Below are 72,089 nucleotides of genomic sequence, written 5' to 3'. Positions count from 1 at the left end.
ACATAAAACACAGTGCCTGACATACAGTAAATATTCAAAACCCTGGCCACCGTTTTCTTTCCTTGTTTTGTATAACTTGCCACCTGGAATAAGAGTTCCTCATATATTTCTCTATGTTTTGTTTTGTTTTTTAAGATTTTATTTATTTATTTGACAGACAGAGATCATAAGTAGGTGGAGAGGCAGGCAGAGAGAGGGAGGAAGCAGGCTCCCCGCTGAGCAGAGAGCCCAATGTGAGGCTCAATCCCAGGACCCTGGGATCATGACCTGAGCTGAAGGCAGAGGCTTAACCCACTGAGCCACTCAGGTGCCCCTATTTCTTCATGTTTATTTGACATACATGTCTATAGTGTAACCGTGTGCCAGGCAACCTTCTTAGCACTTTATATACAATACTGTATTTAATCCTTACAATAAATCTATAGGATGGGGTCAGTTACAAACACTGCTTTACAAATAGAGAAACTGAAAATCAACTGAGTAAATTTAAGGTTCTAATTGGCTTTTTAAAATGGTTTTTGAGTCTGGCAGCATCCCATCTAACAAACAGAGGGATGCTCCAAGGAGTTGTGCAAAATGGAAGGTTTTTATAGGAAGGGGGTGGGGCAAGAAAGTTATTAGCAAAAGTAAAGAAAGAATTTTTTCAGGCAAATCACCTTCCCTTAGGGGGAAGAACAGAGTCTTATTGTCTTGAACAAACTAACTCACCTTCCTTTGGGTAATGGAGAAGGTGCATGTGACAGATTACCTCATTGATGCTGATCAAAAAATTCCAGACTGACTGGTTAATACTACATTTCTGGGGGAGGTTGAAATTGCAATTAGATTAGTCATTAAGCCCTGGTTTACTGACTTAGGGACTTAATTTAAGTGATGCCATTTTGTACCTGAGGTTTTCTTTTCTTTCCTTCTTTCTTTTTTTTTTTTCTTTTTAATACTAGTAAATGGTGAAGCCAGAATTTGAAGCTAAAAATGTATGGTTTTGATCACTAATAATGGTCTCACTGTTCTTTGAGGACAGAGAGGAAATACATTTATCTCTGTTTTATTTGGCCTCGGTTAGTTCCTCACCCCTGGGAGGCATTCAGTATCTGCTTATTGAATTTTGGAAGAGGGAGCAATATACCTTCCTAAGACCCTGGTACATATCTTTCCCATGTGCACTAAAAGGATTCAGATTCTCACTTAAGAACTTAGAAGAAAAATAACTTGATGGAAAGAAGCAGCTTCTTGCCTGTTTGCTATACCAGTTCAGATGGAGACGAGACAGCAAGTGCAATCATAAAAATGTATAGAGTTTTCATTCCATTTTCCAGGCACAGAACCAAAATTCAAAAGCTCTATATTGAATCATCTTATCCAATTCCCAGGCTGTTTCCAATTCTCTGTTTGAATCCCTGCTTCTGCCACCGTGGGACAAAAGACATCTTCTGTTAGGATGCTCACTTTTTATGAGTCTTTTGGTTACAAGTGAGTGAGTCCATCTTCACGTACAGCTGGATGGCAGGCTTTAATGGCCTTGTTGGTATTTGGTTACTCTTCCCTGTCTTCCATCTGTCTTTTTCGATTCTGGTGCTTCATTCCAACATTCCTCCTTCAACATAGTCAAACAACTACATTAATTAGCACCAGATTTTATGCTTCCTCATTTTTATAGCCCATGGGAAAGGTAAACTTTCTCAAAAATTCTAGGCAGTTTTGTTATAATGCATAGGTTTGGGTGGGGTTATATGCCATCTATGATCAAATCAATTAATAACCACTTTGGATCATGGGAATCGAGTTAACAATTACTTTGAATCAAGGGACTCTGATGTATTGATTGATTTGGGTCAGGGTTAAGTGCTTTACTGCTGGACAAAAAGAATAGATTAGCGGCTTTGCAAACAAGTGCTACACAATATCGACATAACAGTTGTTCCTGCAGATGCAAACAACCTCTTTAATAGCATCCTCTTTTTTTCTTGTCCGCCCATCCAGTTTTCCACCTTCAAGGTTTGTCTTCCTAAGGACATTTTCATTTGGCTTTAAACTTACCCTTATTGGAAAATCTAATGGCCATGGGCAGGATCTTGAGACATATAAGAACAGGAACAGAATTTTGTCATCTTAAAAGAATTATCAGCCAAGGTTTATTGAACTACTTATAAGCATCTTTTCTCTCTCTTTTCTTAAAATGCCAAAATGAATCAACTGCTTACAGACAGATAAGTATATCTCCCTAGTTGTTAGATTCAAAGTTGAGGGTTTTGATGCATTTCTTGTCCCCACAGAAGAAGGCAGGCATACAAGGGGAATCCTTGTGCTGTCAGGTTGGGAATGAATTAGAAACTACTATTATGCTTTAAAAATAATTTCTACAAGCTAATTTGAGTAGAAACAATGTTATTTGTAAGAATTTGAGAGTTAAAATATCATGATACAATGGACACTTTTACCCAGCTCACAGCCTAAGAAGACACATTAAACATTAGTTTTCTAAGTTCCTGGGTATCCCTCTTTTATCCCATTTCCTCTCAAGTTCCCATGATTTTCATTATAATTTTACCAAACATGGATGCCCCTAAACAACATACTGATCAGTTTTTCAGATTTCAAATCTACTTGATAAAATCTTAACTATTATATTTTATTGTGACTTGCTTTTTCACTCATTGTATTTCCGAGAATCATCCACGTTATTATACACAGCTATAGTTCATTTCATTCACATATGATATTCAACTGAATGACTAGTCCTTGATTTATCCAATCTATTCTTGATAGGTGCTTGTACCTTTTCATTATTTGGCATTTATTAGCATTTTCACATGTGTCCTGGTAGAAGAGCAGAATCCTTTCTTTAGGAATTATCCTAGGGACTGTTTTACTGGATCATAGGGCTTGCCCACATTAACTTTGCTACATAATGCCAAGTTGTTTGACAAATTGATCAAAAGAGTGGACGCTTCCACCAACCGTGTGTCTGTGTTTGTAGATCCACATCCCTGCCAACATTGATACTGAAATTCTTTTCTTTTAATTACATTTTTCATTTGGAACAATTTTATTTATGTTTTCTAAAGATTTTATTTATTTATTTGACAGAGAGAGAGACAGTGAGAGAGGGAACACAAGCAGGGGGAGTGGGAGAGGGAGAAGCAGACTTCCCACTGAGGAGGGAGCCCAAAGCAGGGTTCAGTCCCAGGACCCTGGGATCACGACCTGAGCCTAAGGCAGACTCTTAATGACTGAGCCACCCAGGCGCCCCCTGGAACAACAACAACAACAAAATCTCTTTTCTTCCTGAGATCATAAAGACATTCTCCAAAATATTCTTTTGTAGATTGTCTTTCACCTAAGTGAAAGTGATATATGTACATAGTGTTAGGTAGGGGTCTGATTTCCATTTTTTCCATATAGATGACTAATTATCTCAGCACCATTTATTGAAGAGTAAATTATTTTGCCAATGATCTAACAATATTTTAACAGTGTTGTAAATTGAGTTTCCACAATTGTGTGGATCCTTGTCTAGAATCAATATTTTATTCCATTCTTCAACTTTCTGTCCCTCTTAGAATATCACATGCACTTAGTTACTAAAGCTGTATATAACTTTCTTTATATATTTCTTTCTATTTATTTTATTTTATTTTATTCAGTAAGGAAAGTTCTTCAAACATGCCACCTTCAGGATTAACTTGGACATTCTTTGCCATTTGCTTTACATAGAAATTCTAGTATCTTTTTGTCAATTTCCACAAAGATCAAACCAAAACATAGCAAAAGAGTTGATGGAATTTAATCTATTGATAAAATTGGAGACAATCTCTGTACAATATTGAGTTCTTTACAACATTCTAATCCACGTATGTGGCATACCTCTCCAATAAAGTATCTTTAGTGTCTTTCAGTGAGTTTTTAGGATTTCTTCCATAATAATATTTTCTTTTTTAAAAAAAGAATCTCTATACAGCTAACATCTATTAAGACCACCTGGTCCATAATACAGAGTAAATATATATTGGATAAAAGGAAGAAAGTAAGAAATAGAGGGAAGGAGGGAGAGAGACAGGAAGAAAGATTAGCAGGGACCATATCTTCTAGGGCCTTACAGGCCTACCTAAATTCTGTCCAGGAGATGGGAAATCAGTAAAGAGTTTTAGGGAAATTAAAAAAAAAAAATCAAATGTATCTGGCAATCTCAAGAAGAATGAATTAGGGAGGAACAAGAATGAAAGTAGTAAGATCAGTTGAAAGGAAACTGCATCAGTCAGATGAACCATTTGTAGAAAGTCCTCGAGTCAAGCAAGGTTGAAAAGAGATATTTATGTGTTTGATATGGAGAAAATAAAGGAGTGATTCATTGAGAAAGAAAACAATTTTAGGCATATTCTATATAAGAATGCACTATAATTTATATCTGAAAGAGAACAACTTAAAGTCATTCAATCATAGGTTTCAATTCTACTCTGGAATTTCAAGAACTTGGTCAGTCATTGGTAGGGTATAACAATTTGAGAGTTGAAGTTCCTATGTGCATGTCATTTACCCCAACTGGTTATTTCTTCATTTTACATGACTTAAGAATTTGATTTACATCACTGAAGTACCACCAAAAAATAAAGGGCTATTATTATGTTTTTGAAGGTATAAGAATAACCTTGGTATTGAAATAGAACTGACCTAATGGACACTAGATGGGTTTAAATTTGCAAATTTGGAGGATATTCTCACTTTTTGTGGATAAGGAGATACAGGTAAAACAGATGGAAATTCCTAGATGAGGAGAGATTGATAAGAAAGAAAAATTAGTATTCTACATGTAGACTCCTGTCATTAATTTAATCAACATTTCTATAATCTTTTCCACTCATGGCTCAGTTAACATCCTATCTGCCATAGGGTAGCAGCATAGTTAGACCATTACATGAAACCTACTATAGGACAAATTCAATGCCTGACTCATCTTTGAGCTCTCAGTGTCCAGAATGAGGCTTTGCACATAATAAGGGCCCATTACAGCTAATGTTTCAAAGAGAATAGTTCTATCATTTTACTTGAAAGAGCCAGTGAATCGTAGGTGCATGCCTTGTGTTCCTTGGAGGTACTTCAGCCCCACAAATGGCCATTTCTGCTGGGTTGCTGGGATCCCCTCTAGGTACCAAAAGGGTTCTTATTTAGATCTACTCAGAAATAGCTTCATAAGGAGACATCAAAATTAGGTCATGTTCGTATTGAAAAATATCAGGAAATGGAGGCAGATTTAAATGTTTGTACTATTTATATGAATATCAAAATCATCTTTGTCAAAAGATCAAGAAACAGTGGTGCCTGGGTGGCTCAGTGGGTTGAGCCTCTGCCTTCGGTTTAGGTAATGGTCTCAGGTCCTGGGATCAAGGCCCAGATCGGGCTCTCTGCTAAGCAGGGAGCCTACTTTCCCCTCTCTCTCTGCCTGCCTCTCTGCCTACTTGTCAAATAAATAAATAAATAAATAAAATTAAAAAATAAATAAATAAAATAAATTTTAAAATAAATAAATAAAACCTTTAAAAAAAAAAGATCAAGAAACAAAGTTATCAGTTGCTTTCTTCTCTTTTAGAATTAGCCTTCCATAAATAATTCCTCTGTTCATGGTCAGTTAGTTGAAGCCAAGAGCTAACTTCTCTGAGATAACTTTCAGTTTTTCTCCCTCTTAAAGTGAGGTATTTGAGAAGCAATATCTCTTACAATTCAAATCAGGCCAAAAAGGCACAACTAGCATTTTTTCCAAGATTAAGTTATGAATGTTTTCAAACATATGGCAAAGTTGAAAGAATTGCATAGTAAACCTAAAAATACCTGCCACCTACATTCTATCACTAATATTTCACTAAACTTGTTTTGTTATATATCTATCCCTCTATCCATATCTCTATACATATGTAAGTCTTTCTCATGGTTAAGCATTTCAGACTCATTGCAAACATCATTAGGCTTTTCCCAAATATCTCAGCATGCATACCACTTACAAAAAAATCATAAGACACTGCACTGACCACCCCATGGATTATGTATAATAAAAGAGTAGTAGCTCTCCAAAGGGTAGGCTGCTGTGCAAATGAGGTATATCTGTTACCAGAACCTGAGCCAAGATTTTCTGATTTTCTATCTTCTTTGCTAACACCAAACCTTGCCATCAAGATTGGGAGTGTTGAACTTGTTGCATAGATCATAATTAGTATTGTGTATTATAAGATATAGAAGTTATTTAAATAGAGAAGCTTACATATAAGATATGTAATTTGGCTGGATTGTGAGCTACAAGTAGAATTTCAACACTGATGCACCTCACACAGTGCTCTGCCCAAAGGAAATACTTTCACGAATTCTTAAATCTATTTTAATATTCATACACATCCTTCACTCATTCAGTACTTATCTAACATGACTAATTTGAATTTGTGTAAACATCTTTTATGCCCCAAAGCTCTTGCTCTGTGCTTCTTTCTCTGATGCTCAAAGATTTACAGTATTAAAAAAAAATTTACTTTTTACATATTTACATATTACACTAGTAATATGCTTCCATTCTCTGCTTCTCATGGTGCCATTTTAATTATTGGATACACATTTTACAGAGTATAATGCACATAATCTGGTAACTATCCTTCCTGCCCTATTATTTTGAGGAGTTATGGTTTTTAAGTAAAGGAAAAAGAATAAGTATTAGGACAGGAATTTAACTAGTTGCTTCAAAAATCGATATCTATGCAGTGGAGGCTGGGTAGACAGTTTTTTTGGCTGCTGTCTTGACCACCTTTTAAGTGATAATGTGTGTATCTATGCCTTGTCTGCTACCATTATGATTAATACTTTTGCTTTTAGTTCCATAGAGGAAAATCTGACAGTCTGGTAATAGATCCATCCAGAAAGTGCCAGGCTAACTGATTTTCCCAACTATTGACCAATACATTGATATTATAGTAAGTCTTAGTTTCTTCAATATATGTGAGATGAACTATATGTAGGGTCACCGATATGTTTTTGCCTATGATTGGCTACTCAGCACCTAATGAGGGGCCTGGTACATAGTATTCTATAAATATGTCTTAATGTGTACATATTACACTATTATTTACTCTAACTGCAAAATAATTTTGAAATATATGAATATAACAGCATACTTTAATATTATTATATTGCAAAAAAGCTATAATAACATGAAATCAAAACCTACAAGAATATACAGAATAGGTAGTGTGTTACTTTCCTAGGGTTGCCTTAATAAATTGCCACAAACTTGATGGCTTAAAAAAACAGAAATTCATTCTCTCGCAGTTCCAGAGGCTAAACATCTGGAATCTAGGGGTTGGCAGGACTCATGTCCTTTCTGGGCCTCTGGGGGAGAATTCAGCCTTGCATCTACGAGCTTACTGGCTCCATACATTTTGTGGATGTATTACTCTGATTTCTGCCTCTGTCTTTACCTGTCCTTCTGTTCTATATCTCTGTGTCCTTCTCTTATCTGTCTCAAATATCCCTCCGCTTTTCTTTTATAAGGACACTTGTCTTTGGATTTAGGGCCCACTCAGATAATAAACCCCATCTTAAGGTCTTAAGACCCATTTTTCTAAGCAAGCTTATATTCAAAAATTGTATGAGTTAGGATATGGACATGACTTTTTGAGGGCCACATTGAACCCACTATTCATTGAGAATTTTTGTTATGCATTCTCAATAGTTTACTGTGGAATAATGCAAATCAAGAGAATATTGTGCAGCAAAGATTTTAAGTGAATACACTGTATTTAAGGAACTGCTGAGAAGTGTAACTGATGTATTTTTAACGTAGGCTGCAATTTCCCTTTGTTAGTATCTTTGCTCTGTATAATGTATCTGGAACTCAAATCATCCAAAAAGGCAGCAAACTGTTGCTGTAAAGAAAATTTCATTATTTACCACCCACAAAATTAAGTTAAAACTACTATAGATCTTAAAGCTACTATTGTAATTACTTGAAACACTCTATGAAGGTGGGATCACTCAGCAACTCTTCAAAATTTCTATATCCAAGGTTGTTGGCCACTAAACTGAAATCAGTACAATTATGAGATATAAGATTTAACATGAAAACTAGGCATCTGGTAGCTTTATTCATGCTTTTTTCCCCCTCCTCTAGATGAAAACATCAAGTGAAATATATGGATCGAACACTGTTCAGTGATTTAATGACAACTGAATTTGGCACATATTAAAAAGATGTATGTAACCAATAGCATGAATTAAGATATTCTTTCATGTTTTTCTTCTACCGTTCTCTGAGCAACCTCTAAGTTAATGACTCCATAGAAACCTAACACAATTATTTGTGTGGCAAGACAGGAAGCTATTCTGGACCAATGGTATTACATTTGCTTTTTGGGGGGAGAAATTCTTTCTGAGCTACGCAGTAGCAGATGACTGTGCTTTCATTTTATTTAGTGAACATTGCCCCCGGATTGGAGCTTTAGGTTGACTAATTATTTTCGTTTTTCTATGCCATTCTGAACTTGTATCTGTTTTCTGACCCTCCATGAATATTTTAGAAGGATGATAGATGGCATCAAACTGAAAGCTGAATTTGGCAAGGCTTTGATATGTGAAGATAGGGGTAAGGTCTTTTAGAAGCAGTAAAGACAGTGAAAGAAGACAGAGAAGCCAGACATCCAAGAGGCCTGGGTGAGGTCATCACAGGTAGAGGAAGACCCATTGATTTCTTCACTATAGGATGCACAGGGAAAGAAATGGGACATGGGAAGGGAGGAGGAGGAGTGTACAGTGGGGTGGGGGATTGGTGACAAACATTGCTGAAAACATCCAGATTGAATGTTCACCATCAGGTACCACATGGTTGAAATAAATGTCCACCTCTCCCTACTTTATAGGGTGGTCTACAGTTATTTTTGTCCAAATGGTTCTCTAGCATTCCATTGTCTCAATGAGGAAATACAGTCTACAGGTCATAGAATGAGTCTGCCCATTCAAAAGTATTTATTGAGTATCTACTATGCTACCAGGAAAACAAACAAACTGTATATACCTCTACTTTCTTTTCCCATCCATTCCTAACAAGATAGCCAAGAATGACCCAGATAGTGGTATTATCATGTTATATTATCTGTTATATTATCTGACAGAAAGTCAGAGGGATCTTCTGATCCTGGTTCAGCCTCAAGCTGTGGTATGTCGAAGAGTTAAATTGGCTAAGAGATATAGTTTTGATTTTGGACTGGCCTGTTCTTTTTAAATCCTAAAAATGAGACCATTTGTAAGTAAGCAAAAGTTTCCAAGGGAGCTATGTGATTTCTCTAGGGCTTGGTGGTACCAAAAACATGTGCCAGTAGCACTTTTAAAAAAATATATGGATAGAGAAAAATGAAGGGGCTATCTGTTTGCATACTCCTGAGTCCAGCCCTCTCTTATATTGATTACAAGTTTGCAGTTATAGAAATGAGAGCTATGAAGGAAATGAGCATAGTCCCTCAAAGCAATAACAAAAGACCTTTAGTAAGACAAGGCATTATTGGAAAAGTGATTCTATACTTGAGATGTAAAGAGTTAAGTAGAATTTACTAGTGAAAGGGAAGAGTGGAGAAACTGGATAAAAGAGAAGGGTCTTATGGTGGCATCAGCATATGCAAAGGATTGGTAAGAAGTGGGAGCGTGGTATCTTCAAGTCACTGAGGATCACCAGTGCAGCAAGATGTTAGAAAGTAAGGGGGAAAGTGGCAGGACATGAGGCTTTGGAGCAGCAAAGGTTACCTACTACCTCTGTCATTAAGCCTTCAATAAGAATATCATTGTCTAGGGAGTGTGCACAGTTGGATGCACATCCATTCCCGCCAGTGGGTGGTGGGATAGGACAGATTGGAAGAACAGTACTCTTCATGTGATGCAACTTGTCAAATACACATCTTCCTTCCCTGGAGCCTTTAAGATAATACATCTTATTTCTTTTAACTTACTTCATTTACCTTAATCTGTCTGGCATTATAGTTTCTGGTATCCTTGTCTAATCCTCTTCATTAGATTGTAAGCTCCTAGCCTAGTAGTCTTATAATAAATATTTGCTGAGCTCAAAGAAAAAGCACTGCAAATACCGTGCTTATCCATGGATTAGCAGCAGATCACCAGGCCCATAGGGCCCTGGTGTTATTTCAAATTGCAGTTCAAACGTGTGAAATGTATTTCTGGTCCTTGGAGTTTCTTTCTTTTTCATGTATCAGCATTTTTCATAGTTCTTATTTTTGTTTGTTTGTTTTTTTTTTTAAGATTTATTTATTTATTTGCAGGTGAGGGAAAAAAAGGGAGAGAGAATCTCAAGCAGATTCTGCACTGAGTACAGAGCCCCATGTGGGGCTTGATCTCATGACCCTGAGATCTTGACCTGACCCCAAACCAAGAGGCAGATGCTTAGCCACCCAAGCCACCCAGGTACCCCTGTTTTCTTTTGTATTCTATGATATTATTTCATATATTCAACACCCCAGACCTTATATCCATTCATCTACTCATTCACCCATGCATTCACGCATCCCTTATTCACGCATATGCATCCATGCATTCATATACACCACAGTTGGCACCAGAAAGTATTTAAGTCAGTACTTGTGAGAATGAATTAATAGCCCTCCCATCAACATGCGCGTATTACTCAAAGTTTCTGGATCTCAAATTCTGTGATGGTTAAATGTGATCAACCATGTAAGACATAACATCTGTAATATGAAGTCGTGGATCCATGTCGCCGACTGTTATTCTTTCTGTGATGCTATAATGCTGATAATGGGATGATAATGGTGGGGGGGTATGAGGATGACTTTACCAGTTACAGAACTGATATATTTTCCCTGTACTTTAGGTGTATATTTGGTAATGATTTAGTTAACCCATCATTATAGTGAGTGTGACATTTCTGGTATTCTGAATTCCATGATTACTTAAGTAAAATCATGAGTAACAGTAACTACTACCATTTATTGAGTGCCTACTAGATGCTGAATTGTGGGCAGTACTTTACTTACATGAATTTATTCTATACATCAACCTTGCAAGACAGGTATTATGAATCCCATTATAATTGAGAAAGGTAAGGCTTAGATAACCATCTGCCAAAGGCAATTGGATATAAACTATAGAACTTATGTCTGGAAGCATGATTTCTTATGACTCCTTTATACCATTTCAGGAAGCTATCTTCATGTCAAATTCCGTGAGATCTACTTCTCCAGTGTCAGTATACAATTTATTCTAGCACTTTCATATTGTATTAATATCTTCTGTTTAACATTTTTTCTGACATTCTTCCTTAAAGACAAGGAGGATAGGATTTGTATACATATCGTCTTCTGTTTAGCATAGGTTCAAACACACTGAATCAATGAGTAAATAGATGAGTGGATCAGTGAGTGAGTGATAAAGAATGGCTAATATCCACATACACATCCATAGACATATTTGAATGTTATCTTGAAATGCAAACTAGTTGTTCCAATGACTTAGAAATTGTTACAATGGTAGGATTAGAAAGCAGGTAGCTATACTCTTGGACTCAACTTCGAGAAGACCTGGGTCTAGTGTTAGATGAATAAAAGTTTGTAAATACTTATAACTATAGATAAATGTTTCAGCATCTTATTTTTCTCATCTCTAAACTAAAACTATAGGACTAGATTACTTTGAAATACCCTTCTTGTTTTAACATTTTATATCTCTGGATTTGAAGCAGTTTTTCTTTTCCTTCCTATGCATACAGAACACTATACCTCCCAGCCTACCATGCAGGTAGATGGGAAACATGTGACTAGTTCTGAGGAACCATGGGTAAAAGTGACCTATAAGGAAACCTATTCGTTCTTCCTCTACCTTAGCAATAAAAGCAATGTGTTGAGATGGCAAAGGAATAAAATGGAAACTTAGAGAGAGCTGCCCTGGAGAGAATTTTCATTAGAAAAAAAAGGGGGGAAGGCTTGGGTGGCTCTTGCTTTCGGCTCAGGTCACAATCTCAGGATTGTGAGATCAAGTCCCAGGAAGGGCTCTGTGGTGGGCATGGAGCCTGCTTAAGAGTCTCTCTCTGCTTCATCCTCTGCCCCTACTTCTGTCTCAAAAAAAAAAAAAAAAAATTCCTCCAAAGCCTGATAACCACATTAAGTCAGTAAGCGTGGAAGTGAGAAAACAAAGAAATTTAAGATTTAAGAAAATCTAAGAATAAATCCTAAGTATGGTCATTGGCACATACTGGGAAGTAGAATATGATTAAAAAAAAAAAAAGGCCTATGACTCAACATGAAACTTAAAATGGCCCTTGGTCTACCAGTTCTTGTGGAATGAAAAAGCTATGTAAAGCTCTGTAACCCCTAAGGAGAGCATATGTCACATAGTCAACTTTATTTTATTTTATTTTTTTGAAGGTTTTATTTATTTATTTGACAGAGAGAGGGAGAGAGTTCACAACTAGGCAGAGAGGCAGATAGAGAGAGAGGGGGAAACAGGCTCCCCGCTGAGCAGAGAGCCCAAATTGGGGCTCGATCCCAGGACCCCAAGACCCTGACCTGAGCCGAAGGCAGAGGCTTTAACCCACTGAGCCAGCCAGGTGCCCCCATAGTCAACTTTAAATGTGGCCACAAAGGGTAATGGAAGGAAAGAGCCTCCAAGAGGATGATGCCAAAGAACATGAATGACAGCAGCCTTGACAGTGACGTATTGAGAAGGTGGAGTCATAAGATGGGAGCAGAGGTGAACTTCTTAGATGATAGCTGACCCACAGAAGCCAAACCCAAGGCAGACCTGTGTAAGCCAGAAATTCATTTCTATGAGTTAAGCCGCTGCATTTTGGGAGTTGGTGTGTTAACCTGGCATAGACTAACTTAATCTGAACATTACAGATCTATCTTCCATTTCTTTAATACATGGTAACTTAAATCTTACCAACCACAGATTTGGCCCCCAATTTTGTGTAACACAAAATTTATATATAGCTGGTTCTTGATGACCAGCAGATTCCCAGATAAAAGTCATCCCTATTAAGGTAACGCATAGTAGGGCACTGGCCATCTCTAAGAGTTTAGGTCTAAAAAACATTTCTAAAATGTCTCGCAAATATTCAGGTAACAAAATGGTGGAAGAAACCAGTCATTCTCCTGATTCTAAAACATTACGTTTTTAATGTCATCAACGTAAAAAAACATTCTTCCTCTGAGGAAACTGAAGCCTTAAAAACATTTTTTAAATGTAACTTTAAATCTATCAGAGATTCAAAGTAGGAAACACATAGCCGTGTTTAGGGTTCATTTAAAAATAATTGTGAGAGAATTGTACTTTAATTCTTCCTGAGATCAGAGTGTGTGTGTGTGTGTGTGTGTGTGTGTGTGTGTGTGTATGGATGGGTGCATGGGTGTGGGTTTGTCGCAAGGATTTTTTTTTTTTAATATGCATCTTTTTTTTTTTTTTTTTTTTTTTTAGATTTTTATTTTGTTTATTTAACAGACAGAGATCACAAGTAGGCAGAGAGGCAGGCAGGGAGGTAGGGGGGAAGCAGGGTCCCTGTTGAGCAGAGAGCCTGATGTCGGGCTTGATCTCAGGGCCCTGAGATCATGACCTGAGCTGAAGGCAGAGGCTTAACCCACTGAGCCACCTAGATGCCCCCACAACAAGGATGTTTTAATAAGTCTATTCATGATACAGTAAGTTACTTAAATAAGAAAGATCCTTCTACTGCATGTATGACACAAAGACGTTGTGAGAACAATGTGAAACCAATGTTGGAGCTATTGAAATGCAGTCCGCTTTTTTGTGAGCATCCGGGTTTGTCACTCAGTAGTGATTAAAAGCTTAGGAGCTGCAGTGCTGTAAGTGGCAATACTTGGAAGGTGTCAGGATGAGAGTCCATTGGAGACCAAGTCCACTCACATGCAAGGGCCCCTGAGAGTCTATTTTACAACTGTGTTTCCGATCTTGCCGACAGGAAACACTAACACAGTCCCTTTCACAAAAGCAAGACTCCTTTTCCATTTATCACAAGGACCAAATTCACTCTCTTGTATTCTTTAGTAATTAGTGATGTAAGCATATTTATTCCCATTTTATAAATGAGGAAATAAGCTTTGAAACATTCAGGATGTCAGGCCTTTTTCCAAAAGGTTCTCCAAAGCTTCATATATGGAAGTGCCACGAAGAGCAGTATGAAGCGAGACCAGGGAACTATGAGAAAAAAGGAAAAAAAATTTCTCTATTTAGCCAGCATCTTTTCTCCACAAAAATTGAGTCCTCTAACCTTGCTTCCTGGATGAGAATCAGGCTTCTTAAAATTAACTGGAGTACAACAGGCACAGAAAGGCCTCACTCGCTTGAGACTGAAGTAATTTAATTCATAGTTAGATCCTACCCTTTCGGAGTTTGAAATCAGCCCCGAAAGAGCTTGAAAACATGTATTTCCAAAACAATCTATTCAAGGAAGCCATAAGGAACGGACAAAATAAGCTAAAGACATACTTCAAAAACAATCATTTCCTTGTCATTCACTCTGGGTTTTAAATATTATGCTAATCCTAGATATGCTATCTTAAAAAAATTAGAAGTGACAGTCTACATCCCAAAATTATTTGAATGCACAGAGTCTTTCTAATATTTGGTAAGAGTTTGATATTTATTATAAGGGATTACCTTCCTGACTAGGAAAGTGAGGTTCAGAGGTTTAATGCCACGCTGCACCCATCAGGATAGACAAAGTCATGCTGCAGTAACTATCAATGCATGAATCTCACGGTCTCCACTATGTTCACTTTTTCCTCACCTCATTCCATTGAGGATTGGGAAGAGGGCCCCACTGAACAAAGTCCTTCAGGAACTCAGGCTAAAGGGGTTCCCCTACAGACATGTATTTCTCAGAAGGCAAAAGTGAGGAGCCAGGGAAAGCATATGGCAGTTCTTAAAGCTTTTGTTAGAAGTGACATCTATCACTTCTGTACACATGTCATTGGCCAGAACAAGAAAATGTCTAACATCAGCATGTGAAGGAAAGTACACGTTTCCCCAGTGTGCCATATTTCATTAGCCAATCCAGTATCTCTTCCAACCCTTTATACCCTGCTTTCCATCCCAGGGGACTTATCAAAACTCTATCAGTGGGTTCCCTGTCCTCTGGGGTATTAGAGGGAGGAAGAAAAGCCAGGGTAAAGGTGGTTAGTCCCCTGGCAACCCCCCTGTAAGGTCACCTCCAGCTTGCTGTATTTCTGAACCTAAGGCCACTGCTTCTCTCAAGGCTTTTTTTCTCTATAGAATTTCCCTACTTCTAGGTTCCGGTTCCTACGCCCCGCTCTCATCCAGTTATGCTTAGATTAATCACAGCTCCTCCACATTTTGGACCCTAAGGTTTCAGATTACTAAACCTATATTCCATTCTGTCTATAATTTATAAACAGTCCCTTCATAAATAACAACGACTGGATTTATATTAGTTTGGGTGCAGCATTGGGACAGGGGAAGGGCAACAGATATCACTTAGTGATCAATAACTTGGTCTGCTTTAAGTCCTATGATGAAATAGTTGTTAAGGCTGGAAAAGAGGGATAAGTAATGACACTTCCCTGATTTTTAGTGACAATGTATCAGGAACTATTCTACAAACATAAGAACATACCTGCCAAATAATTAAAAGTGTGGTACTTCTTACCTGAGAATTCCTCAGAACAGCATGGTACGAACTTAAAAATCTAAGAATATCCTTTCATGCATTTCTGGGAATATTAAAAAAATTTGTTGTCTGTTCTCTTCCCAAATAATCTCCACTGCTAATTAGCTCAAAGTAATTCCTAAATAGTGTAGCAGGAATCCAAGAGATGTGCTTTTCGATATTCGATGTATTAAAGATGGATTATATTGGGGTTTTTATCTAAAAGTCATTTCATCACAGCTTGTCATACTATCTTCATTGATTTGTTACTGGCCACACTGTTCATTAAAATGCCAGAGAGCAAGGAATTCATTTTTAGTGTTCTTCCAGGTACCAGATTTTTTTATCTCTTAACAGTATAATTCAAGGTCAAGGGTGCTTATTGTGTTTAGACAGAAAAGCAATCAAAGAGGCTTGGGTTTAAAAACACACAGAGAGAGGGAAGTTGGCAGTTTTTGCTTACCCCAAGGACTACAGTTTTGATCACAATATGCAATCTGGAGTCTCTGGATCTTTGCTGAGATTTTAAGGTTTAGAATGGGAGTTGTCTTTTTTCCTTTTTTTTATTTCGCTAGTTGCAGAAAGAGTGATAGTAATTATTGCCTTTTATTCCCAAGCAATTTTGCTTTCTGAGTGACTGCATTTTAAATGCTGTGATCTATCTCCAAGGTAATCTTAAAGTCAACAGCCTGCTTAATTCACTACTTTCTGGGGCAGAGGGTTGAGTTTGGAAATGTCTCCAGCCAGCTTCACCTAATCTTAAAGTTCTCCAGAAATAAGATGTTCAATATTTTATGTTTGATCCCCATGAACCCTGGTGGACCTTTAGGAAAATCCAATCAAAAAATGACCAAATGACATCTCGTCTTTTGAAGACACTGTACTATGAACTTCCCAGACCAGAAATTATTAAATTATCTTTCTAGTTATGTGCAGATTCCAAAAGCTCCCAATTAGTTGATAAGAAAAGGAAATACCTCTCCACAGAAAGGTTGTTTAAGTAGATAATTTTCAAAAAAGGAGGAGAAATAAGGTCAATACACAGTAAATGGACCTACGCTGACTATTAGGAAAGAAAATATAAATTAAATAAAAATGAGATAGCATTTCTCTTGCCCTACAGAAGGACAAAATTTTTCTGAACACTAACCCAGTGCTGGTGAAAATGACTGCTTTTGTGCATGGTTGGTGCAAAGTAAGTGCTGTACCTCTTTGAAATTGGCAGTGTCTATGGAAATAAAGAAGTAAAATACCAATGGTGGTCAAGCAATCCAAGTTCTGATAGGCCCTATAGAAATGAAGGCAGGACTATATGTACAAGGGTATTTATTACCTTATACTTCTAGAAAACTGAGTCAGGAAGGGTACAATACATTAATTCTAGTGTTAGCTGCAATGTAAAGAGCGACTTAGATCCATTCTACCAATCCAGAGGAAGGTTAGTGAGATATTTTTCTATGAAAAGAAAAGGTTGCAGTGTTATGTTAATTTATTGAATTCAAATTAAAAAAATATATATATATGGCTTGTGGGGGAAAAAAGAAATGTGTATATCATTATTATATTTTTATAAAAATAACACCAAAAACTGTCTGTATGGGTGATAACCAGCCTCCAAGCTGCTCCCAAAGCACACCTGCTTCCTGGTGTTCAACCCCTTGTGTAATCCCCTTCCACAGTGTATAAGGGTTGGTCTGTGTGACCCATAAAATACACCAGAAGTGATGGTATGTGATTTTTCTAGGCTAGGTCATAAAAGACATTGTAGCTTATGTCTTATTCTACTTATTAATTGATTCATTCATTCATTCATTCTGGGGGCAGCCAATGACCATGTTGTGAGAACCCTCAGGGAGTTCCATGGAGACATTCATGTGGTAGGGAACTAAGGTCACAACCAACAAAGATGGAGTCACCTTAAAAGCAAATTCTCCAGGTTTAGTTAAATCCTCCAATGATGATAGCTTGTGTCAAAACCTTAACTTTAATCAGGTGAGGCTCTGAGCCAGAATCACTCAGCTAAGCTGCTCCTGGATTCCTGACTCTCTGACACTGTGATGTAATAAATATTTCTTTTTTTCATTAGTGCTAAATTTCTGGGTAGTTTGTTGCACAGCAACAGTTCACAAATACAGTATGGAAAAACTTGTTCAAGGACATATCATGCTGCTAAATTGTTTACCTCAATGAGGTAGAGGTGGAAATGATTTTCAAAATGTTTTTATTTCCACTTTTATGCTCTAAAGTTACCATGAAGAAGCAGTTAAATGCTCCAAACAGCATCCTGGTCTATTCATTTAACCAACAAATACTGAAAATAGTGACTGAGTAATTAGTGAGTCAGGCACTGTTAGATGTAAAGGTTTAAAAGTAAATAATACTCTAACTATATCCTCAAGAAGACATTTGATATGGGTGATGAAATCTGGTATCTACTTTCTCCCATCTTAAATCATAATAAATATAACAGGGTAAATCAAATGTCATTGGAACATAGGGGGAAGAGGATAATTCTGTTGGTGGAAAATTTCTGAAGACTTTGCAGAGAAATTTACCTCTAAGGTACATCTTGGGGGACCAAGTGGAATTTTCCAAGAAGGGAAAATTTCTGTTTTTCTCTCAAGACATACTTCCTTCTGCATGTGTCTTCACCATCACAAAAAATAAAAATTAATGGAGGTCCTGGTTGGCTCAGTGGGTTAAAGCCTCTGCCTTTGGCTCAGGTCATGATCCCATTGGGCTCTCTGCTCAGCAGGGAGTCTGCCTCCCCCACTCTCTCTGCCTGCCTCTCTGCCTACGTGTGATCTCTGTCTATCAAATAAATAAATAAAATCTTTAAAAAAAAATTAAGAACCTGTGTTCAAAAGCATAAGACAAGTGATCCTTATTTATTTGTGTACTGATTTACTATGAGATATTAAGGGGGGGGGGAATCTCTCTTTCTTAATTTCAAAATCCATTTTTAATAGACTCTGATGCTCTAGAGCAGAATTAAACAACACGATTCCTTGCTTGGGATCAGCCCTTAGACAATGTATGCCCACTGTCCAAAGAGCCAGCATAATTGTTCACCTGCATTATTACCAGGAATACTCCAGGGCTGGAGACTAAATGACTGGCAGTGTGAGTGATGTTACTTTATAATCAGGACCAATTTAATTGTACTTGCACTCTGGGTGGTTTGGATTAACTCTGCCTTTTGTTTTTCACAGCTCTCCCTGTTTTCAAAGACATCAGCACTCATAAGCATCCCTAAAGTTACAAATGGTAATTACAAATAGGGCTTCTATTTTATTTTTTTCTTTAAAGCTCACATGTGTGCAGAGCAAATACCAAGTTCATTTTTTTTTTTTTTAGAAAATGGGATTTTGCCCAAAATATAAGACAAAATGTCAAGTACGTGGAAGAGCGCCATTCTGCTCCCCATCCCCACATCTCACCCTGTGATAAAGGAGACCTTGGGGATCCATCTCTGTTAATTTATTTTTTATAGCAGTCAATTTCTGCATTTGTAGGAAATAAGAGTTGTGTATCTTTTATCTGCCTTATGCCATTTGGATAGGAATAATGAACTGGCATTAGAGTAAGAAAATTGACAATCCTCTCAAAGCAACTGTTACTGTTACATCTCTGAAATTCTAGATACTTATGCTCAGGTCTGTGCAGTAGGGGACAGCTGATTTTGTGGACTGGTCATTTGCATAGCTGGTTCCAAAGACAGAGAATTGTAGAATGTTGGAACCGGAATGGGGTTGTGTAAGTTAAGATTCTACAAATTGTAACTGACGGTAAATATGACTTATTTTTAGCTTAGCCAAACAAATAATGTATTGACTTAGATAAGGGGAAGTCTAAAGGGTGGGATCACTTCAAGGAGGATTTCAGTCAAGTCTGGTGGGTCTTTGCTGTCTGTAGTCTGATCCGCCACCATGAGTTGGATTGATTCCATTCTCAAAGATGCTTGCTCCTTATAGCACCCAGAGGGCTGCTGAAATTCTGCCCCTGCATTCTCTCAGGGTCAAATCCATCAACACAGAGGACCTCTCTTTTGTTTCAGAATCTCCTAAATAGGACAATGCCATTTGCTGATTGGATTGTTGTATCCAATGCAACACTAATAATATGGCCCAGGGAAATAGACCTCGGGCATGGGCTACCCCCTGGACTCGGGTCAGGTTGAAATCACCAGGCCTATAAGGTCAGGGAGTTTCAAACCCATGATTCTGAACATCCTTAAAACAGAACTCTCTAGGATATTGATGAAAAGTATCAAAAGCATCATAAGGCCTCAAAGTCTATATTACGGTTTGATTACCAACCCTTGTCTAAGACTTTGCTATAGACTGAATGTTTATGTCCCCCCAAAACTCATATGTTGATGCCCAGCCTGCGAGGTGATGGTATTTTCAAGGGGGGTCTTTGAGACGTGATTAGGTTTGGATGAAGTTGTGGAGGTGGAGCCCTATGATGAAAATGATCCCTAATTAGGGATGAAGAGCTCAGAGTTCCCTCTGTCATGTGAGGACACACAAAAAGATAGCTATCTCTGAACCAGAAATTGAGCTCTGACCAGACACCCAATCTGTGGACTTCCCAGCCTCCAAAACTTCAGGATATAAATATTTGTTGTTAAGAGTAGTCAATGGTATTTTTGTTATAGCAGCCTGAACTAAGACAGACTTTCAAACTGCTTATCTCATTTCCCCTGCTTCTCTGACATTTCCTTGTCCCCTTAGCTTTCCAGAATTCCAACAAGAGAGAAGAGGACATTTGAAGTCTACTAACATCTTGGACTTCAATATCAGCAGAGTACTTTCAACTCTGCATAGCGCTTTCTCCTCTTTACACCCATCTCATGCTCTAGGGCAGAGATCCGCAAGCCCCAGCCTGTGGGCCAAATCAACTCTGCCACCTGCGTGTTTAGAGCCCATGAGCTAAGCGATTTAAAAAAAAAAAAAAATCCAAAGAAGAGTACTATCTCATGAAACAGGAAAAGTATATGGAATTCCGGTATCAGGGCCCATAAATAGACTTTTATTGGAACACAACTACACTCATTCATTTATATACTGTCGAAGCCTGATTTTATGCTGCAATGACACAGTTGAGTGGTTGTGACAGTGTATCCAGCCAGCAAACCTGAGCGTATTTCCTATCTGGCCCTTTAGAGAAAAAGTTTGACGACCCCTGTTCCAGGGCAGTTGCTCTCACACTTTTGTTAAAACACTGTGGTTAGGGCGCCTGGGTGGCTCAGTGGGTTGGGCCACTGCCTTCGGCTCAGGTCATGATCTCAGGGTCCTGGGATCGAGTCCCGCATCGGGCTCTCTGCTTAGCGGGAAGCCTGCTTCCTCCTCTCTCTCTCTCTCTCTGCCTGCCTCTCCGTCTACTTGTGATCTCTCTCTGTCGAATAAATAAATAAAATCCTTAAAAAAAAAAAAAAAAAACTGTGGTTACCAGAGGTGCTGTAACAAACAGACCCTCCACAGAAAGTCTGATTCTAATTAAGGAACCCTGACTCCTGGGTTGGGCCCCAAGGATCTGCATTTGTAAATTTCAATGATTGCTCCTGTGAATGTCTCCCAAAGGTCACACTTCAGAAAAATCATGTCTTTCTCATAAAATATTCTAAGGAGGAGAATCTTGAAAATGTACTTTTGGATATTCCTCTAACACAGCCTTCTTTGAGAAGGCAACTTAAGGGCACTGGCAATTAGAAAGACAAAAGTAAAAGCCAAATGTTATTTTCAAATTAATAATGGCACCTCATCAAAGGCAGTAGAAAATCCCTGGCTCCTTTCCTGGTTCTTTCAGAGGAGTTTTTGGAGAAGAGACAGGCTGCCATGTTCAAAAACCAATGTTTTATGCCCCTTAGGAGTCACAGCTTCAGTGGAGATGAGAGATGACACTTCGTGGACTAGAGACAGCAGAGCTTAAGTCAAGGTACATCAGTCAAGAGAAAGAATATGAATCCCTGAGCTCAACTCATCGAGGAAATGAGTCATTTAGGGGACCAGGAAATCAACACCTACCTGGAATGACAGTCAACCCAGAAGGGCTTAAAGAGCAGGTGTCAGTGATAAAGAAAAGATGACAGTATGGGAAACTGGAGCTCAAGAAATGGGTCTTAGGTATGGACATTCCCTTCAGGGACATATCCTCTGTTCATAGGAGGATGTAGTGGGGTTTTAACCTAGATACTTGATTCAGATATTTCATTACACAAATATTTTACTACCATGTGCCAAATCCTGAGCTACCAAAAGATCAGTGAATAAGACAGACATGGTCTCTAGAGCTTAGATCATCTATCTGCAAAGATAAACATTAAATGAGATACAGTAGATAGAGAATAATTTTGCAGTTCTCTAAGTGTGGTCCCCTGAGCAGGAGCATCAACCTGATCTGGAACTTGTTAGATGCAAATTCTCTTGGGGCATTTGGGTGGCACAGTCAGCTGAACACCCAACTCTTGGTTTTGGCTCAGGTTGTGATCTCACGGTCATGAGATTGAGCCCCACGTCAGGATCCCTGCTCAGTGCAGAGTTTGTTTAAGATTCTCTCTCCTTCTCTCTCTGCCCCTCCCCACCATGTGCTTGGGTGCTCTCTCTCTCTCTCTCTCTCTAATAAATAAATAAATCTTTGAAAACAAATTGCAAATTTTCAGGTGCCACCCTAGATCCGTTGAATCAGTAACTCTGGGGGTGAGACCCAGCCATCTGAGCCCAGTACGTGATTCTGATGCAAGATTCAGTGTTCTGCCCTCCATTGCCTCATTAATAAACTAGGGTTAGGAATACTTCATATGCTTACAGATACAGCCCATGCTATATTGGGAATGAAATACTTATCAACAGCCCATGCTGCTTCTTAACCAAGGCTGCAGAGAAGATGGTTAATGGCATTACACACAACTGTCCAAAGCTGTATGGAAAGGACCATTTTCAATTCTTCTCAGATCTTTTTTTTTTTTTAATTTTTTATTTTTTCAGTGTAAGAGTATTCATTGTTTTTGCACCACACCCAGTGCTCCATGCAATCCGTGCCCTCTCTAATATACACCACCTGGTTCCCCCAACCTCCCACCCCCCGCCCCTTCAAAACCCTCAGATTGTTTTTCAGAGTCCATAGTCTCTCATGGTTCACCTCCCCTTCCAATTTCCCTCAACTCCCTTCTCCTCTCCATCTCCCCTTGTCCTCCGTGCTATTTGTTATGCTCCACAAATAAGTGAAACCATATGATAATTGACTCTCTCTGACTTATTTCACTCAGCATAATCTCTTCCAGTCCCGTCCATGTTGCTACAAAAGTTGGGTATTCATCCTTTCTGATGGAGGCATAATACTCCATAGTGTATATGGACCACATCTTCCTTATCCATTCGTCCATTGAAGGGCATCTTGGTTCTTTCCACAGTTTGGCGACCGTGGCCATTGCTGCTATAAACATTGGGGTACAGATGGCCCTTCTTTTCACTACATGTGTATCTTTGGGGTAAATACCCAGTAGTGCAATTGCAGGGTCATAGGGAAGCTCTATTTTTAATTTCTTGAGGAATCTCCACACTGTTCTCCAAAGTGGCTGCGCCAACTTGCATTCCCACCAACAGTGTAAGAGGGTTCCCCTTTCTCCACATTCTCTCCAACACATGTTGTTTCCTGTCTTGCTAATTTTGGCCATTCTAACTGGTGTAAGGTGATATCTCAATGTGGTTTTAATTTGAATCTCCCTGATGGCTAGTGATGATGAACATTTTTCATGTATCTGATAGCCATTTGTATGTCTTCATTGGAGAAGTGTCTGTTCATATCTTCTGCCCATTTTTTTATATGATTATCTGTTTTGTGTGTGTTGAGTTTCAGGAGTTCTTTATAGATCCTGGATATCAACCTTTTGTCTGTACTGTCATTTGCAAATATCTTCTCCCATTATGTGGGTTGCCTCTTTGTTTTGTTGACTGTTTCCTTTGCTGTGCAGAAGCTTTTGATCTTGATGAAAGGTCTCTCCCTACTTCAGGAGCTTAAAAGCAGCCTCCCATCAACATAGCACATGGATATAGTTACAGAGAGGAATGACTTTAATCCACACAGAAAGAAAATAGGGAGTCACCAAGCTACGGCTTTACACTGCCAGTTCCTGCTAAAAAGACAGACTCAGAACTTTCTAGGATCATTCATGAGCATCCTGACACATAAGTCAGAAATCCCAGGGCATGTTGCATGAGAAAACAGCAGTGTCACTTCTAACTAGATGAGTTTTATTCCCTTGCTACACAAACTGGAAAAGTAATAGAGACTGGGTCCGAATTCTTCAGATAGTAAACACAGTCCATATTGTATTATCCATAGATATTATCCAGAAGTAGGTGGAACATGCTGTATATAATTTTCTTCACAGATTGACCCAATCTCAGTAAATCCCTTTCTCATGTTTGCAAAGTCCTGTAGTGGACACTTCTGTTACGTATCAAATATCCTCCAGCCCACCTCTTAGTTCACTTGTTCACACTCAGAAACTCCCCGTCCTTCAAGTGCCAGCCTCTCTCTGATTCCCTGCCTGCCTGAGGACCTTGGGGGAGCTTTTGCAGACCTGGGTGGGCCACTCAGACAGCACTGTGAGCAGGAACTCTCATCCATAAGAAATGGGTCCAGCTTCCCTGTCTCACTGTGTTCCAAAGCACATTCAACAGGGAACCTCAGAAAGGCCCTGGCTGGATTAGGTCCCCATTGCCCACAGCACTACCTATCCATTAACACACCTCCACTGGTACTTCTCTATCATATCTCATATCCTTGCTCCCTCCTTAATGCTTCCTGATAGCACCTTCCAAATTGACTATACACAGCTAAAGTCCCTGTCTCAGGGTTGGCTTTCAGGAGCAGGCAAACTTACACAGCTTAAACATGGAAGAAATGTGTTCCAAATGCAGGCAACCCAACCCCACATTCTGTGCTCCTTTTCACTGTATTTTACATACTTAGTGTAGTTCCTTAAGTATGCAGAAGTGCTGATCCTTGTCCTCCGTAATCTAGGAGATGAAAAGTTCAGTCTCAAGGCATCTATTCCCCAAACTTCATGAACTGGATCAGAAATCAATGGGAGGGGGCCCCTGGGTGGCTCAGTGGGTTAAGCCTCTGCCTTCGGCTCAGGTCATGATCTCAGGGTCTTGGGATTGAGCCCCAAATCGGGCTCTCTGCTCAGCAGGGAGTCTGCTTCCCTCTCTCTCTCTCTCTCTCTACCTGCCTCTCTGCCTACTTGTGATCTCTCTGTCAAATAAATAAATAAATAAAATCTTAAAAAAAAAAAAAGCAATGGGAGAAAGCTACTTCATCACTAAATGAAAAATCCCATTTTTTATTTATAAAATTTTTGGAGAACCCTCAAACCTAAGAACACCTCTGTATCACTAAACCAGCCCACCATTGAGAGTACTGTTTGATGCTTGTTTCTGGGGAGACCACCAAGCACTGTAAATGCTTTCTAGTTTTTCAAAGATGTCCAGTGTAACAAAGGCACATTCAATATTTCCGCCCATCGAAACATTGTTGATTTTGTTATGCATCTCTGCAATTCAGAGACAGCCATTTAAAAAGCCAACTTGAATTACATGTATGTAAAAGGAGCTGCACTTCAGCTCATCTAAATACTTTTATTGTACAAACCTATAAAGAAAACAGCAGATTTCAGTAAGCAGAATAATCCCAGAGGAAAGTACGAGGAAGAAATAATGCTCTCAGCCGTTCTGAGACAAGTAGAGAAATTAAAATGCCTTTGAGATCCCTGCCATCTCAATGATCCTGCAATAAAAAGAGGAGGTGGAAACAAAACCTCCGTATCCATCCATTAGCTCTATTTGAATCCCTTTTCTCCAGGAATCTCGCCTTCTGAAAGTTACAAATGTTAGCATGTCTATAACAATGATTTTGGCTTAAAGTATGAGACGGCAAACAGAAAAATGGATAATATAGATTTATAAATATTTACTAATTATCATATACATTGTCATCACTGTTAAAATGTTTTGGCTTTTATTTTCACTCCCCCCACATTATTTTTCTGTATTAAATTAAATCTGACTTGGAGATCCCACTATCCAGAGTGATTAGAAATCAATTTAACTCTTTTTTAAGGTGTCATTCTTTTTAGGTTTGTATAAGAATCCAAGGGCATTATGCGATGTTTGGACAATTGGTGAAGGGCTTGTTATCTTTATTCAATCATGGTAACCACCAGTATGTGAATTGTCCAATGAGATCCACTGGAGACAGGCTGGGTGCCCTGTGACCACTATGGAACCCAGAGCTATTTATATAAAACTGTCAAAGCCATACCTCTCTCTGTTTCTCTTTTATTGAAGTACAGTTGACACACAATGTTACATTAGTTCAAGTGTACAACATAACAATTCAACAATGTACATTTTTTTTTTGAAAGATTTTATTTGTCAGAGTGAGAGAGAGTGCATGCAAGGGGAGTGGCGGGTAGAGGGAGAAGCAAGTTCCTCACTGAGCAAGGAGCCCAATGCAGGACTCGATCCCAGGACCCTGGGATCATGACCTGAGCTGAAGGCAGATGCTTAACCAACTGAGTCACCCAGGCATCCCAACGACTCTATACATTATGCTCACCACAAGTGTAGCTATCATCTCTCACCATACAATGCTATTACAACACGACTATATTCCCTATGATGTACTTTTTATTCCTATGACTTACTCATTCCATAACGAGAAGCCTGTACCTCCCTTTTCTTCCATCAAATCCCCTTCCAAGAGAAGTACTCTCTCCTCTCACTGAGCTTGTGGAAACACCTGTGCCAGTTCTCTCTCTGTGGATGGGAATGAGAAGGGAGAAGAAATAAGAAACAGTCTTTTCCCCCTCCTAACTCACCATATTCCACCTGCAATATTCAATAATATCCAAGAATTCAGCCTCCAATTTAATGACAATAACTATGCACTAAGCTCTTTCCAGATTCATTTAATCCATTAGCTCATTAATGAAATATTATTCATGCTATTTCGCAGATTACAAACTGAAACTCAGAGAAAATAATGGCTTGTCAATGTTGTGTCACTAGAAAGATCCTGATTTGGGATTTGATCACAGACTACCTGTCCAATAGTATTATATTCTTGCGATGTCACACCTCAGTTGGACTAATAATTGCTAACAATAAAATGCCTTAATAAGTAAGTTTTGAGCTTTTACTATGCCCCAGGCATTGAATTTAACATTTTTCTAGACCCTGGAGATAAAAAAAAGGAGAAAGCTTCTCTGCCTTCATTGTGCAGCACCAAAGACAATAGTGGAAGGAAGTCTGAAGAGTTTACTGAGAAGGCTCCAATCAGACAGCTACAGGTATCCAGTTCACATGAACTCTCCTGTCAGGTAAAGAGTACAGGAAAATGCCAAAGATAGGAATAAATAAAAATTAGGAGAATTCAGGGGTGTCTGGGTGGTTCAGTTGGTTAAGTGTCTGCCTTCAGCTCAGGTCATGATCTCAGGGTCCTGGGATCAAGCCCCACATCTACTTCTACCTCTGCCACTGCCCCTCCCACGAGCTGGCACACGCTCGCTCACTCTCCTCTCAAAAAATAAATAAATAAATAAATATTTTTTAAAAATTGGGAGAATTCATCTGGATGCTTTGTCAAGAAAAGGATGTAATAGACTAGAGAAGCTAAGAGTAGATTCACAACAAAAGCAATTCAGTCATTATTTTATTTTTAAATGTGAATATTAAAAGTATGAAACCTATAATGTCTCTTCTCAGTTTTGTACCTTGGGATACCTGTGCCTTGTACTTATCATAAAATGCTAATCCCTTACTGTGTTCTGCTAGACTCACCATGTTGCAGCGTTTGCCTATCGGACTCCAGGGGTCACCTTGGCTACTCAAACTCCAGAGCTACCAGCTTCTGCCACACTTCCTTAAAGCCAGAAAACTCATTTCCTCCTTAGGGTCTGGGTATTTGCTATTTCTTATATTTGGAATCTCATTTTCTTTTCTTTTCTTGGTCAGCTCTGCCTCATCAGTTAAGTCTCATTTCTAATATTGGAGACGTCTCTGCTACGTAGCCTCCATCTGTTCATTTATTCATTCATTTGACTACTTCTTAAAATTTCATTCTTTATTGAGGTATAAATAACATACATGTTATATTAGTTTCAGGTGTACAGTATAATGATTCAATAATTCGCTGCATTACTCAGTGCTTATCACTGTAAGTGTACTTTCTAACTCCTTTATTTCACCCTTCCACCGCCCACTTCCCCTCTGGCAACCACCAGCTTGTTCTCTGTATTTGAGTCTTTTGTCTGTCCCTCTCTTTCTTTGCTTGTTCCTTTGCTTTGTTTCTTTTAAATTCCACATAGGAGTGAAATCATACAGTATTTGTCTTTCTCTGTCTAACTTACTTCGCTTGGTCTTATGCCCTCTCTTGGTTTATATATACAATGGAATATTACTCAGCCATAAGAGAAAATGAAATCTTGCTGTTTACAACATCATTTGATGCATGTTGAGTGCTGTGTTCCAACACTGTTCTTGGCCCAGGGGATAAAGCAGGGAATGAATGTGGCCAAGTATGTACTTGCCCTCATGATACTTACATTCTAGTGGGAGTGTTGGACAATATCAGAGATGGAGGAGAGCTACTGAGGAGCATTACTTTCTTGGCTTGATCCCTCTGGTACTGCCATGAGCTGGCTGCATGCCTGCATGGAAGGTTGCAGTTCCTGCTGGAAGGTCCTCACCACACAGCCATGTCTCAAGTTCTTATTACTGTTTCTTCTCTTCAAGCCCCTCCTCATTAATCCCAGGTACTACATTTCCCCCAGTAGTTTCTCGATAGCCTTTCTGCACTCTTAGAGTCGCTTTATTCAAATTCTCAAATTACCCAAAAATGAGGGCCAGGAGCCTAAGAATTATGAAAGACCTCACTGGGGAGATGGTAATTAGTTAGAAACCTGTAGGAAGTGAGGGAACAAGCAGAGGGATAGCTAGGAAATACTTTCTAGGAAAGAATAGCAAATGCAAAGAACCTCTGTTAGTTTTGTATCCCAGCCTTATAAATTAAAACAAACAGTGACTTAAAACAACATACATGTGTACTATTTCACAGATCCTATAGATCAGAAATCTGGGCACAGGATGACTGGGTGCTCTGCTCAGGGTCTTGCAAGGCTGAAATCAAGGTACTGGCTGGGCTGCTATATCACGTGAGGTTCAGGGTTGTCTCCCAGCTCATTCAGGTTGGTGGCAGAAAGTGGTTCTTTGTGGTGACCAGGCTGAGGTTCCATTTCCATGTTGGCTGTCAGCCGGGGGCTCCTCTCAGCAACATGCCCCTCTGCATTCACTTGCAGGTGGCTTCCTCCATCTTTAAGCTGGCAACAGAGAACGCTTCAAATGTCAAATTTCCCCTAAACCTTGAATTTCTGACTTTCTTTGCTTCTGACCTCTGGACCCCAATTTAAAGGCTAATGTAATCAGACCAGCACCTCTACCACCCCCCCAACCACCAATAATCTTCAAATCTTAAAGTCTGCTGGTTTTGGACTTCACTTATACCTGCAAAATCCTTTCACAGCAGTACCTAGATTGTGTTTGGCTAATTACCTGGCAGGTGGTGTGCGTACTTCAGAGCCTAGGAATCTTAGGGGACCGTCTTGGAATTCTGCCTAGCACAGAGTATAAGGCAGGAGCAAGCCTCCTCTACTTAAAGAATAACAAGGAAGCCAGTGTTCTAGGTCTCCGTGGGCAACCAGAGCATTGAGCAATCAGGACGCAGAGGTGGTAGGGGCAGAGGAAGGTGCAGCAGCTGATGACAGGACACTGCAGAGACTTGAGCTTTTACTTGGCGGCCATAAGCCATTGACCTCAGTGGCATGATCCCACTCGTAGTAGAAGTATTACTCTGGCTGCATGAAAATAGGTGGCAGGGGAGGTAAGAACTGAAGCAGAGAGACCACTTAGAGGCTGCTGTGATAATACAAATGAGAAAGGATGCTGGCTTGGACCATGGTGGAGATTTTGAGGGTGGAGAAGGAGTCAGATTCTGGATATCATTAGCATAACAGGTTTTGGTAATGAATTGAGTATGAGGTGTGAGGGAATGAGGAGTCAAGTTTATTCTTCATCCTACGTCATTCTCTTAAATTATTTATGTATTTATTGCTCTCTTAAAATACTTTATATACTTATTTAATTATTGGCTTTTGGCTCCTCCTACAAAGGAAGCTCCATTAAGTGTAGGATATTCTTGTTCCTGCTGTAACCCTGGTGTCTAGCATGGAGTCTGAGACAGAGTAGGCATTTGATAGACACTTGTTGAATACGTGAAAGAATGAATGAACAGTGACCTTTGAACTTCAGGCATTCATGTTCTTTTCACAAGTTATTCCAATACGTTAGGAATGGAAAGCAGATATCTTAAATTACCCCCATGGGATCAGATCCAAACTTATCAAAGTATTTTGTTTCAATATATTGGCCTCATGATGGAAAATAACCGATTTTCCCGATTGTTTACCTGACTTACCTGTTAGATTGTCTCCAGTGTCTCCCAGGTGTTTCACATCTAGATGTTTTTTGTTTTTGTTTTTGTTTTTTAAAGATTTTATTTATTTATCTGACAGAGATCACAAGTAGGCAGAGAGGCAGGCAGAGACAGGGAGGAAACAGGCTCCCTACTGAGCAGAGAGCCTGATGTGGGGCTCGATCCCAGGACCCTGAGATCATGACCTGAGCCAAAGGCAGAGGCTTTAACCCACTGAGCCACCCAGGCACCCCACATCTAGATGTTTCAATACTCTCTTCCATCACCTGGGTGAGTTTCAATTAAGTGGTTCAAGTTTTTCTTTTTTCTTTTCTGTTTCTTTTTTTTCTTTGTTTTTTTCATCTTTATCTCCCACAGCCATATTTTCCAGTTTTCAATTTTGTAGACTTCCTGGAATAGAGTTTCACTGCACCCACTAAACAAAATGCATTCCCAGTTTTCAAGGTAATGTTCCCTTGGTTCTTTTGCTGGGCAGTATGAGCTTTACAAACAGCAGAATTTCATGACAACCTGTCCATACTATGCTGAGAAAACCACTAGGGCTGGAAGGGATGATAAGTCAAAGAGGCCAAAACCTGATAGTCAGTGGAGAAAAGAAAGCCTGATAAATTGTAGGAATACTAAATAGTGACATAAAATCCAGCCTAACAAGGGCTTTTTTTTTTTTTTTTTTTTTTTTTTTTTTTTTAAGTAAGCTCTACCGGGGCGCCTGGGTGGCTCAGTGGGGTAAAGCCTCTGCCTTCGGCTCAGGTCATGATCCCGGGGTCCTGGGATCGAGCCCCACATCGGGCTCTCTGCTTGCCAGAGAGCCTGTTTCCTCCTCTCTCTCTCTCTCTGCCTGCCTCTCTGCCTACTTGTGATCTCTGTCTGTCAAATAAATAAATAAAAATCTTTAAAAAAATAATAATAATAAAGTAAGCTCTATGTCCAGAGTGGGGCTCAAAGTCAACAACCCTGTGATCAAGAGTCACATGTTCTACCGAGTCAGGTGCCCCAGCAAGGCCTTTTAATTGGGAACACATGTGAGTTATCAAAACCATGAAAAAATTATTACAAGGATATTCATAGTAAATATATAAAGTGGATTATGAATAATGAAATTGTGCAAAATCCACGTTTTTATTCATTTCTCATTACTTTTTAATGCAATTTCTGATTTAAAAAAATAGACTCTGATCAAGGATAGAATGAGATTCCCTACCCAGATGTGAAATAATCCTAAAACGATAGATCTTGGACCACCTGTTATTAGTGGAAGTGAGTAATGGTTTGCAAAGCTTTCTGAATGTTTAGTGATTGATAAAGCAAATTCTCTCCTCCTTAATGTCAGGGTAACATAAAGTTGACTTTTATGCACAAATAGATTAGACCATTTTATGTGCTATATTGCTAAACCGTTTTCTGTCTTAATTAACTGAACACAATGCCTAGGTGAGGCGATCTTAAAAGCTGCTTGAGTTTTTGCAAAGGTGCTCAGTGTTGTGGGTGTTTGAGTTGCAAATGAATAAGCTTCTCACCTGAACACAAGCCAACTCACCAAACTCAGGGTCACACTCTCTGACCCTGCAGGCCAGGGGTCCTCTATTATCTTCTTATGTATGCAGAACCTGTATTTTCTTCTGCTCTGTCTTCTTAAGCCCCTGATATTATCCCAACTTTAAGGTATGATAATCAAGAAGTGGAGAGTGGGTAGGGATGGAATAAAGGAAAAAGAGGATAGAAGGCAGAAAGGACGGGAGGGCGGGAAGGAGGGAGAGAGGAAGGAATTTCATGTCCCTAATATGTAACAACCAGGCAGAGACTTGCAAAAAACTCAGAATACGCTTCTGGCTCTTAGGATCAAGTAAATTCTTAATTCAAAATTAGGAAGTGAGGGATGAGCTGTGTGGAGGAGTCAAGAACAATTCCTTTGAATTTAAACAATTACATTTGGTGGTTAGGAGAGAGCAGAGCAGATTGTGTTCTTTGGGATGCAATACTAAACACCCAAAACCAACTGTAAGGAAAAATGTCATCTAGAGACCTGCAGTTTTGCCAGTGCCTTTCTACTGAACACCTTTAAGTATCTCACTGTGTTATTTCTTATATTGTTGCAAAAGCCCACACAGTAAAAACTTATCGGACTAAAAACAGATTCTTTTTAAAGGATCCGCAGGGATATATAAGCACTCTGCATGTGTGCTCTTTAAAAATACTCATCGTGAACAAACATTGATAAGACTTGACTGGTAAGGAAACCTCCATAATTTTCCTTGATGCCTGGAACAAACAGGGAGTTCCTTTTCTACTCCTTCTTCCCCTGTCATGTTCCTTACCTCCCAACCAGTTCTAAGCCCTACCTACGTTACTTCTGTAGTGTATCTCTTCTTTCTCCATCACCAATGACATTAATTTAGACCATGTTTCTAAACCTCTGGCCAATGATGCTCCTAAAACTTACACATTTTCTAAATTTATACATGCATTCTTAATCCATTTGGTTCTTTAGTTGCTTTATTCTAGTGTGTTTTTTTTTTTCCTCTAGTGTTTCCATTTTGTTATTCAACACCCTTTCATCCCCTACCCAGACCAAAGGTCAATCATTTTTGGCATTCAGGACCCAGACCTTTTCCTTTGGTCCTATACATTCATTTTGGGACATCTCTTCCATTCTTAGGATTTTTGTTATTATCTATATGTTGATAATTTCTGGATTCTTATCTCCAGGCCACTTTTTCTTGCTAAGTTTCAGACCTATATATTGAATCCCTACTTTGCTATTTGAGTATATATTGACATTTCTACTTAGATATCTTACAGGAACCTCATATTCAACATGACCCAAGCTGTACCCATTAACTTATTCCTAGACCCAAAGTAGTTCACAAGAAGGGTCTCCCTCTTATTTAGTGGCACTAAAGCCAACCCAGTTGCCCAGTCTAGAAACCTGGAACTTACTCTGATTTTTCTCTTGTCCTTATCCGTGACATTTAATCTGTCAATAAACATGTCCTGGATAACTCCAAATTTCAAAATTCTCCACTTTTATCCATTTTACTACTAAGGCACTCATTGAAGCCACCGTCTCTGATGAAGATCATCCCTACAGACATCATACAGGGCTCCTAATTCCAGGCTTGCTCCACAAACATGCATTTATCATCCTGAAGCCAGAGGATCTACATACAATTATCACATTATTCCCCATGGTGCTGAATCTTTTCGATGGCTTCCCTTTACTTTAGGCCCTGCCTACCTCTCTAGGTTTATTTCCCACCGTCCCACCATCCTCCCCTCCCCACAAAATGAACTGCTTTTGGTTTCCCAAACATATGTGCCATTTTCTCCCTCATTCCTAGACCTTCACACTTGCTCTCCTCTGGAACTTGTACATTCTTCCCCAAATCTGCCTTCCCCTGGCTAGCTACCAGTCACTCTCCAGTCTTCAGTCTATACTTCACCTCTTTTGAGAGGCCTTCCTTGAATTCTTGATTGGGTCCTCTGCAGTTGTTGACTTAGTTTTCTGTGCTAACTCCTAGTCCATAGGACATAGGCTGTATCTATCTCTTTACTGCTCTTAACACCATAGTCTGGCATAATGCTTGGAAAACAGTAGAAGCTTAAGAAATGTTTGTTGAATTAATCAATCAATTTATATGTTTACGTCTCTGTTTTTCTCATGAGACTGTGATATTTGTAAGGGTGGGTTGTCCAACTCTTACCTCCGAGTCCCTGGTACCTTGCACACAATAGACATTCAGTACATACACATGAAGTGGATAGATTCATGGATGGAGGAATAAATGGTTGGTCCTAACAGGAAAAAGTTATTTTTAAAAAAATGTTTCATATGGTCCTTTTGAAGATTTCACAATAATGCGCATAACAGGTTACCGAGGTTGAGTAGGAAAAAAAATCGGAGGAAAGAAGGGATAGCAATAAAAGTTATGAAGAAATAAGCTAAAGAGAAAATGTCATGATTTGCCAAACAAATTATATCTGTATGCCTGTTATTAAAATTACAAAATATCTCTTTTGTGGAATATATCTTGAGATAATTTTTTAACTCTTTCAGGCCACTTTGGTCCCATACCTAGTTGTCCTATTCACACCCAGAAGAAAATGAGACGTTATTTTTGTATACCCTTATCTCTAGCAAAAAAAGAGTCTACCCTTATAGATGAAAAAAAAGGAAAGAAAGAAAGAAGGAAAGGAAGAGGAAGGGAGGGAGAAAGGAAGGAAAGAAGGGAGGGAGGGAGGAAGGAAGGAAAAGAAGGAAGGACGAAGAAATAAGATAAAGGGGAGGGAAGGAGAAAAATATACGAAACTGATCATTAATGAAGCTAATATTTTCCTTTAAATATCAATTTTAAATTCATGACATTGAACATAACACTTTTTTATTACTTTTTAAAAAAAAATCAACTGAACTTGGTCCAGTGATTTATGGTCTTAAACTTAGTGGCTAAAACAAAACTATTTGCTCACAATCAGCAATCTGAAAGAGTTTGGTGGGGATCAGTCTTTGCTCTACTTTATGTCAGCTGTGGTGACTCAAAAGCTGGGGACTGGAATCATCTGAAGACTTGCTTACATGTGTGATGTTGATGCTGGTTATTGATTGGGATCTCAGCTAGGACTGTAGTCAGAACCTACACATAGTGTCTCTGGGTTGCTTGGATATCTTCACAAAATGCTGGCTATGTTCTAAGAGGAGTTGTCCCAAAGAAGAGATCCACGAGGGAGCAGTATAGTTTTTTATTACCTAGCTTCAAGTCATGCAGTATAAGCTCTGCTGTATTCTATTCATTCATATGTCATAAAAACATACCTAGCTTCAAGAGGAGGTGAAAAGAGCTTCTATCTTTCTATGGGGGAGTGCCAAAGCCAGTAAAAACAAGTGGAAAATATTGCTGTGACCATTTTTATAAACTGCAGGCTACTTATACAATCTATATAAAGCAGTTCATAACTGATCTTTCATGGATAGAATTTGGAATGGAGATGCCTGATGGGGAACTCCACAGTGCTAAAACAAGACTACCATGGATTTAGGAGCCATCAGAATTGCCGGCAGCTTTACTTCTGCTTTTACTCCTTTCTTTCCTGATAATGGAATGACATATTCTGCCTACTCTTAACCTGCCCTCCTCTCATACGTAGACCTGAAAAGCAAAATCATAGGTGAGGTGGATCTCTTCCCTGGACCCCAAAAGAAATAAAACATAGGCAGCTACCAGGAAAGAGTCATGAAGCCTATCATTTAGTCTGTCATGATGCAGTATGGCAGGTGACTTCAAAGAAGACAGACACATGAAACAGAAACACAGAGACTCAGAAACTTTGGAGGGGGGGAAAGAGACAAATGTCAGAGATTCAATCCTGAATGTGACAAGGAAAGAGGGCTTGGATTGTCCTTGCCACAATCGTTATTTTATTGGTTCAAGACAGATAAGAGAAAGCCAAGATGGGCTTGAAGAAAAGCTATGTTTATTCCTAACCCTCCACAAGGAATCAGTCATCTAAGTGAAAGCTGTAACCCTTATATTATAGGAAGGTCAGCGTTATCAGAAGGGTAGACAAAAGAAGGTTCTCTCTGTGAGTTAAATCTACTTCAAGTTTATTTACAACTTTGCACAATTCATACTATATCCACATTCCTTTACCACATAGCTGGTACTGTAGACCATCAATTTGCCTTCATTTTCTGCATCCCAAGAAAAATTGGAAAAGGCCATATAAGTGATGATTTGGGGACCTCTAACCTTGTAATTTTCTCCATAGAGGCTAAGAAATAATAAGGGAGAGAAAACTGATATGAATGTTGTAGCTCTAATTCCTTGGCTGAAGACTTTAGGGCTTCTTCTCAACATGGCATCCACTTTTCTTTCTTTTTAACAACCCCCTACATTTCTTAGAGACCCATCCCTTGTCTACTCTTACTTCATGTTGTTTGAGTACAGGCTGCCCCTGAGATCCCAGGTGGACATGTGAGTCAATGATTAGTTTGGACTTCAGCATGTAACTTAAGTAGATCAAATCAAAGCTAATCCTTTAACTTTCTGGAATGAATGTTTGATTTGATGTTGTAAAATGTAAACCTGGAGGTGCCAGAACATAAAGGAAACTAGGATGAGAGATGGAAGATGAGAGACTGGATTCTGATAATAACCTTTTGAGGCCTTGGGTCCAATTCAGATTCTATCTGAATCTACTCCCTGGACTTCTACATTATGTGAGCTAATTAACAACCTTTGACACCAGTCTTAGTTGTTTTATTCTACTCTTTGTGTTATTTGAAAAGGTAGAGATAGCCCTTTCTATCTTATGGGATCAGATTAATTGGCCTTGGTGTACAACCCTTCCTCTAATCTGTGTGTATGATTCTGCTATGGGTAAAATGGGTCTGATCCTGTATTTATATTTGAGATTTTGACCACAGCAGAAACAAGGATTTTTCCACCCTCAACTCAGACCTCAGCTTGGGCAACAAGATTGTTCAGTCAAACTTAAGAATAAATTTTATTCATAACTGTTTTTTTCAACTTTAGGCAATATTTAAGAGTGTTTGTGACCACAGGAACACACAAAATGATGGCAAAAGATGGTGGACCCAATTCCCAATTGTGTGGATTTCATAACTAACTTGGAAAATAAGGTGGCATATTAAGAAAAACCCTATGTTCAAAGCTTTGTTCTGTTTTTGATTCCAGACTTGCAAGCTATGTGATCTGAGGCATCACTTTGACCTAAGTTCCGATACTATGAAGAGTAAGGCGTTATAGCCTATTAATTGTTAAATATCAGCAGTAGTATTATTACTAGTCTTAATGTTAAAATCCAGTTTATTCTGACCTTATCCTTTTGATGGTCATTCCTCAGGTATAGAAAATACTTCAAATTTTCATCAGTTTTATGATGAAAATGTTACCTCTATAGTAAAATCCAACATTAAGATGCATGAAGTAGAGCACCTAAATTTCTAGTATTTGTTCTATCACAAACAAATCTATATTCCTCTCTCTGTTGCTTGTCACTATTTTTAAAATTCCAAAAATACTCTGTTTCTTTTAAGACTCATTAGGCTATTTCTTATGGGATTTTTCAATGTTCCTGAGAACCAAATGAATCTACTAGGTCATATGACCTCGGAGACAAACACATTTTTTAAAAAGTAGACTCGAGCATTTGGGCTACACAACAGCCTTGGTACCATATGCTGAGGGACCCATACGTTGAATAATCATCATGTGCATCATAAAATCTTGGAAAGAGAACAGGACATTTATCAGAATAGTCTGGAGACAGCCTGGCTCCCTGTCTGCTAAACTTATATCCATGAAGCAAATCATATTCTGTTTACTCAATTGGTACCTAATGAGAAGAACAGATAGGAATTATTTTTCGTAACACTCTGTCTTCTTATATTTACTTGATTGGAGAGTAATTTCAAAGGAGCCAAAGATAATTAATTGCTCTGAGTGGGTACACTGTATGTGATTTAAGTAAAGCAAGAAAAAAAAATAGCTCTATGAAGCCAAGATCTGGAAGAAAAGGAATAAGTATCTATATTAGTTCTCTCAGGAGAACTTCGGGAGTGTGCATGGTAACGTCTTGGTGCACTGTGGACACAATGTGATAAGTGACATGAGCCACTTTACTCTCAAGAGCTGAGACATATCTGCCTGTGCTGATGATGTCACCAACTAATGCTCTGAAGCCTCATGTTTACCAATGAGCTTGTGGACCCAATGATTACGGTCTTTTTGATTATGGTTTATCTTTATCACCAAATGAACTCAGTTCTTCAAGGAAGTATCTGTTAAATAAATGATACAACTATATCTAAGTCACTGGACCATACTCATGGGATGGTTGTCAACTCTACCAACAAAGCACAGTCCCATCGCTCTTTGTAGTTGAGACAGTGCAGAACTAATTCTGGTACCAAGACTTTGGATCCATCCTTCTTCCTCTAAAATTGCCATAGAGAGTGACAGGAATTAGGAAAAACAATCAAAGAAGGAGTCTTTGCTTTTCCCCTCCATCATGCCACATATTCAGTTCATCAAATAAATCTTCCAAAATACATCACACACCTTTTACTCCCCTGGACATTGATATCTACTCCCTAGCCCCTAACTCTATCCTTATTCCTTCTTTACTTCCAGCCTCCCTTGAAGTTCTCTCTCTTGTCTCTTCACACAGTGGATGGCCTTCTCAATCTTCAGGACTCCCATGATTGTTTCCTTTTCAGAGAGGTTTCCCGATCGGACCTCTACAGCAATTCAGGGTGCTCTATCATAATTTTCCCCAACTCCCATTTATTCCTTCATAGTATATAACTGATCTTTTTGTTCATGTATTTGTTTCTGTGTTAATTATCTTTGTCTCTCACTAGATTGCTCCATGTGAACGAGATTCCATCTATATTAAAAACACCATACTCAACAAATGCTTATTAAACTGTTAGAATCAATTGCTCAGATAACATTAAACTTTCAGTTCTTGAGGAAGAAGCAGATTCCAAAGTAGATGGCTGTCTTATGTCCCAGGATGTTAGAGCCAGTTTGTGCCCCTACCTTGCCTTTTCTGCCATCCCAGTCCATTTCCTTGTCTCCCATGTACTGTCAGTGTGGCTCAGAGAAGCTCTGTCACCACTCACAACTTCTGACATGTAAGCAATCACATGTCTGTGCTGTGATGGTTAATTTTATGTGTCATCTTGGTGAGGCCATGGGACCCAATTGTTTGGTCAAACACTCATCTAGATGTCCCTATGAACCTATGTTTGTTGTTGTTTTCATGTGTTTAGTGAACTCAACTTGTTTCATTTTTTAAGACTTAATTGTTTAGAGCAGTTTTAGTTTCATAGCAAAATTGAATGGATTTCCCATATTCTTACTACACCCCAATCACACAGCCTCTCCCACTATTAATATCCCACACAAGACTGGCATATTCATTAAAATCTATTTATACACACACACACACACACACACACACACACACACACACATTATTATTACCCTAAGACCATAGTTTATACTTGTATTCATTCTTGGTATTATACATTCTATGGATTTTGACAAATGTATGACATGTATCTATGATCATCATACAGAATAGTTTCACTGTCCTAAAAATCCTAGATGGTATTTTAAATTCATCCCCTCCTTCCCCTAATCCGTAGCAACCACTGAGCTCTTTGCTATCTCCATAGTTTTGCCTTTTCCATGATGCCATAAAGGTGGAATCACCCAATATGTAGCAGTTTCAAATTGGCTTCCCTCAGTTACTAATATATATTTAAAGTTCCTTCATGTCTTTTCATGGCTTAATAGCTCATTTCTTTTTAGCACTGAATAATATTCCATTGTCTGAATGTACTACAATTTATTTTTTTATTAAATTTATTTTTTTTAATAAACATATAATGTATTTTTATCCCCAAGGGTACAGGTCTGTGAATCGCCAGGTTTACACATTTCACAGCACTCATCATAGCACATACCCTCCCCAATGTCCATATCCCCACCACCCTCTCCCGTCCCCCCTCCCCCGAGCAACCCTCAGTCTGTTTTTTGAGATTGAGTCTTTTATGGTTTGTCTCCCTCCCAATCCCACCTTCTTTCATATTTTTCTTTTCCTACCTCCCCAACCCCCCAACATTGTATCCACTTCCTCATATCAGGGAGATCATATGATAGTTGTCTTTCTCCGATTGACTTATTTCACTAAGCATAATACCCTCTAGTTCCATCCGCGTCATCGCAAATGGCAAGATTTCATTTCTTTTGATGGCGGCATAATATTCCATTGTGTAATATATACCACATCTTCTTTATCCATTCGTCTGTTGATGGACATCTAGGTTCTTTCCATAGTTTGGCTATTGTGGACATTGTGGACATTGCTGCTATAAACATTCGGGTGCACGTGCCCCTTCGGAGCACCACGTTTGTATCTTTAGGATATATACTCAGTAGTGCAATTGCTGGGTCATAGGGTAGCTCTATTTTCAGTTTTTTGAGGAACCCCCACATGGTTTTCCAGAGTGATTGCACCAGCTTGCATTCCCACCAACAGTGTGAATGTACTACAATTTATTTATCCACTCACCCACTAAAGGACATCTTGATTGTTTCTAGGTTTGGGGAAGTATGAATAAAGCTGCAATAAACATCAATGTGCAGGTTTTTGTGTAGACAAAAATTTTCAGCTCATTTATGTAAATATCAAGGATCATGATTGCTCAGTTGTGTGTTAAGAATATGTTTAGTTTTGTAAGAAACCATCAGTTTTCCAAAATGGATATATGATTTTGCATTCTCACCAACAATGAATGAGAGCTTCTGTTGCTCCATGTCCCTTTGGACATTTGGTGTTATCTGTATTCTGAATTCTAATAGGACATTCTAATAGGTATGTAGTGATATTTCATTGTTGTTTTAGTTTGTAATTCCCTAATGTTGTATTATGTGGAGCATCTTTTCATATGCTTCTTTGTCATCTGTGTCTTTTTTGGTGAGGTGTCTATTCAGATCTGCTGCCTTTTTTTTCTTTTATTTTCTTTTTTTAAGTTGACTCCACTCAGGGTGTGGAGCCCAGCATGAGGCTTTAACTCACACCCTGGGTGGTGACCTCAGGTGATCAAGACCTGAAGTGAGATCAAGAGTCAGATGCTCAATCAACTAAGCCACATAGACTCCCCTCTTCTGCCCATTTTTAAGTCAACTTGTTCATTTTCTTCATACTGAGTTTTAAGAGTATATTTTATATAACAATCTGTAATCAGGTCTTTGGCAAATATTTTCTTCCAGTCTTGCTTATCTTCTCACTTTCTTGAAGAAGGTGTTTTTTTTTAAACATATGGATTAACTTTTTAAATTTTTAGTGTTTTATTGAGGTACAGTTGACATACAATGTTTTATTAATTTTAGGTTACAACATGGTGATTCAACAATTATATACATTATGAAGTGCTTACCATGATAAGTATAGTTACCATCTGTCGCCATATGAAATTGTTACAGTATTATTGGCTAAATTTCCTATTCTTTACTTTCCTCTGTGAAGACTTATTTATTTTATAACTGGAAGCTTGTACCTCTTTATCTCCTTTACCTATTTTTCTCATCCCCCCCACTCCTCCACCCTCTGATAACCACTAGATTATTCTCTGTATTTTTGAGTCTATTTCTGTTTTTTTATTTGTTTGCTTGTTTTTTTGTTTTTACATTCCAAATATAAGTGAAATCATATGGTATTTATCTGGTATTTGTCTTAGTTTTTTTTTACATTCCAAATATAAGTGAAATCATATGGTATTTATAAGGTATTTGTCTGTCCTGGTTCACCTAGTATAATACTCTCTAGGTCCACACATCATGTTGCATATGGAAATATTTCTTTTTTTTTTTAAGAGAGAACATGTGTGCATGTGCAAGTGGGGTGGGGGAAGGGCAGTGGGAGAGGGAGAAAGACTCTTAAGCAGGCTGTGTGCTCAGTGCAGAGCCTTATGTGGGGCTTAATCTCATGATCCTACAATCATGACCTGAGCCAAAACCAAGAGTTGGATACTTAATTGACTGAGCCACTCAGACACCCTGTTTCATTCTTTTTTATGACTGAGTAATTTCATATATATATATATATATCTTCCATATCTTGTGTGGTGTCAGTAATATTACATTAAACATAAGGGTGCATATGTCTTTTTGAATTAATGTTTTTGTTTTCTTTGGATAAATACCCAGAAAGTGGTATTACTAGGTCGTATGGTATTTCTGTTTTTAATGTTTTGAGAAACCTCCAGTCTGTATTCTGTAGTAGCTGCACCAACAGTGCAGGAGGGTTTCCTTTTCTGCACATCCTTGCTAACACTATATTTTTCTTGTCTTTTTGATACTAGCCAGTGTGAAGTCATATCTCATGGTAGTTTTCATGGGCTTTTCCCCAATAATTAGTGACGTTGGGCATCTTTTCATGTGTCTTTTGCCCATTTGTATATATCCTTTGGAAAAATTTAATCAGTAGACTTTGAGTAAAGTAGATTACCTTCCATAATGTGAGTGGGCCTCATCCAATCAGTCGAAGGCCTTACGAGCAAAGACTGAGGTTTCCTGAAGAAGAAGGAATTCTTATCCTGACTAAAACATAGAAATGCTACCTGAGTTTTCAGCCTGCTGCCTTGTGGAATTTGGGCTCAAGACTACAACACCAGCTCTTATATGTATTTCCTGGCCTGCTGGCTACATTACAGATTTCAAATTTGTTAGCCCTCACAATTATATGAGTTAATTCATTAAAGTGATCTCTCTCTCTCTTTCTCTCTCCACCAACACCTGTATCACCCATATACGTTAACATGACCAATAGGATGTATATATATGTATAAAATCTATCTACCTAACTACCTACGTACCTTCTGTTGATTCTGTTTCTCTGGATACCACTGGCTATGCATGTGTATTCTTAACTCCATGAACGAGACTCAAAACATCATCATGATTGGAATGAAATGAGTCTTTCATATGCATGTGTTTTATTACCAGTAAAATCCTACATAGATCAAGGACTAGGATTCTATATCTGGAGTCTAGGCAATGGAAATCCTATTCGGTCAGATCTGGAAAAAAAGAAAGATTAATGTGTTCTGATACCTTCAGAACTCCTTTTTTGTGCCTAGACCCCCAGCATTGGATGCCTCTCCTTTGGTCCTCAGCTGCTCAGGAGCCCGTGAGAGCTAAAGTAGAAGCATCATAGCAGAGTAGTCTTAGAATTCAGGCTTTCTTACCCATTAGATCTCAGAGCCAATCACAACTCTTTACTTACCAGCTGTTACTTGGTGTCTCAACATTTGATATTTCTCATCTCTAAAATGGGAACATTGTTTTAAGGCTGAGATGGCACTCAAGTCAAGTGCTCAGCAAAGAATAAGCAGTTAACAGATGTTATTATCAATATTAAGTCCTTCACCAATAAGCACTCCATATGTCAGTCGACTATCTGTTTTCTTCTGAGCTCTAAATCACATGACTTTGCATATGTAATTCCTTCAGCTTATGTCTTCATCAGCCACATTCTCTGTCGACATCCTCCAAAGCCCAGCTCAGTCTCACTTCATCTGTGAAATTACAGATTTATCCCACAGTAGATTATCATAGCCCTTTCTTTTTGTAGCTATCCATTATTTGTTACTTAAAAAAATAACAAGGGGGCGCCTGGGTGGCTCAGTGGGTTAAAGCCTCTGCCTTCGGCTCAGGTCATGATCTCAGGGTCCTGGATCGAGCCCTGCATCAGGCTCTCTGCTCAGCGGGGAGCCTGCTTCCTCCTCTCTCTCTGCCTGCCTCTCTGCCTACCTGTGATCTCTGTCAAATTAAAAAAAAAAAAAAAAACAGGGATTTGTTCCTCGGACTGCTTTAAGCACTTGCATGCGTGCCAGTCACATTTAATCCTGTGACGACCTTCTGGAGTAAGTACTGTCATGCTTGCATAGTAGGAAACTGAGCCTCAGAAAGCTTAAGTAACTTGTTCAGGGCCCTCAAGCTAGAATGTGGTGATCATGGCCTGGAGATCATTGTTCATGATGCCCATTTCTCCCATTCTCTGAAGGCATTTAGTCTTTGGTCAATTTAGAGGTGAAATACTGGATAAAGATAAGTAGTAGATTCCAGGTTGATTCTAGGGAGTAAATATTTTGGGGCACTTAGACAGGTGGGAACAAAGGTGGATGGCTCCTCCTGCAAACTCAAGGTCTTCCAGCACTAACTTGGAGAATCATGTGCCCAAATTGCCTCTTGTCTCAGCTAAGAACAAAAGCTGCACTTTTGACACCTTCGGTTGCTGACATTTCTGTTCCTACACACCTTCTTTACAGATGGAGAGTTTCATTCTGACAGATATTTCAACGATCAGGTTATTAATTGCTCAAAAATATATTACACATGTGCTGGCAAACATTTCTTTGCAGTTTGTACATATCAAAGTACAAAAGACAGTATTCAGTGATTTGGTTACATCTTTAACAAAGTTAATCAAGGCCAGTGGCTCTGTACTTTGATGCTGTTTGAATTACCTGGGAATGTCTGAAAGATTGCCATTTATCAGAATCTCTAGAAGTGAGGCCCAGACATCAGAGTCTTTTTCTAGGGAGTTCTATTTTGGAGCAAGAGATGGGAACCCTAGAATCCCTAGAACATCCAATCTAGGGTAATCTGCAGCTCCTCATTTATGATATTTAGGAGAGAAAAACCTATAGACAGCATCTCTCATCTGCTAAATTTCTTTTTTAACTATGACAGTGGTATGAGAAAAATATACATTTAAAAGAGACAACTGTGAATATGAAATTTACCAACCAATAAAGAAAAGGCCGTAGATAAAACAAAATATTGATGCAATAATCTTGGTGAAGACAGTTTCACCTCACCAACCTGCGATGACAGCAATAAAATACCTGAGGAAAACTACTTGATTCCAATAAGATGGTGGGAAATGGTCACAGTAATAAGATACTTTCAATTCCTGTAGTGGTCATAAGTCAGATCATGTCAAAGAGCAGGGTTTCACTTATGACAACGTAGTTCTAGGAGTTCAAAACTAATGATATGAATGCACGAGAAGTTTGAGACCAATAGCTCACCAGATATCTAAGTGCTATATTTAGAAACCTGTCAGTACTTTCTCACTGATCCTAAGTTAAAAATGCTCCGTGATCTTTCATGTATACGTATCTTTGCCATGTGGTTGAATTGTAAGTCATTTGTTTAATTGACTATTGTCAAATCATATTCTATTGAGAGCATTCCAATAGAGGATCTTTGGAACTGTTAGAGGAATAACATCTTGTTTTCGTGGAGAGACATAATCAAGTTACAGCAGGCTAATTTTACATGTGTCACCAACACGAGTACGGAGACCCATACCTTGTATTTTCTCTAAATGCTTCCTGGCTGCTTATCCTTAAAAAGAACAAAGCAAAGTGGTAGCAGGATAAGTGGCCAGCACAGGTTGTAATTTCATCAAAGTCTTCATTAATCTCTTCAAGTTGCTCAGCCCAGTAGTAGAGACAGAAAAATACTCAAGTGACCAGATATTTTCCATGGGACAGGTACTTGTGTCCAGCTTGTCTTAAGCAGGAGAAGCAAATTTTCCTACCTGGCCATGGCAAATTCCTTGGACTCTCTAGCGTATGACCAGGTTCCTTTAGGAAATGAATTTGAGTTACTGATGACCGAATCTTACCCTCCATGCACTCTCTCAACCACATATATATGTGCATTTGAGAGAGTCTCTGCCTTCTGTGAGAGATCAGTACAATTATCAGGTCCTATTAGAGAGGAAAATTAGAAATCATTAAATAATGAAGTATAAAAAAAAACAGGAACATGTAGATTAAAAAAGTCTCTAAATATTAAAGTCAGGTAATGTGTAATGTCATCTTTACTATAAATGTACTATCTAAAATCTATTGATCAGAAACAGCTAAGAAGCCAGCAGGAAAATCAGAGTCAAAATTCTTATTTCAAAAAGAAACACACTCTTTCCTCAATGTTGAGTATATTTACACCCAAAACACAGGAAGTTAGTGACTGACTACAACTTCCAATACCTGTATCTGCAAGAAAACTGGACAAAATTCAATCAAAATAAAAATAGTGAAAAAAAATTAAAATAAAACAAAAATTAAACAAAACACAGCAACAAAAAAAGACAAAAATAGTGATAAGCCATCCAATGTTTATAAAAAACATGAGTTAATCATTTGTTTAATTCATTCTCCTGCCAATCCTAGAGTAAAAATAATCTGACCACAATATAGTATGCAATTTATATTTCCTGTAATAAAAAATAATAAATTTTTTATTAAATCATATGAACAAAGTGTAGGACAGACTTGCTATAAACACATTTATAGATTGGATCCTTAGGAAACTAGTTTCTTGGCCATGCAATTATTGCAATATAAGAATTTATAAGTTCTAAATTTTATATATCAGATTTTCTTAATGTAGAACATAATAAATAAATAAATGATGTCATTTACATTTCTCACATAAATATTAAAATAAGGAGGAGTGAATTAAAGAGATTTTCTAAATGCTCTGAAATATCAAATCTTTTATCATTTATAGGGTAAACTTCAAGAAGAAAACAACCAGGGACACCTGGGTGGCTCAGTCAGTTGAGCATCTGCCTCGATTTTGGCTCAGGTCATGGTCTCAGGGTCATGAGACTGAGCTCCATGTTGGGTTCTGTACTGAGAGCAGAGTCTGTTTGTCCCTCTCCTTCTGCTCTTCCCCTCTCTTTCTCTTTCTCTTTTTCAAATAAATAAATAAATAACAAAGAAAAAGAAAGTGACCATGTGGGACTTTTTCCTTCATTGAGGCAGACTGTCCTTGAAAGTAATTACTTAGTGAATAATTTAAGAATATGCCATTGGGTATGCAGGGTGGGATACTGCCCTAATTTGAAGAAGTTCATCTGTACTAGAATGTTTGTCTGTGTGTAAGATGTCAGTGCATCAAATGCCACATTCTCTCTTTAGTCTGATCTGAAGCATGACCTCCACCTCTGTGCAATAAATAATGAGAGAAAAGGGGTGATAATTTAGACCTACCAGGAAAGAATGCAGATACTTGTTCTTACCAGTTAAGTGCAGGTTTTCTTCTACCTGGACATATTGCAGTCAGAAAGGACAAAAAATGTGGAGCACAATAGCACTGATGAAAATACCATTTAGGTTTCTCACCCAAATCTGTAAATTGTCTTTATTGAGGATCTAGACAAGGAGTTCTATTAAAAGAAGATCAGTAGCACTGAATACATATTAACATGTTCAGTACATTTGTTTTCTCGTTGGTTTGATCAAATAGCTATGGCATGTACTTACCCTATTCTGCTTTATTTTACCTGGATAAATGAAAAGTGACCTCCTCTAAGTCATTTTTTAAAAATATATAAAAACAATTAGAAAAAAAAAGAAATAGAGGAGAAACAAAAAGCAATTTGCTTTATCTAAATAATTTTCAGGGAGTGCTAATTTTGTAACCCCAGTGATTCACCAATTATTTCATGTGGAATATAGGGAAACATTTTTAATGTAATAATTTATTTTAACTATAAATTATAAATAATATATAACATATATAAAAGATATATTTATATAAGTTTATATAAATATATATAAAATATATAACATTCCATACATTACTGCAACTTCCTTTTAAAATAAGTCCATATATCTAAAATAAGTGGAATCAGCTTAAAGGAAAATACCACCTTTATAACAGTACAGATGGTATGCAAAAATGATGATAATTGTGGTGTTTGTATGTACATAACCAAAGTCGGAAACATGCCGTTAGTGGAAACAAGCAAGGAAAGAGCTGGACCTTGACAATAATAATTTTTAGATGAGATTTGGGCACAAATTTCCAGATTGTGAGCAACTGAAGCGTAACCAGAAGCAGAGCCATTTAGATCTTTAACAAACTTTTGAGATCACTGGATGTCTCTCTTGGCAACCTGCAAAGAACTTCTTTCCATGAGGATGATTTCACCATGACATTCTCATCACTGGCAAACAGTGTCAAGTACTTTTTTTTACTGTGTCAAATTACCTCACTATTTTTTTCTAAGTAGGAGTGGGTAGAAGAATATTCTCTGAATCCAGTAGGTGACATTCTGAGGGAGACTATCAGGTGACTGACTTGGGGTGACACAGCTCCTGGCTGGGAAGTGAGAGCCATATTCCTTTCCTTCTCTGAGGGGCCTGACGTGGCATAGCAGGTAAGAGATGCCACACAATGCCCAAGCATATCCTACACTAAAATCATTCCCTTTCTGTGATTTCAGAACAGGAGTGCTATAATAAATTTGAAGTCCCCCTCACTGGCTGTAACTTCCTAGAACATTTAAACATGTGATATAGATGCTTCCTCTGGACTTATCTCTTTTTTTTTTTAAGATTTTATTTATTTGTTTGAGATAGAGAGCATGTGCATGATCTGAGGGAGGGACAGAGGGAAGAGAGAGGGACAAGCAGACTCCCCATTCAATACGGAGCCCCACTCGGTGTTCAGTCTCAGGACTCTGAGATGATGACCTGAACCAAAACCAAAAGCTGGGTGCTTAACCGATGCACCACCCAGTTGCCCCATGTATCTGTCATTTTAAAGTGAATTACCTAAGGTTATATAGATTTGCCACGTCTCAAACAGGTGGATCCAGAGTCTGGATTTGCGTCAAAGAGTATCTCAAGAATGCTGTTGTGCATATAAAGCAGATTAAATTCTTTGCTGGAGCTAAATAGTGCTTCTATAGCAAAGACTCGCTGGTTTCCCCAAAGCCCCTCTTTATAGAAAAGGAGAAGTAAGAGAGTTTGGACAGCATTGTCTGATAAAGGCTGCCAGTCAAGAGGGCACTGGTGAATTCCTTATTCAAGAGTTAATGAGATATTTGCAAACTAACTCTGAATTTTTAATTAATTAAGGAGACTGTAGCACAGCTGAGATAGAAATTATTAAGGAAATGCAGAATGCAATTCCATAGGAGAGGTGACTAAGAAATGTATTTCTTATTCTTCCCATTCTTTGAGAATGAGAAACAGTGTAATATCTTTGTGTAAGTAGAGGGCAAAAGTTTCTAAACATAGGGAGATGACTCTTTAGAGGATGAAGCCTGAAAAACATTGCTTCTTTAATGTTTGTGCTTTTAAAGCTCTGTTCATCCTTTGGCATTGGAAACAGGAATCAGAATGTCCACCAACTTGGTTATCTCGGTAACCCTTATGTAGAAATTAGTTATGTAGTGTGGAAGAAATGCTTCTGCTTAATCTAAGTTATTTTTATTTTGGTGAGCTATACCTTTTCACAAAGACTACCTATTTAATAACAATGCAGATTTAATTATTTTACAGATTGTCACTATATCATATATAAATATAGCATAGAATTCCAGCTTGGATCAAAGATTAAAATGAACTTCAAAGTCATGAATTAGGAGTGGGCCTGTTGATTTTTGAAAGCATGAGAGACATGTGTTTTCTTGGGCTTAAAAATGCCAGCCCAAGTAAGTCAACAACAAGTTGGACAAAAGGGTATCTGCTAGTGGGATATTTAAGTTGATCTGATCAATCCCCAAATAATTATTGTTGATTTTTGAAAGCATGAGAGACATGTGTTTTCTTGGGCTTAAAAATGCCAGCCCAAGTAAGTCAACAACAAGTTGGACAAAGGGTATCTGCTAGTGGGATATTTAAGTTGATCTGATCAATCCCCAAATATTTATTGAGTATCTTCAGTGGACACAATAATTAGCACAAATGGTTTTCCGAGATAGCAAACTGATTTCTAACTGGAATGCCTATGCCGATTTGTTCATAGAGGTTATCTGGAGAAAACCACTAAAAATTTTCTGAGTCTGAACCTGGCTTCTGTAGGAATATATGTTCGAATATACTGACAGTATCTTCTATCAGGCAATAGGAGAAATTACAAGGCAGGTTCCATGAACTTGTCATCTCTGTTCTAAGTCAGTGATTCTCAACATTGGCTACACATTACCCTGGGCACCTTTTAAAAATACTGATAACTTTCTCTGTCATGAAAGATTCTGATTTGATTGTTCTAGATGCACCCAGATGTTAACACTTTTGTAAAGCTTCCTGTGTAACTCTGATGTACAAGAGTGAAGAACCACTGGTAAGAAACATGCAGAGTTCAGAAAATCTTAAGTCACCTGGGATCCATTTCTTAGCTTAGGTCTTATATATGTTGTTTCCAGGAAGTTGGCCTTTTTCTTTAACAGACCTGGGTGACCACTGAAGAATAACCATTTCTTTGAACTTGGTAAATGGCATCTAAATCCTTACAATGTATTTGCCATTAAAAGTCCCAAGAGGGGTGCCTGAGTGGCTCAGTGGGTTAAGGCTTCTGCCTTCAGCTCAGGTCACGATCTCAGGATCCTGGGATCAAGCCCCGCATCGGGCTCTCTGCTCAGCAGGGAGCCTGCTTCCCTCTCTCTCTATCTCCTGCCTCTCTGCCTACTTGTGATCTGTCTGTCAAATAAATAAATAAAATCTTTAAAAAAAAAAAAAAGTCCTAAGAAAATACATGCTAGTTAGCAGACACTGATTTCCACGCACCATCAACTCTCTTTTCAGTGACACCAAAGATGAGTCTTATTAGTGATTCATATTTTATGCATTTATTAACCTGACTTGTAAAGCAAGTAAGTTATAATTTTAAATGATGATCATTTCAAAATGGTGGTGACACCTGAGTGCCTTTAATCTATTTTTTAAATACACTTATTTAGCATTTACTCGATCTACTTTATTCTTCTGGGAATGCCACATCTCCAAAATAGCTTCCAGACTGTGTTAGGAAAATTTGAAATGATTTTAAAATAGACTTTCTCACTTCATGTGAAAATTGGGTATTAAAATAGAAAAGGGAAAAGTAGGTTCCAACTAAAATATGCTTTTATTAGTCAATGAAACTGTGAAACTGTTTCCAAATCTCTGATTTACTCAGACAATAATGTTTACTATTACACGAACTCTTCCCCTTCCTGGTCCCCCACCCCATTGGAGTGCCTTGCAGAAGGTATCTTGGAGAGTAGAAAGATGCATCTCCATTCTTAGAGATGCCTCGAATTGGCATTGACTTTATACAAACTTATCATGGCTATATATTTTACCCTTAGAGCTATTTATGGCTCCTACTTCAGGCCAAACATATACTGGGCACCTTCTATGTGCCTTACCTCGTGCATGGTGCAGGGGATAGAGAAATCAATAAGATACAGTTGCAACTGTATGTATATGTATATGTACATATACATAAGTATATGTAGCTTATAATCTAGCTCTTAAATTAGTCCTGGCAAATATCCATTAAAAATGACAACAAAACACCTGGTTAGCCTTCTAGCATTGATGTGTGATCTATATTCAAAATTATTCAGATTTGCATGTAAGTCTCAAATCACTTACATTTTTCAGGTTAAGAATATAAAGATAACAAAGATGCAAGATGGAAATTAATTGGACAAAGTCGGAGGTCCTATAATAACAGTGGTATGGCTCTTCCAGATATGGCCATCTAACCATATAATAAAAATATGTTATTATACAGCCTCTTGACTAATAAAACATGTATTCACAAGAGGAGACCACAGAGCTAGGCCTGTCATTTTGATAAGTTGTATCACAGCAAGCATTTTTTTTAATATTGATCTTTACTTTGTAGGCCAAAAAACTGAACCTTAGAGAAGTTGAGTGATATATTAAGATCATGATGTCAGGAAGCTTGGGCTATAAACCATGCATTCTGAGCACTTTGTGTGGGGCTGTACCACATTCTGCCTTCCTGAAGAATACATAGGATACAGTACCTCGCAGAAGCCTTCTAGCAAGTGCAGCAATCTTTTTTTTTTACCCCATGCACTAATTCCTATAAAATTTACATATACAGAAAGCAAGATTTATATTAATGATATAGTAGCAGGAGAATAGATAAGTACTTATCTCCAAATTTCCCTACGTGTGCGTGTTTTATCTAAACTGTTAATTTTGCCGAGGCACTATTACATGTGCTAATAAGGGCATGCGGTTATTACCAGAAGGTGATTGATAGATAGCTTGGGAGATAATAAACTTCCCTTCATGCTAAATTACTTATATTAAATGGCCATTTATTCTAATATTCTAAATACCTACCATGTCAAAATACATTAAATACTATAAATCTTTTATTAGTATTTTTCCCCCTCTGATATCAAAATTTCTGACAGTTTTGGAAATAGATGAGAAATGGGCTCTGGTCTTATAATTTCCCTGGGCACCCAACATAATAATAGCATAGACCACATCTGAATATATACATATATTTGGATTTCGTTTGCAGGGTGAAGTAACAAAACAAGAGTTTATTCCAAAATTTGCCAATTGCATAAGTATAAAAAGGGACTGCTATTACATAAGTAATATTGTTATTCATAGATGGGTCTTAAAAGAAGTAGCACCAAAAAGGTATTCAGTCTTCACATGTTATTATTGAGTTGGGATTTTCGACATGTGGCACCGTGCTACTTCATCAGTCAGCACCAAGCAATGGAGAAAAGCTGCTACCACCACCCAACTAGTGCCGGGGAGGAACAGGAGAAAAGAGAGAAAATAGTGCTACTATTTTGAGGTGCCAATACCCATGTCAGCTAAAGGTAAAGCAGAAACAACAACTAGTGATGACACTTTCAGATTTTTATTCTCCACTGGCGAAAAAAAGCCCACAATCCATAGAAAGGACACAGGTGAGTTACTGACTTCACCACATTGATTTGTAACAAAAAACTCATAAGTACAATTAGTATTTGTCTTCATTCTAACCTTAGATAAAAGATTTCTAAAGCATTAATATATTTAAAATTGTAATTTTCAATGAACTATCTGGATATGTTGCCCGTTCTTAAATGCTCTCTAGAAACAATGAATTAAAACAGAGATATATTCCAATTATGTGAAAATCTAAGGTCTTGTAGGGCAAAACTAGAAATTCTTTATCATCCACATTATCATGGGACATCAGAACGATCCCGTCTGCAATCAACCCAGATTTTAATAATTGTGTAAGCTCATTTTTTTTGTCTTGTTAACAATGATCTCTCATTTTAAAATGCTGTTTGAGTTTTCTAATCAATTATATTGGATAATATTTTGTCTTCAGGAACCACAGTCTGGCAAGCATCTGGTCCACTGAGGGTGGTTAATAAATAACTATTGAATGAATGAGTAAATAAAGGAATCGTGAATGAATAAATAAATTCTAAATCATTTTAACTAAAGAATAGAATTATTTTAGCATCTAATTTTATCTATATTGATGCCCTATGAAGGTATATAAAACCTAAAGGCAATAATAATAATATAGTTTGTTTTTAAATCAAAAAGTTTTGGGGCACCTGGATGGCTCAGTGGGTTAAGCCTCTGCCTTTGGCTCAGGTCATAATCCCAGAGTCCTGGGATCAAGTCCTTTATCAGGCTCCCTGCTTAGCAGGGAGCCTATGCTCCCTTCGCCTCTGCCTCTCTCTCTCTCTCAGTCTCTCATGAATAAATAAAATCTTTAAAAAAAAATAGCAGAAATTTGGTACTAAAATGACAAACCTTAAATATTTCTAATGCCTGCTATCTATGTATCCTATGGGTTCAGTTTCTCTAGTAGAACACTGGTAACTTCAGGTAGTTTGAAAGCAAGCAGATGAGAAAGATAGGCCATGCAAACACTAATTAGAAGAAACTAACTGTAGAGCTATATTAATGTGGAACAAAATAGACTTCAAAAAAAAAAGAAATATTGCCAGAGATAGAGAGTATATTTCAATATTATGAAAGGTTGATGACTATCAGAGAGCTACAGCAATGCTAAATGTTTATTAAATAGTGTAGTCTCAAATAAAAAAAATTATACAGAACGAGCAGAAAATAGACAAATTAATAATGCAAATATTTGACATATCAATAAGGATATAGAAGATGTGCACAAAACTACTAACTAACTAATTTTAATTTCTATTTTTAGGACATTCTGGCCAACAGCTTGGGGATGCAAATCCTAGCCAAGTGCCAATAAGCATTATCCCACAAAGCAAGCCCCAATAAATTGTAATTAACTTAAAATACACAAAACATGTTCTCTAACACAATAGAATTCAGCTAAAATCAATGATAGAATAATAAATGTAAATTAATCTAATGATAAATTAAGTGACATGCTTCTAAAAATCTCATAAATCAATGGAAAAATCACAGTGAAAATTAGAATGCATGTCGATCTGAAAACAATGAAAGTATAGCAAAATTTATGAACAGTTCTGATTGTTTTGGATACAGAAACCACATAGAATGTTATTCTACTCTAATAATGAGAAAGTCAGATAATTTATAAACTCATAACCTTTTCTTAGACTATCAGAGAACTAGTGTCACAAGATAAATGGGTGAACTGAATTATAAAGAGTGGCGAGTCCACCTAAAGAGACCCAGGACAAACAAAATGGTTTATCTCTGCCAGAACATGGGGCAGAAGGCAGCCATCCTGAAAGTGGGTAGCAAGAAGACAGTGACAATGTTAACAACAGCAAACACTCTTCGTATTTCCAGATGATATGACTATCATAAAATATATAGGAATAAATCTAACAGAAAGCTATCCAAAATTGCATTACCAAAAACACAGAACATTAATGAGAGAAATATTCAAATACCTTTATCAATGCCACAGATCAGCAGAATTAATATTAATATAGGTATTCTCCTAAAATTCATTCATGGCTTGGTTCAATGGAATTCCACTCAAAAATTCCAAAATCTTTTGTTTTTAAAGAGATTGAGAAACTGACATCAAAACTTGCATAGGTCCTATGATAACCAAAGTTATTTAAAAAATAGAAAATAAGGGAGCCTGGGTGGCTCAGTGGGTTAAAGACTCTGCCTTCAGCTCAGGTCATGATCTCAGGGTCCTGCGATTGAGCCCCACATGGAGCTCTCTGCTCAGCAGTGAGCCTGCTTCCCCCTCTCTCTCTGCCTGCCTCTCTGCCTACTTGTGATCTCTGTCAAGTAAATAAATAAAATCTTTTTAAAAAAGAGTCTCTTAAAAAAATAGAAAATAAAAAATAACAAGCCAAACAACTTTACGTGACACCAAAATAATTTAATAATAGTGAGATTGTAGAAATATATTAATAGAAAATAATAGTCCAGAAATTGACCTATATGTATCAGTTGATTTTTAACCAATGTACCAAAGCACCTCAGTAGAAAAGCTTAAGACTTTCTAGAAAATTGTGCTGGATCAACTGATTATACATATATTTAAAAAAATGAATGTGGACCTTTGCCTCAAATCTTGTAAAAATTAACTCAAAATGGATCATAGACCTAAAGGTAAAACCTAAGACTATAAAACTCTATAATAAAATATCAAACAATATTTGCAACTTTAGGGTTTTCAGTTTTCATGCATATAGAACACATTTAAAAATCCAGAAAAGATTAAAAATGAGACATTAAACTTCATCAAAGTTTAAAATGCTGCCCTTGAAAAGAAAGCATTTAGGAAACAAAAGGACAAGCCACAGATTGGAAGAAAACATTAGTACCACATGTATCAGCTAGAGGATTGTATCAAAAATATATAAAATACTTGAGACTAAAAAATAAGACAAACAAACCGAAACATTTTTTTAAAAAGGCAAAGATTTTAAAAAGGAACTTCACCAAGAAGAGACAGAGCCAGAGACAGAGAGGCAGAGGGACAGATGGAAGAAAAGGGAGAGAGATTAATAGTCAATAAATGCATGAAAAGATGCTACATCATTAGTCATTGGGAAAATGCAAATTAGATCTAAAATGACGTGCCTGTACATATCCATTAGTCCATCACCTCCAGGATGCAAGAAGGAAAAAGTAAGTGTGTTTCATTTACATTTTTTTTAAGGTTTTATTTATTTATTTGACAGAGAGAGAGATGCAGCAAAAGAGGGAACACAAGCAGGGGGAGTGAGGGAGGGAGAAACAGTCTTCCCGCCAAGCAGGGAGCCTGATGCTGGGCTTGATCCCAGGACTCTGGGATCATGACCTGAGCTGAAGGCAGATGCTTAAGGACTGAATAACCCAGGTGCCCCTCATTTACATTTTAAAGAATCTTCCAAGAAGTACTGCACTGCAGATACTTTTGCTTACATCTTATCGGACAAAACTTAGTTGCATGAACATATCAGCAGGAAGGGAGACTAGGAAATGCCATGTAACGGGTGGACAAATTCACAATAAGGAATAAAAGAAAAATGGACACAGAGAACTGGAGAATTCCCAGTTAAATAATTACTCCCAGATGCATGCGGACTCATGCACACGCACTTGTTTCAAAAATAATGCTTTGGAATGGCTTGAGCTTGCTTTAGGCACAGTTTTGTTTGTTCATTTGCTTTGTCAACTAGCCCTGTGAAGCTGTATATTACTGCATTTAAACAGCAAGTTTTAAAATAAAAAGCAAAAGTACAGTGATTGGGAGAGAGAGAATGAGAGAGAGGGAGAAAAAGAACAGAACCTGCCTTGGTTTTATTCTCTCCTTCTATGGGACACTTGAAGTTTTATTTTTGTTGAAAATCAATTGGTATATCTGTGCTTTATGTGAAAAATGCTTTTCAAAATAAAAATTGATTACAAAGTGTACATTGATCAATCATAGTGAAGATACAGTAACAAATCTAGCAATACCATTTCTTGAACATAAATAGGCAAAGATCAATTTTTATAAAAGTCATTGATAAATTTGCAGAAATTAAGTCTCAAAAACTGAAGTTGTGACACTATTTATAAGAGCAAGCCAATACAAAGTATAAGGTTTCTCCTTATGAAGAAAAATATACTGTTTCTTCTTTCCTTTCTTTTTCTTTTCTAATTTTTCTTTTTTTGTTGTTGCACATATTTTATATATATATGTATTATGTATGTATATATATATATACATACATATATATATTAACCATTATTGTTGTACAAAATTCAATCAAAAAATATTCCACTGGTCATTTTTTCTGGTCATGATTATTATTATTTGTTTCGCTTAAGATTATTATCCTTTCATAAGGAGGAGAAGGGATATTAAGAAATTATCTGTTCTGGTTGTCAAATCCATTAAGTACACTACTGATACATACAGAAGTGTGATGAGCTTCAGTTTTTTTAAAGTGAGAAAATGGGCTGGCTCTTCTCTTTCTACCTTGGCAGAAGTAGAATGGATATGGGAAAGTTCTCAGTTTAATTCCCAGTTTTGTCATTGAGTATGCAGTCTCTGGGAATCCACCTAATCTTGTTGATCCTTTATTTATTCATAATTAAAATTAGTATAATACCTCTTACTAAACAGAGTGTTATAAAATGTAACGAATTAACGCTATCAGAGTAGACCAAAGTCATTAGAGAAATTGCAGAAAGAGCAAAGTATTACCTTTATTTTCATCTTTCCCAATCCTTGCGTTTCCTCACACAGCTTATTCCAGTGAGTTCTTTAACAAATTCAAAATTTGGCAAAAAACTGAAGAGTCTATGGATGGCATACGGAAAGTACTAGTTCTCCAACTTCCTGGATCAGATGTCCCTGTATTCAGTTCTACCCATCACAACTGTAGAGCAGCATGACTCACATGAGCACCCTCATGAGGGGAATTAAAACCAATTATAGCAACAAAGACACAGACAAAATCTGGAGACGGTGACATATGTAGAATAGTGGAAGGGATTAGAGCTAGGTAGATCAAGATAGATGAAAGGCTTTCTTAGCTTAGCTTTGCTTTGCTTTGTTTTTCTTTGTTTTACTGTGTGAAATGGGAAGTGGTACAGTCCTGGAATTACTGTGGCTTCTGCTTCTCCCCTCTTCCTGTTTGTAATAGAGGTGGTAGCACCCTTGGTAGACCAGTTCTTCCATCTTGTTTGAGGAACAGTTCTTCCATCTTGAGGAACAATTCCTAAAAGCCTTGCCTACTGCCTATTCCACTTGCCTTTCTAATTTTGTCAGTATCTAATTCTCTGTTTCAAAAACTTTTTTTTTTTTTTTTCCTGAAAGTAGGAAGAGTGGATTCTGTTAGGTGCAACTAAATATAATGTTCAACATGTGCAAACATCAGTAGTTATTGCTTCTATTAATACTACTGTTAATTTACAGAAAAGAAGATTTTAGCTTGAAGAAAAAAATTTCAAACAATTAAATTAAAATGGAATGGACTACATATGGAGATTGTAAGTTAACCTCCTCCAGAAGTTTCAAAACCATAGAGACATAAAGAGATATAAAAGAGATTCCCCGTAAGGTATGAGAGCTTTTGCTGTGACACCCCTGAAATTGCTTCCAGCACTGAGATTTGGTAATTCTATTTTTAAAACGTGCCACTAGTGAAACCCACAGGAGCTGTAAGGGGTGTGAATCATTTTATTCAGAGGCAGAAAGAGTGAAAATGAATTTCTTTTTCCCCTTTTGCTTCCAACCCATTATAACACTTGGTGATGAGCCTTCTCAACCTGCAGTTAGCAGCCAGCACTTTGCTGGGCATGATGCCTTTTAGAGTAGGTAGGAAAATTACTTTTCAACACTGATGTATTATCTCACCTCCATCAGGATTTTGGTTAGTTCTACTATTTGAAAAAAAAAATTTTTTAATTTGGTTTAAAAATCATCACAGATGCTATAGGTTTTCATTATATCAGTACATTAAATACAATGAAATATGGTAAAACGAATTTATTTTTATAAAACTTAATAGATGCAGTTATTTACATAATACACATAAGTGAACACAGTCGTTACACTAGAGTGAAAATTGTGGGAAAACACCCAAGGAAAAGTAATCTCAAGTTAACAATACTCCAATTAACCGAAATTATCTGGAATCCCTTCTTGAATCATCATGGTGGACTAAGAAGTAAATCACTACAAAAACAGATCATATATATGTTACTTCCTGGGAATCACTGTAAATCTCCATGATCTCTCAAAGTTTGGCATTTATAGATACTTGTCATATAAACATCCAGAAAAGCTATCCAGACATACTTCGAGTTCTATAATAATTAAATAAGGACATAGTTAGGCTCACTAGATCATATTTATTAATAAGAGTTGAAACAGAAGATTTCTAACATTTTGATTTCTAGTAGAATATCCCATTCCTTAACCATTCGTGGTAATGTTTTGTGGAAGATGACATGCATCCCAGTTTCAGCCCCTTATTACATCTGTGGCAGTAGGACCACTCAGAGCATCTTCCTGGGTGAAAGAGTTAACCTTTACATTTCAGCTGTACAGATTCTCTTCTGGATTCTCTTCTGTCCCTCTGGAACTTCCTCTGCCCCTCTCTTCTATTCTACTCTCTTCAGTTCTCACTGTAAGTGGATTATTCCTAGTCTAAATATCCCAAATCCCAATTACCCTGCTGAGAAACAGACACACTTTTCCTTCTGCCCTGAAAATTTGGCTGCCCTATTAAGAGTCACCACATCCCAGAGTGAAACTGATCATTTCCTCATTATTGCATTGCCCCATCTGCCCTGTGTCTGTTAGTGGCTCCATTGTTCAGTAATTAAGCCTAGCAAAGTCCTTAAAACTTGCCTGGCACATAGTGAACACTAAAAACTGTTCGCTATTTGTTAATATCATTGTTGGGTCCTCAGCTCTCCATTTTTTGTCTTTGAGTCATTGGGCTCCTTCCAACCATCAGTGGACAAGTGTTTTGAATACTACTTTGATATATCACTTACTTGTCTCTTAACCACCATCTTTCTGTAACCCCTGGGTTAAAACCGTAATTATCTCTCACTACTAAAAGCAACCATAACACTAATACACTAATGGTAGTAGCTAAGATTTATATATATAAATACATATATAATAAATAAATATACATTAAATATATATGCATATATAAATATGTATGTAAGACACTCTCTATAGCACCTTGTTTATTGATTTCAGTCAGGACTGTGCTCAGTGATGTGTAACAAACCCAACTAAAGTGGCTTAAATGAAATATGGGCTTATTTTTTATATGACAAAAATATTTGGAAGTGCTAATCCAGGTCTGTCTAGTTTGCCAAGAAAGTCATCAAAGATCCAGGTTCTTTCTGTACTAAATCTTCAAAGTGTGGCTTTTCTACTCACACAGATAAAAGACTATTCGAGGTCCAGAGTTCATTTGACCTTTGGGGCATAAAGAAAATGAAGAGGGAAAGGCAAAATGTATATGCCAACTGAGTCTTTGCTGACTCTGTTTCATATATCAGCAAACCAATAGCTTTCCTAGAAGTTGCATTCAGTAGTGTCCCACAATTCTTTGGCCATACTGCATCAAATGGCCACTTCTACATGCAAAGAAGCAAAATGATGAAGTATTCTAGCAACGTTGCTGCTTTTTCCCATCCTCAAAGCTGGTTCTGTTAGAAAGGCAAAACTGGGGAATTGACATTGGTTGGGCAACAAATAGCATCTGCCACATTATCTCACTTAAACCTTGTAGCAGTGCTATTAGGTGGATGTTCATATAACCCCATTTACAGAGAAACAAAGGAAGGGTTAGAAAATTAAGTAACTTCCCCACAGCAAGAACATTTATCAAGAAAGTATTATTGTATTCCCAATTATAGATGAGGAAATTGAGTATCAGAAAATTTAAGTACCTTGTCCAGGAGTCAGGATTCAAGCCTGATATATCTAACTACAGAGTCACACGATAGTTCTAGACCCAATACCAGGACAATTACTATGGTCTTCTTGTCCCCACTCTGTCTCTTTTCCTATGTCCTCCAGGTAAATAAATCATTCTAAAATATATTTTTGGTTGTATCTTCGATCTACTTATGTACCCTCCATTAGCATTTCGACAGATGCTTTTTGAGGTTCTATATCACAACTGTAGGCTTGTCCTTGAGTCCAAACACAGATGTGCTAGAAGGCTTCTGTGAATTCTGACAGCACCCTCCTTAAACACCTACCACATATCTCTGATGCTTGACCTTAGAACTTTCTCCAAAACTTAAAGAGCTTGATTATTCTACATGCATGGGAAAATGAGGATTAACACCGCTTATAACAACCCTGGAATGATGGAGAAAGTGAATTAGTAGATAAATGCTCCAGCCTCACTCTTTTTAAAGAGATGATTCTAAGACCAATTTTATATGGTTCCTGTGGTGTCCTTGGGAATGTAACTTGCAGACCTTCAAATATAAGGGGCATCATTGAGGATCCATGCTGCAGGGCTCTGAAATCTATCTCCATGTATATACTGAGGCCATGCTTTCCATTGGCTGTTCCCATCTAAAGACTGACAGATCTGCTCCTAGACGTCATGAGAATCCTTTGACAAACAACTTTGACTCTAGCACTTCCCACAACCTTTTTGAAATTTCTTTGGAATATGTGGTAGTCTGGGATGATTTGCCCCCCCTCACTTTTTCTCACAGACCTTTCAGTGATCTCACAGACCTAAAGTGATTTCATGTTTAACGTAGTCTTGGGGTATCCTTCTGGGAGGACCCAGATTCACACAGGTCCTCAATTTATCCTTACTGGGATTGCCCACAGCAGTAACCAGTTCAATAACACATCTGCTGTTGGACTGTTCTTTTCTTGTCTTTCTTTCCTGCTCCTTTTTTTTTTCCCCAGGATCACCTCTCAGATGAACAAATTACAGTCCCTAAGGCTCTGTTTGTGAGGATACCTAACCTAAAACAAACTTGTTTCTAGAAAATAACATTACTATCCACCTCTTTGGGTTAAACATTCAGAGTCTGCCATAATCTGTCCTGAAACAACTATTTTTTCTTTCCATTTATCTCCTACTCTAGCATCCAGTCAACTTCTCTTATTCTCAATTCCCCTGCATCCTTCCCTGAGTACTTATGTTTGTATCATTTTTGAAATACAATGTGCCAGTCTCCATCACCATCTTGTACTCTGGTACCATACCATTGGTCACCAATATGCATTACCCTTCTAGAAAAGAAGACTGTACATCCCACCTTTTCAACTATGGCATGACTATCTGATTTTCATAGCTAATAAAATGTAAAAGAATTGGTAAGTATCACTTCTAGGTAGAAGCTTTAAGAGCCAGAATCTACTCTACTATGCTCTCTTTTCCCTCTTCTGCAAAGACACATAATACAGAGTAGGGAATTTGTGTCATTTGGGGGCCCAGTAGGAAAATGATGTCCAGCAGAGTTACACTTGAACCACTTGTGTACATGAAACACAAATGAGAAATAAAGATTTGTTTTCATAAGCAACTGAGATTGGGAATCATTTATTACTGAAGCAAACTTAGATTGTCCTAATAGGTACATTAATCCTCTGTATTAAGCTGGATAGAGATTTACAGACTCACTGACCCACCTGTTTCCCACAGGATGCTTGGAACATACAACCTCAGTTATTCCTACATCATTTTTAATTTCCTAGGTTCCTTGAAGACTTTATTCCCATTTGCAATCCATCTGGTTTTCTTCTGATGATGTATCCCTGGCATGATGACATTTAATTCAGCCTTAAATATTTATTTTAAAAAATCAAGGTCAAATGGATTTTTATAAATATGGTTTATCTTATTACATTTTGGTACAAAAGAACTTTATCCCAATTGTATTCCTGCTATAATCAGACTTGTCAAAATGGAAGCAAATAATTTGTTTGGGGGAGTTATGTCAGTATCTGAAATTTTTTTTCTTTATTTCGTGGTCTAGGAGATGTATGTAAGGAAAGAGTGATGTATTCAATGGAATAATTAAGGCTTTAGGTTTATTCCCTAACTGCAGTAGCACCCAATGTCACAAAAAGTAGGCTATCGTACAATTATAGAAATTGTTGCTAAGACACATGTTCATATCTTAGTGTTAAATGCCAACTAAGTTGTTATTATTGGAAGTGTAAATGTAGAAATAGATCAGAAAGCAAAAATGCAGTAATATTTTTGTTGCTTACAACTGAGGCATATAATTTATTACATTCGAACCCTTACCATTCATTGTTTCTGGAGTATCATTTTAGATTTCCATTTTGTTCTTTTTGTTTTTAAGAGTAAAGTGCTAAGAAAAGCAGAATGTGTTTTTTAAGAAAACATGTGTAACTGCCAAAAAGAGACATAAGTACTTTAGAATATGAATGTAGAGGATGATTCACGTCCCAAGTGTATGTGTGTGTTTTAACCTGCCCTCTCCTTAAGAGAAGTAGCCCATATGGAAATGAACTCTGTAGGGTTAGAGTCAGTTAGTACTCACTGTGACAAATATTCCCATGTACTTTGATTCATGCTTTTTTTTCTTCTTTTTATGAATCATATGCTAGTTCTTTCCCCTGTTGTTGCCTGGGCTCCATCTATCAGAGTTTTGTCATAATTTCTGTGAAGGCATTACAATTCGCAGTAAATGTTTTGCTCATAGATTATAATAAGAAGCCAACTGTCAGTAAGAAATATTGTAATAAAACAACTCCTGTGCTTATGGCAATTTTGAGTTTTATTTAAAATTGCTGACTTATAGATAATCATTCAGTCAACACTAATCAAGTTTTCAGTATATGTAAAATACCAGAACAGACACTGTCAGGAGAAACAAAACTTCCTTGAAAAGTTGACAGTCTAACTAATGGGGCATGCCTAATAAATCAATATGAAATATGCATGAGAACATATGGTACTTTTATACAGTTGACCCTTGGACAATATGGGTTTGAACAGTGAGGGTCCACTTCGATGCATTTTGTTTTGTTTTTTACATAGATACAGTATAGTCCTGTAATATATTTTCTCTTCCTTATGATTTTTTTGAATAAAATTTTCTTTTTTTAGCTTCCTTATTTTAAGAGTATAGTAAATAATCCATATAACATACAAAATATGTGTTAATTAGCCCTGTAATTGGTAAGTTTTGTGGTTAACAACAGGCTGTTAAGTTTTGGGAGATTTAAAAGTTAAACATGGATTCTCAACAATGGTGGTGAGGGGCAGTGGATGCCAGTGCCTCTAAGCCCCACATTGTTCCAGAGTCAACCGTATGCATACACATACATATGTGCAAGCAAGCATACATAAGTACGACTGTACATATGGATAACATGTATGTGTGTAACCTCTCTACATGCTGAAAATTTGCTGTGTGAAGTAATAATTATTCAAATGATTACTTGTATTTCACTGTTCTGACATAGTGCTTGGCATATAGTACTTGGCACTCAGTAATTTTAATTTAAAAATAAGTGGATGAATTAGACCTCAAAAAATAGAAACCAATCTTACAGGTCTCTTAGCTGATTGTACTTCCAAACTTTACAGAATTGATCCCCTATTTTATTAGCCAGATGTGGTATAGATGACTGTAGGCTATTTTACAAATTAATTCCAACCACTAAGAAAAAAGAGTTGCACCACTAAGCTTGTTTGCAAGACTATATTCTGAAGAATATTCCAAATATTCCAAAAGATTTCAAGCATTAGACAGAAGTGTTGGAATAAGTGTTTAGAACTCTGAAGTGTTGTATGAAAGGGGATCCATTTCCACTGGAATAAGTAAATTCTGGCATGTTTATCACTCATGCAGATCACAAATTCTGATGTTCAGCTGTAATTGTCTAATAATATGGCCTGCCCAGAAATAGAAAGAGGTTTTGCACAATTTAATATAAAGCACCGTGGATGAAATCTGTGTAACAAATTATTGAAAGTACTCTAGTAAACAGAAAAGGGTCACTAATCATTTAGAAGATACTCTCACTAGAAACAAGCTACATGCCTCAGATTTTGGAAATGCAAATTTGAAAGTTAATTTAAAAAAAAAAAAGGAAACAACAAACTTTCTTGGACTAAATTCTAAAGAAAATTTAAAGTTAGGGGAAGATAAGGGATTCTCATTACTACTGATGGTGAAGTAGTTATTACAGATCAATTTTCCTATTGGAACTAAAAAATTTATCCAAAAATGGTTTTTGAATGTGTTGAAGGTGTTGGAGAACTAGGAAGGTAGCCAGGACTTTCAGATTTCACATCACAGACAAAAAGAAAGTACTCAGTCAGTAAATCTGTGACATTTTTTGTTCTTCAAGGCTTTTAGCAATATGTAAATGGCACAGAGTTGAGACCCTAGGAAGCAGAGTAAAAGACAGCAGAAAATGATCTGGAAATTGGAGCAGAGCTTTCTAGAGGCTCACAGGGCCGAGGAAACAAGAATTGGAATTCAGGGCCAAGAAAGAAGGAGGAGTCTGATGAAGATCTAGACTTTTAATTAGAACCCTAAAAGACCGTTCCATAGGAGCAAGAGTGAACAAGTGGATTAGGTTAGTAAACATGAAATTCCATTCAAACAAGCTCAATTCCAAACTGGATTGTGTGTTCTGTTTCTGGTTTAATTGATTGTCAAAAAGCAAAATAAATTCTCCATGGAAGAAAATAATATCAGCTAGAGCTTCAGACAATCACAATTTTTCACAGGCAATAACCTGGCATTCAGTCAAAAGTTATCAGCCCTGACAAGAGCCAGGGACAAATAATACCAAAACAAGAGGAAAAGTAAAGAGACAATAGAAACAAATCCTTAGAAGATTATAATATTGACTTTAAAATAATTACAATTAGTATGTTCAGGAAAATAGATGGAGAATTTCACCAGAAAAACAGAATTCATAAAGAAGAATTAAATGGAAATTATAGAACATGAAAACATGACAGTAGATGTGAAGAATGAAATAGAAATGTATAAAAACCTTTCATCACAGCAGAAAAACAATTTATTAACTATAATTTGTCAATAATAAAATATCCACTCTGAATGAGTAGCATAAAGAACTAGAAATAGAGAAATGAGTGTAAGAGACATGTGAGAAGTGCTGAAAATGTCTAACATGAAGGTGACGGAAGTTGCAAAAGGAATGGAGAAAGGATGTATGGAAATAGTATTTGAAAATTTCCCCAAACTTATGAAAGCTATCAAGTTAAAGATTCAAGCAGTCATATAAACCTCACACATGATTTAAAAAATTAAAATAAATAAGCACAGGTAGGCATATTGCAACTCCAATTGTTGAAAATTGTACATTAGGGGTAGACAGGCTATTTCTATAAAGGGGTAGATAGAAAATACCTTAGTCTTTGAAGGCCATGCTATCCCTTTTACAACAATTCAACTCTGCTGTAAGCAGCCATAAGTGATTTGTAAACAAATGGACATGGTTATGTTCCAATAAAACTTTATAAAAACAGTGTGCCAGATTTGCTCTGGAAACCATAATTTGCTACAGACAAAAAGAAGATTTTAAAAGCAGCAAGAGGAAAGAAAAAAAACCCATCACTTTTAACAAAGCGACAAGACTGATTGTTGAGTTCTCAACAGAAGTGGTGAAGGCTGCAAGGCAGGGATACTGCATTTTTGATTTGCTGAAAGAAAATAATTGCCCAACGTTCAATCCAGTCTTAAGGGTTTATGAAATGTCTCTCCAAAAGGAAAGCAAACTAAAGGTGTTTCCAGCCAAACAAAAGCTATTTGTCAACAGAAGAATTTCACTAAAAGAAATACTAAAGGGAATACTTCAGGAAGAAGTAAAATAGTCCCAGACAGAAGCACAGATAAAAAGGAAGAGATGAAATTACTGAACAAGATAAATATGTGGCTAAATCTGAATGGACCCTTATTGTAAATAATTAAATAGATCTTATGGTGACTAAAGTATGTACAGAATTAAAACTCAAGGCAAAAATAACAGAAGGCGCAAGGCACATTAAATAGAATTAAATAGTCCAAATATGTTAGAATCATCTGGGAATTGGAAAAATCTTGCTATATTTTGTACTCTATTAAATCCAAGACACAGGTTGTAACCTCTGGGATACCGGCTAAAATAGGAGTAAAAGGACTTTGTAAGTAACAAACACAGGGGGAAAAAATGAAATATTTTTTAAAATTCTGGTAAGTTAAAAGAAGACAACATAGAAAAGGGAAGAAAAGAATGTAGATCAGGGAAAAAAACAAATGTAAAAAGAGTAACATGGTAGAGTTAAATTCACTTAAATTACATTACATCACATGTAATGGATAAAACTATTCCAGAAGAAAATTAAAAAAAGACAAAGATGGTCAGTGTGGATAAAAAGCTAAAACTCTAACACCTTAAATATAGGATACAAATGATAAAAAAAATAAAAGAATGGAAAAAGATGTGTCACGCAAATACTAACCTAAAGATAGTTGGAGTAGATATACTAAAATCATACAAATTAGACTTTAGGGCAAAAAATACTACTTGTGATAACAAAAAGCATTTTGTATTGGTAAAGAGAACAAAACAAAACCATAAAAACTTAAATGTCATTTGTTGGCACCTAAAAATATGCATAGCTTAAAGATAAGTAGAGCAAAAATAAAGGAAATGGAGGAGACAGAGACCAAACTATAATCAGAGTAGGAGACTTTGGTCATATTTTTTGAAAATTTTAGAAAAAATAAAAGTAAAGACAACATATATGTGGATAATATCAACCAATTAGCAATATAGAAAATTGCATTCAACAATGAAAGAGTGCACATCTCTTTCTGTATCTACAAGCATTTACAAAAATTTACATTATGCTAAACCAGAAATTTAGTATCAACAAATTTGGGGAAAAAAAATAAAACCATTCAGAACATGTTTTCTGACCACAGTGGAATTGAGCCAGAAGTCGGTGTCCAGAAGACTCTAAAAAAGCCCAAATACTTAGAAAATAAATGATGACTTTCAAAATAATTTGAGTCAAAGAAGAAATCTGAGTGGAATTTAGACTCTAGAAATTACCAAGTTTAAGCTTAATAGTAACAAAAATAAAAGAAATTATGGGATACTTGTAAAGTTATAGTGGTAGCTATAGCTTTAAATGCATATGTTAAAATAATAAGCAGTCTAAAACTTATTTACAGAATAGTCACCTAAAGAAAATAATAGCAAATTAAATTCCAAGAAAATAGAATAAAACAAATATAAAATATAAAGCAATGAAATTGAACACAAAATTTAAATATAGAAAAATAAAAAAACTTAAGTTTGTTCTTTGAGAACATATATAAATAATGAACCAATCAAGAATAAAAAAGGAGATAATAAATTATCAACAGAAAAAAGAAAAGGCATTAATGGAGATGATACAGGAATTACAAGGATATAAGAGATTTTTATTAATAATTGTATATAAATAAAATAATATAAATATAATTTAAAAGTGAAAATATGGAAGAAAGTGGTAGGGGAAAGCATAGAAAAGCATAACCTACCAAAACCAATACAGAGAAAAAATTTAAATCTGAATAATTCTATATGTGTTCAGGAGAATGAACACATAAGAAAACTCTGGTACAGAGGACTTAGCTAGTAACTCTTTCCAAAATCTAAAAGAACAATATCAATATGAACAAAATTTTCCACAAAAAGGTAGGAATCCCTTCTTCATTTCTTTTAAGAGGCCAACACAAACTTTATTACACAAACCAACATGGCAATTTATTATATACAAAGAAAATTATAGGCTAATCCTCTTGAGAACTAAGCTTTAAAATTCTAAAACATTATCAGATGAAGGCAAATTAAGAGAATTTGTCACCAGCAGAAATACCCTAAAAGAATAATTAAAGAAAAACCCTGGGTCACCTGCATGGCTCAGTGGGTTAAATCCTCTGCCTTTGGCTCAGGTCATGATCCCAGACTTCTGGGATCAAGCCCTGCATCAGGCTCTCTGCTCAGCAGGGAGCCTGCCTCCCCCCGCCCTCTCCCTGCCTGCCTCTCTGCCTACTTGTGATCTCTCTCTCTGTCAAATAAATAAATAAATAAAATCTTAAAAAAAAGAAAAAGAAAAATCCCTGAACAGAAAGACAATGATAAAAGAATCTTGGGACATCAGGAAGAAATTTTTTAAAATGAAGTTTGAAAACATTAGCAAGTATAGCAGATTTTCCTTCTCTTCTAGAGTTTTCTAAATTATATTCAATAGTGGAAACAAAAAAGAATTGTCTGATGTGATTCTAAAGTATATAAGAGAAATATTTAATGCAATTAATTTATAAAGGACTAATAAAGGAACAAAAGAGAGGAAGAGTTTTCATACTGCACTCATATTGGCAAATGAGGACCCCAAATAACTGTGATAAAGTATATATACATATATATATATAGTCTAAGGTGTACACTAAAAAAGCTATACAGACATTATAGAAACATCAAAACATCACAGATAGATCAAAAAGTAACCCATAGAAAGGCAGGAAAAAAGAAATAAGAGAAAAGACATAGAAAACAAAAAGAAAAAAAAGACTTAATACCTTACATATTGACAATTACTATTAACATAAAAGGTCTAAATAAACTAATATAAAGTATAAGGTTGACAATGTTTATTAAAATATGATGACTCTCTATGTTGTCTATAATAATTTTCAAATATAATAGCATAAGCAGATTGTCAGTAAAAAGATAGAAAAATACACATAAATGAGTTTAATCAAAAGAAACCAGGAATGACTGCATTAATATCAGATAATGTAGATTTCAGAGCAATAAAATGTCATAAACAGTGAGGGACTTAAATAGTGATAAGAAGTCAATCCATCAAGAAGACATAATAATCCAAAATGTTTATGTACCAAAAAACAGAGATGAAAATATGGGAAGCAAAATGGATAAAACTGAAAGGAGAAATACAATATGCAGAACTGTTTATGGATACTTAAAACATGCCTCTCTCAAAAATGGATGGGAAAACTAGAAAGAAAATCAGTGAGGGAGAAATCAACAGTGTGATCAACCAATAGGATCTAATCAACATGTATACAATACTTCACCAAACAATAGCAGAATATGTATTATTTTCAAGTACCCACAAATATCATCAACATAGAAAATCAAATAAACAATAGAAAAAAACAATATAAAAAATCAATGAAATGAAGAGTTTTTTGGGAAAAAAAACAAAATTGACAAACTGTTAGAATGACTATTATAAAAAAGACAAGAGATAACAAGTGGTTCCGGTAAAAACTGGACAGCCACAGCTTGGAGGGTTTTGTTTGATTTTTTGTTTTGCTTTTTTTACTGAGCCTTTGGCTTTAGTCTCACATGTTATACAATAATTAACACAAAATGGATCATTAAATATAAAGCACAAAATTCTATAAAACTTTTAGAAAATAATAAAAAAGAGAAACCATTTGGTATCTAACACCGAGCAAAGAATTCTTAGACTTGACAATAAAAGCACAATCCATAGAAAGAAATATCAATAAATTGATACACATATCATAGACAAAAGCTAAGCAGCCAGAATATGCACATGGATAAAAAAGTTGTTCAATCACTACTAATCAGAAAAACTCAAAATAAAAGTGACACTATTTTATAGCTATCAGAGGAACTTTTGTCAAAAAAACTTAACAAACTAGGTGTTTGCGAGGGTATAGAGACACAGGAACTCTTACATCTTTTTGGAAGACTCTAAAACACTCTGAAGAGCAGAATATTTATCTGCCATCCAGTAACATTGAAGATGTGCACATTTTTTGGTTTAGCAATTTCATTTCTGGAAATATTTGCCTAAAGGAGCTTCCATTCATATACCCATGGAAGCATGAACAATGATATCCATTTCAATGTTATTTACAATGTTATTTTGTTATTTTTTTATGATTTTATTTATTCATTTGAGAGAGAAATACAGAGAGAGCAGAAGCAGGGGAGGAGGCAGAGGGAGAAGCAGACTCCCTGCTGAGCCCAGGAACCTGACCTGGGGCTTGATTCCTAGGACTTAGAGATCATGACCTGAGCCACCCAGGTGCCCTACAATTTTTTTTAAAAAAGAAACAAAATAAATGGCCGATGGATTAATAAACCACAATGTAGCCACATGATGGAATATGATACGATACGTGTAGCAATTCAAATGAATGAACCAGAACTTTTTGTGCCCACATGGATTTATATAATTATTTAATGAAATAATGCAGAAGGAAAACATTCACCTAAACTTTTAAAGCAAACCAAATTTAAGTCTGTGTTTATTTGATACAGAAACATATGTATAGAAAGATAGAAACATATATGGGAAGGACTATACAGCAAGTTCAGAACTGGGGTTACTTCTGCGTGGGGAGGGTGGAGGAATAAATGGGTCTTTGCTTTACCTATAATGCTGTATTTTCTAGATAAAGAAGGAACAATTGAGAGGGGAAGTGAAATTTGAGTTCATTATGGCGAATTATTAACATTTCTTCATCTTAGCTGTTATCAACATAGATGTTTATTATAGTAATCAACCTTCCAACTGCCCACAATATTTCATAATAAAAAAATACAAGAAGCTGGCCTGTGAGATGTTTTGTCACTCAAAGTACTCAAATATATACTTTCAAGAACATATACACAAATACACACTTAGGAGTAGTGGTATTAGAGGGTCTTATTCATCAAGTGTAGAGAATCTGAACAGGTATCTGTACAAGCCCTGTGAGATATATATTAGAGACTGCAAAAGTGTCAACAGAATTGGCAAAGTCTCTCCCAACCAACAGATCCTACAAATAGAAATTAGAATTTTCCTTAATCCGTTCTGTAAATTCATCAGTCTCCTTCAGAAAGCAAAACTGTAGCATAATGAATGAAATTAGAAGTCTTTCCCATTGCATTCTGTAAATTGCACTCACCCTAGAGAAGCAGAATTTGCTTGCATTGCTCTCAACACACCAGACTGTGTGTTAAATATCAATTATCACCAACTTGGTCATGTTTCTCATGTGAATGGACTTAAAGAGAAATCCGAATTTGGACATCTATTGTATTATAGACTTCATTAAAAAAAAACAAAACATACTGGTAGTATAGTAAAACATTCTCATTAGTGCAAGTACAAATAATACAAATAAGGTGGAAGTTCTGCTTTGGATCTCTAAAATTCTAATTCAGGTTCTACTTGACCCTCCAGAGAAAACCCTGAGTTTCTGAATGTCAGCTCTATTGGCATAAAGGATAAAACAATTCGTTGTGGGGCAGGCCTGAAAGATGATTAATAGCACCCCTGGCTTCTGTCTCCTATATGCCAAGATCACATTTCCTGCCCCCAGCTGTAACAATCAAAAATGTCTCTAGACATTCCCAAATGTCCCCTGGGGGCACTAAATGTGTTCTGGTTTAGTACTACTATCTGTAGTGTATCATTTGACACTTTTCATTATTATATAGCATTTTAGTATATAGAGTTTTATATGTGGATTTTTAAATACAAATTGTATCATATGTACATATTATATTGCATCTTGGTTCTT

This window comes from Enhydra lutris, unplaced genomic scaffold (genome assembly GCF_002288905.1).
Source record: "Enhydra lutris kenyoni isolate GAN:26980312 unplaced genomic scaffold, ASM228890v2 scaffoldscaffold10, whole genome shotgun sequence".
NCBI lineage: Eukaryota > Metazoa > Chordata > Mammalia > Carnivora > Mustelidae > Enhydra > Enhydra lutris.
The sequence above is the reverse complement of the archived record's forward strand: the minus strand, read 5'-3'. Positions refer to the sequence as shown.